This window comes from Lutra lutra, chromosome 1, assembly GCF_902655055.1.
Source record: "Lutra lutra chromosome 1, mLutLut1.2, whole genome shotgun sequence".
NCBI lineage: Eukaryota > Metazoa > Chordata > Mammalia > Carnivora > Mustelidae > Lutra > Lutra lutra.
This window is the reverse complement of record NC_062278.1, coordinates 65,964,954-66,037,042: the sequence shown is the minus strand read 5'-3', so window position 1 is coordinate 66,037,042 and position 72,089 is coordinate 65,964,954. Positions and strand designations below refer to the sequence as shown.

Sequence of the window (72,089 nt, the reverse complement as noted above, 5' to 3'; positions counted from 1 at the left end):
AAGGAAATGAATTCTACCAACAACAATGATGAGACTGGAAGTAGTTTTATTCCCAAAGTGTCTGTAGAAGAGCCCAGCCTGGCTGATATCTTGATTGTAGTCTTGTGATATCCCGAGCCCAGAGCCCAGGGGAGCCCACCCAGATTTCTGGTGTACAGAGCAGTGAACTATTAAATGGGTATTGCTTTAGACTGCTGTGGTGGTTTGTTACACAGCAAGAGAAAGCAGATATATCATTAAAACTCATGGAGCTTCTCTGCCTAATACCTGCAAGTTAAGGAGACTTCAGAGCCTCTGTCCTCTGAGACTGCTTATCTCTGGTCAGTGGAGAGTTGAAGCTTCGTTTATGTGACAGTCAGCATGAAGTAAAAGAAGGATCCTAAACTTTGGGGTCTCACAACTGGATTAGAGTCCCGGCTCTTTCATTGAGCAACTGTGCTACTTGGGACAACCCCTCTCAAGTCTGGTTGGCTGCATCGGCAGTAAAGGCTTAATCCTCTTTATTGAGCAGGAATGTCACGCAGATGAAATGTGATAATAGTGTATGAAATATGGTAATTGCTCAATAGAAGCTATATTTAATAGTGTTATTTGGTTAATTGATTTTTAGCACCACTTTTTGAATTGGATAACTGTGGAGAAGTTCCTCATCAAGGTTCTGGTAGCTAGAGACCTCCATATTATAAACTTCTCAGACTTCCTGGAAATAGGTGGCCACGGGTAACCTCTTTAAAATTTACCCCCAAAGCAGGAAAGGCAGTCATTCCTCTGTTATTGAGGATACTTCTAATTAGTTTAATCTGGGTACTTACCAGGTGCTGGGGTGGGGTCAGGATTTACTGTTGATTCGTTTTTCTGAATTTAGGTCTGAATTAGTCTCTTGGTGGATGGTGATAAGATTTCAAGTTAGCCATCTTTCAAACTCACGGTTGATTTAAGTGATGGAAAATATCCTTAAAGAGAATTGGGGATTATAAAAGATATTATTCCTCTGGTGGAAAGATGAAAAAAGCTAACAATCTGTTACTGATTAATTCAACTTTAGATAAACAAACAAACAAATAAATGTAACAACTTAAATCTTGTCTCTGCTTAAAGAAAAATGTAAGTTTTAACTGTTTTGTCACCCAGCTGTTTAATATTCTAGTTTCCCCAAAGTGGAAACATTTTTATACAAGTGAGTTTTCTATGATTAAATAAAAGTATCACATACAAAAAAAGGCTTATTAAATATGTTTTCAAGGAAATGAATATTTCTTGAATTATGAACAGTTTGAAAACTGAGGAAGAATATTGCAGGAGAATTTTTAATTCATCTCTACCCTGGAAATTCCCTAAGCAGGGGTCCTCAAAGTGCAGTCTCTAGAACTTGTTCAAAATGTCCAATCTTGAACCTACCCCAGACCTACTGAGTTAGAACTCTTGGCGGGTAGGACCCTCAATCTGTATCTTAACAAGGTCTCTTTGTGATTCATCTCAGACTTAGAGACCACTGCCCTAAGAGACTGGGGTGAGTCCTAGCATCTCCTCCAAATTTTAAGTAGTATTCTTATTTTTGCAGAATGATAAACATCACTACAGAGAATTAATGAGAAAGATAATGAATGATCCAATTCTATAAGAGACTGAGCACAATCTTAGTTGATATGCTTCCTAAATTTTGCATGTATATTAAAATTTTGTAAAATGAATCACTGTGTAAATGTATCAGGAAACTAGTTTTTTAAAGAAAAAAATTAGGTGGCAAATTCTTTTGTAAAGTTAAAACTCTGATTTACCTGTTTTGTAAGCAGATTTTCATGTATTGAATTTTCTTAGGAGAAGGCAGATTGTATCTGGTGGCTTTATGCATTGGAAAAGCTTCTGAAGAAATATTTGATTAGTTGATATGGTAGTCAAAATATGCTAGGTTGTAGAAAACTGAGAAAATTGCCATTTTTACTGTAAATACTTTTAAAATGGGATTTGATACTTTTTCCATAGTTTAATTTCCAAAGGTCTTCCCACCCCCAGGATCCCCCTCCCTGCCGAAAGTGGTGCATAGAAGAGTGAAACAGCATGATCTACTGGTAAGAATGTGAGCTTGTGTTCTGGGTTCTCCTTCTCAGCTATGTGACCTTGGGCATGTTCAATAAGGAGATTGTCAAGTTGTGGTTAAGCTTCTCTAGGCCATTGTATCTCAAATTTGAGCAGGCGTCAGAATAACTTGCTGAACTGGTTAAAGCACATATTGCCGGGTTGGGGTCTGTAGCAGTAGCCCTTTGCTACTGTCACTGCTTTAGCTAATAGCCCAGTTTTAGTTTGAGCTGGAGAATGGCTGGTGGCTGTGTTCCATGATGCACATCAGGAATATGGCAGGAGGATAAGTCACAAACTGGTTTAAGGAACCACTTAATTAGAAAAATCCCTATTGAAGGAGGGACTGTCTTTTTTCTGAACAAAAGCAGGTGATGTTAGGAAGTATCACTGTCGTACTTTGTCCTTCAGGGTTCCATGGGCTGTATAAACACATGCACAGTAACAGTAACCTTTCCAACACTACTATAGTGCAAAAAGTATAAGATCTATGTGAAATTGACAGAAAAGTGGATAAAGATATATCTATATATAGATATAGATCTGTATCTATATATCTATGTTATAGATATATAGATATGCCCACACACACACACACACACACACACACGAATATTACTCAGCCATCAGAAAGGATAAAATATTGCCATTTACAATGACATGGATGAAACTAGAGGATACTATGTTAAGCAAAATACGTCAGTCAGAGAAAGACAATTACATGGTTTCATTCATATATGGAATTTAAGAAACAAAACAAAGAATCAAGAGGAAGGGAGGGGAAAGTAAAATAAGTTGAAATCAGAGAGGGAGAGAATCCATAAGAGGCTCTTAACTCTAGGAAACAAACTGAGGGGTTGCTGGGGGGATGGGGTAACTGGGTGATTGGCATTAAGAAGGGCACGTGATATAATGAGCACTGGGTGTTATATGCAACTGATGTATCATTGAACTCTACTTCCGAAACTAATGATAGGTTAACTAGTTGAATTTAAAATAAGTTATAAAAATATATATGAAATTGTTTCAACAAATCCATTGATGTATCATATAATTTTAAAAATTTTTTTATTTTTTAAAGATTTTATTTATTTATTTGACAGAGACCACAAGTAGGCAGAGAGGCAGGCAGAGAGAGAGGGGAGGAAGCAGGCCCCCTTGATCCTAGGGGCTTGATCCCAGGACCCTGAGATCATGACCTGAGCCAAAGGCAGAGGCTTAACCCACTGAGCCACCTAGGCGCCCCTCGTATAATATTTTTTTTAAAAGTAATTACAAATTGTAATTTACATTTAAAAACTAAATTTTGAATTGGGAGATTCTAATTTATTGAAATTATATTACCAAGGAAAAAGCGGAGAAATCGAGTAGAGGTATTTGTTCCAAGTTAGAAAGTAGGTAAGGTTGTTAGGCATTACAATATAAAAACATAATCCCCTGTGGCTAGGGTTCTATTTGCTATCCCTTTTGTATCTCTCACAATATGGTATCAAGTATGCTAATAAGCAGTTATAATAGCTTCCATTGAGTGCTTACTGTGTACCAGTCGCTTTTCTAAGCACTGTACATTTACTCATTCATTTAATCTTCGTAACAACCCTTTGAAGTAGGTGCTAGTCTTATTGCTAAAAGAAGGAGGGTTGCATTATTTGCCCAAAGTCACAGGGCTGCTAAGTGGAAGACAGGGTTCAAACTCAGAGGGTCTGTTTTGAGAGCTCACATTCTAAAACCCTTGTGCTATATTGAGCTCTTGTAGCAGAATTATTTCTGCTCTGATTTTCAGTGCTCATCTCTCTGTGACTTGGCCAGGTAGAACTTCTATCTCCAGGAGGCCAGGATACCTCACAAAGAACCCTGTTCTCCTGGCCTATGCCAGTAACAGACCTTTTCCACTGCATTCCCATCGATCGACTAATGATCTTTCACATCTCTACTGTTCCTATCACATTATTTTACCTCCATGATTTCTCCTTTTGCCTTGGAACCTTTTCTAACTTTTTTTGGGAAACTGTTTACCTCAAATCTGTGTGTAAACCAGCCCTCTTGCCCTGTGGGGTCCAGGGCGAATAGAATGGATCCGGTATCTTCTACCTGTCTCTGGGAATTCTGGAGTCTTCCCTCTCTACTTCACCCTTGCTCTTCCCCACTCCAGCCCCTCACTGTCCACCAGCTCTTCTCTCTGGGTCTCACTCCTTGAGTCTACATGCATACCAGCCCCACTGGACTTGAAGATAAAAATAGCTCCCCTCATTTGCCTCCTGATCCTTGGTCAAGACTTTGTTTGGATTTACTATCTGAATCCTGTTCTTCTGAGCCATGTCAGGGAACTAAGCACAAAGGACCTAGTGCCGGCCCATGGTGCTGCCCTGCAGGGGGCAGGAGTGAGATGGGAATTTAGAGTCTCATTCAAACAAAGTTGTTAATAATCTAACATCACCTCCTCCCTGCCTAAGTACATAAGTATTTTAATAGTGGCTTTGCCATGCTCCATTGGTTTATTGGAGACAGTAAACAGGCTCCAGGAAGGTCAACTTAGCAGCACGTTTTCCAGTGAGTGACCTTCAATTCAGACCAAGGCTAACATGCATAAGGCATTGCTGAGGCTTACTTGTAATATATTTTTTAAAAATTTTAATTAGTGGAAGTGGAAACAATGTACCATCACGATTTAAATATTTTGTTAAATTAATTTTTCCTATGGGGATTCTCTGACAGACGGAACAAACCTGGCCTAGGAGTAGTCTTTCCTAAATCTTTCGAGTCAGGCATTCATTCACAAAACCTGGAAAAGGAAATGATGGACAAATTACATCTAAAGTCCCAATCTCCTTTGTTTGTTCAGGTCATTCAGGATATCATTACCACATTAATGGAATTTTCTTATTTCTGTTTGCACATCCTTTTGTGTGCACATTGTAATCTGATTTGAAGCAAAGAGGGAAGAAACCCTCCTTCATTTTCATCTTTTCTGAAAGCTTAGCTCACGTCCTAGATGCATTGAACCAACAGATTTATTGGCTCTCAAGTAAGAGATGCCCTTTACTTTTTCATTTCTGCTATCTCTGATTTTCTGACTTCTATTTCTTTAATTATTATTTTGTCAGTTGACCATAACTTACCCACATACTGGTGTGTGTTTAGGCCAGAAGACCCGACAGTTCCTTATAGCCTGAGGTAGGAAGTAAAAGCTAAACCTACTTTCTGTGTTTAGGGATAACTCAGGCAAAAAAGTATCTTTAATTTTAACTATATTTAAGTGTGTGCCTTCTCGCTCCATCAAAGTAGTTAAATTGACTGTAAGGATAGTCCCAGGTTCACTGCAAAAGAACTTAATTCTTCATTTGATTTTACCCAGGGAGAACATTTTTATAGCGTTGTGATTCAGGAATGATCATTTCATTCGCAAATGGTGTGTTTTAAGCAGTAAACAAATATTACTTTCCAGACCCAAAGATAAGTTTAGGCTAAGCTCAAATCATCTGGTGCTAAATCTGGAGCCCAATTTCAAACAGGTTGACTGTGTTTCTTTATGATGCAATATGACTGTGTCAGGATGTAGAAATTTTATCCTGTGCTAGCAATGATAAGAGGGAGCAACAACCTTAACAAGAGTTGATCAAAGGTTCCAATCAAATACCATGTCTACAATCTTGGAAAATTATAGCTCATATAACAGATCTTGTAGAAAATCTTTTCATTTCTATGAATTTCACTAAATCAGAGAATTTCCTTGCTACTTTATTTGGTTTCCTTCCTTCCATAAGTAATTACTCTTTATTTTAAGTGACAGAATCACTTCAATTTTGCATTTTTTCATCTTTATATAGACTTTGGCAAAGATTAATCTGTCCAGAATATTCTGAGTACTTGGCTCCTATGTCTCAGGACTGTAAATGGGATACAGCAGGCAGCTTGTCTTTCTTGCCTTTTAGGCTTGTTTGAATGTAAATTATATGACAAAAGGGTGTCTCCTTGCACCTTCTCAGTCTTTACTGAAGACAGAGAGAACTATGTTCGTGGTTGCTGCATGTCTACCAATAAACTCACTACTACCCTGCTGGGGCTTAGGACAAATCTGATATTGTGAGAAAGTAAGTCAGTAAAAAATTCGAATTCATCCCTGGCTAATTCCTTTTCTTGTCCGTTGTGTTGATCATATGTCTCCCCTCTTGCAATCTTTTTCCTCTTCTCATTGTTTCTCCATTTGATCTCCACTTTGGTTTTCCTTTTTAAAAAAATAATTTTTTTCTGTATAGTTTTTCTTTCCCTTTTAGACTAGTGCTTCTTCTCTCTGAGCCCCGTTACCCATTTCCCCTCCAGTTTGTTTACCTTTTTCTCTTAAAGAGCAGAGATGCTTTTACTGTTGTGATCTGGAGTGAACTGGATTAGTTTGAGGTCTTCACTTAAAATCAACTTCCACACCCACCACCTCCTAACAAGCAGATGAATCTGCTGCCATTTGACTGGTCTGTTTCCTGTGTGTGTGCATACACATGTACTAAGGGATGTGTGTGTAAGAGTGCATGTGTGTGCGTGCGCACGTGTGCTTGTACGTGTGTGTTGGGAGAAAGGGAAGTAAGGAGGGAAAGGAGCATGAGGTTGATCATACCATCTCCTTTTGGGCACCAAATAAGTGGGTCAGAGTCGTTGGGGGTAGTTACTGGCCCTAGTCTAATGTTTTTTTTGCTCTTAGGGTAAGTGGGAAGAGGAAGACCTTCAATCTCTTCTCTGTACCTTCTTTGCTTTCCATTTATATCTGTCTTCTTGCTCCTAATCAAGCTGTCAAGATGCTTCACTTAAGCATGAGCTTAGCCTTTGAATTATGCTGTAGTTCATATACTTTGGAAGGTTCTAGAGGCAGAGAGCAACCACCTTTCTTGAACAGATCACATCTAAAGGCTTCACCTCTTGAGGTGGTTTTTCCTTTTGGGAGGTGGTCCAACCCTATAGAGTCCATCACTTTCTTTCCTCTTTGCCCTCCAGCCAAATCTTTCCCTCTTTTTCACATACACATAGTTTCACTCTATGTTCTTATAGAATTTTAGAATTTGAAGGTAAGAGTTGAGGTAATTTAAAACTTCATTTTATAGATAAGGATATTGACTTATATAAAGATTAGATAATTTATTTAAAATCATCCAGGAAATTGGTAATAATTACACAGACTATATTTCCCAATCTAAAACTGAGACTCATAATCTGACAATAACAGTCATAAAGATAACAAAGACAAAAGTGACAATGGTAATTACACCTGTTAATTGATCATTCATATTGCCAGGGATTGTACAAGGTACATTACATGTTTTTTGAAAATTATTCATTAGTATTATTATTTATTTTTTTAAATTTTTTAAATTGAGGTACAGTTGACATATTGTCTTAGCTTCAGGTGTACAATGTAATGACTTGATATTTGCATATATTGGGAAATGATCACTAATGTCTCATTAGCATCCATCACTACACATAGTTACATAATTTCTTCTTATGCTAATAACTTTAAGGATATACCCTCTTAGCAACTTTCAAATATGCAGTGCAGTATTACTAACAGTGGTTGCCACATGTACTGTACGTTATATCCCCACAGCATCTTATTTGACCCTCCAATAACCTTCTGTGTGGTAGGTTATTATTTTTATTATAATTTTATAGATGATGTTGGCTCAGACAGAAATCCACTTCATAAATAATAATAGGGCAAAGCTATGTTGTAATCCCAAGTCTCTCCAGTTACAAAACTTGTGTCCTACATAATGGGATACTGGAGCCATCGTACTGGTTCATAAGAGCTGATTGTGGGCATCTCTTTCCAACTTGGTGTTCAGTGGCATTATGTTAGTAGCTTGAAGTCAGTCATATATTTACACCAAGGAAATTGGCAAAGACTACATATCGGGGCTTGGTTTTTATTTGCTGGAGAGATGAGACTAGTTAAACATTTATCAATATACCGCTACCTAGGTATGTTTTTATAATTGTGGGATACATTTTTAAACATCATGACTTGCCTAGAAAATCTGGATCATCTGATCACTGTACATTGGTGGAAAATCTAAACTAAAATTCAGGTGCTGCATACTCCTGATTTGCTGCTCTTTTTGCCATCCCTTGCTGGAATTTATTTTCAGTTGTGATCTTAAGTCTGCTAGTTATGTGTTAAACAAGGAGCATTTGTTTGAAGGAATAGGAACCCATTCAATACAGTGTAAACTGATCAGAGAAAATGTACTGGGAGGATCCAGGGGCCTGGGGGATCTGCCCTACAGAGTCCTACCACAGGAAGTGTAGTATCCTGGTGGAGTGGAACATGGACTGGAAGGGCAGTCCTGCACCTTTAACTTTCTAACTCCTAAACCTCCTGGTTTTGTGTCACAGCATCTCTCTATGTCCTTGTCCGTGTGTGTGATATAGCTAACATCCTGATTCATCTGGGTTCTCATTCCAAGGAAGGACTAGCAGCCTTAGTCTTTTTTTTTTTTTTTCTTTAACTCTTCCCCATTTTCTAGGAGAGAAATACCTCTCAGCCGCACATAGGTCGTTTGTCTAATTGGCATGGATGGGTGAAAACAGAGCATCTTATGCGCCAGGCTGTGGATAGGGAGCTTTCTCTAAGAAGAGAAGGCAGGAGCAGAGAGGAGAGGATTCTCACTGTTAGTATATTAGCTTGGGAGGTGGAGGGTACAAAATGAAGAGGAAGAAAAGCTACATTATAAGCCATTTGAGAAGAGAATCTGGGTTTTACTCATTTCCAAATACCAGATACCTTGCCTTATACTTGGATTTAGTAGGAATTGGGAGCTGAAAAGGGAAGAAGTGGCTCTTGTACCAAGAATACATCTCTCCAAACTGTGGGTGGGGTGGGAGAGCCTTTCAGTAAGAGAGACAGAAGACTAGAAATTACTCTAGAGCAAAACTGTTCTGGTGGTGGATACAGATTGTTACCAATCTGCAAGGATCCACACTGGTCATCAAAGAGCTTATGATGTCACTTGGAGCATCCAGATGTGACCTTCTTTTTTTTTTTTTTTTTAAAGATTTTATTTATTTATTTGACAGAGAGAAATCACAAGTAGGCAGAGAGGCAAGCAGAGAGAGAGGAGGAAGCAGGCTCCCCGCCGAGCGGAAAGCCCGATGCGGGGCCCGAACCCAGGACCTGGGATCATGACCTGAGCCGAAGGCAGCGGCTTAACCCACTGAGCCACCCAGGCGCCCCCAGATGTGACCTTCTATTGGGAGTCCAGTTCAACCTAAAAGTTTACTCTTTTCAGACTCCCTCCCACATTGCTTGACCCCTTTACAAGGTTGTGACTAAAGCAGAACCAGCCTAAATATAATCATTTCATGAAATTGCATGCAAATAGAAGAAATCATATCCAAATTGAGGAAAATGACCATGTTTTTCATAGTCAATCTTTAGAAAATAGCTTTTAAAATAAATGCAATACCATCTTTACTTTTTTATGGTTAATGAGGAGCACAAGACATGCCCTCAGGATCAGGAACTTGAGAGCTCACATGATCAATGCAATTGGAAAAACTTCTTAGTCTGCATATTGAACTTAAACCTCATAAGAAGGATTCTATTTGTGTTGATTGAATGTTACCATCTAAAGCTTTCCCTTGTCCTGGGTAGTATTGTTAAGATTAAAAACAGTGACACAAAAGCCAATCTAAACTTTCTAAGATTTTAGAAAGAATGGTGGTTTAAGTCTAAGGGTTTGAATTTATTTTATCCTTTGCAGTATCTGAATTTCTTATTAATACTTTGTCTTTGAAATGCTATAAATATAATCATCTTTTAATTTGGGGAGTGCTGATTATCCACATCAAGATTTATTCACAGCACATCTTGTTTCTAACTTCCCTGTAACATAACCTTTTCTGCTTAACCAACTCCTCTAGTGACATTATCACCATCTCACTGAGTTTGTTCTTACATGGAATTGCAGCCTGCTAGGAACTGGAGGAGGTATGTTCTGGGTGACTTGTTGTAAGATAAAATAAAACAATCAATGACTCGAGTTTTTCTAATTTCACTTTCCCTTTCTCTTCCTCTTGTTCCCTGCCTTTTACTTGCCAGTTGTGAGACAGAAGGTCATGCAGAAAGGTATAAATAAGGGTTCCTGTAATCCAGCTGGTGCTTTTCTTTCATACCTGTGGTATTCCATTTACTCAGCCACCCGTGAGGATCAAGGAGAAATGTGTGGCATGGATAGTTGGGGACATATCCTGGACTGATTTTTTTGCCCTGGTATTCACTGGAACGGCCATGCAGGTTGTTAAAATACTGAAATACTTTCATACTTATTGACAAACAGTCCCTGGTCTGAGCCCCTTAGTATGTAACTGCTCCTTCATCTACTGCCCTAACTTCCAGTGTTGCAACTCTGGGACATCCTGAACTTTCCCACAATCAGTAGGATGGGTACCTGATACAGAAAGGGGCCTCAGGACTTCTTTTACTGCTTTTTAAGACATCTCTCACTTGTTTGTTCCTTTGTTTTTATCCTATGTGCAACCCATGCTCATCCTTGTATACTTCAGACATGTCATCAAAGTATAGCTCCAGTAATATGCATGGTTGTTCTAGTATTAAGTGCAGTTTATTTTCTTTAAGGAACTGAAGAAATTCTTGACCACATTTTAAGTGAAATATCTCTGCCCACACCCTATCCAGATCTCTTCCTTCTTGTGCTTTCCTTCTGACTTGGCCATTATTTCAGTCAGGGTGCTCTCCATGGCGAGTGACAGAATACCTAATTCAAATTTATCTGCTTCATGTAAGTAAACACGTACAGGGAAAGGCTTACACTGTGGCTTGGTCTGCGTGATGTCATCAGAACTCAGATTCTCTTTTTCTGTTTTTGGCCTGCCTGCCTTTCTTCTCTTCCCTTCTTTCCTTCCTTCTTTTCTTCCTTCCCTTGTTTTTCTGATTTTATTTATTTATTTGAGAGAGAGAGAAAGAGAGAACAAGAAGCAGCTCTTGCTGAGCGGGAAGTCTGATGTGGGACTCAATCCCAGGACCCTGGGATCATGACTTGAGACAAAGGCAGATGCCTAACTGCCCGAGCCACCCAGGTGCCCCTGGCCTCCCTTTCTTTGTAATAAGACCTCACCTGTTCTCAGGTTCACTATAGCAGCTCTCTTGATTATTTCCAGAGAGAGAGAGAGAGAGAGAGAGAGAAAGACAGACAGACAGACAATGATCAGGAACATTAACCTCATGTTCCCAAGTGAATGCCTCAGAATTGAGTCTCTTTGGCCCTCACTGGCTTGATGTGAGTCCCATGTCCATCCCTGAATGAGTAATTGTGGCCAGAGGAATGGAGTGTGCCGACTGGTTTAACCTAGGTCATATTCTCTACTTTGATACATGGGATTGGAGTGGCTTCACTGAAAATGCACAGATTGGAGTGGGGGAGAGTAGATCCTTAAATGAAAGGGATTTTCACTTGTTAACACTTGAAGGTAGTAGATGCTGTAAGGAATGTGTCCTACATTGATTTACTTCCTTATTCCGTATTATTTATATCCTATGTCCAAATGGACAGTTCATTGTATGAGTAATTTTACTCTAACTATAGAGATTTTTCAGTCTCTTATAACCACTCAGCATTTATACCCTAACTGCAAAACTTCATAAACTACGTTTTTATATTCTTAATTTGTTATGATCCAGATTGCACAATGTCAGGCCTGAGGGAACTAGAATAGAAGATATATTGTACAGAGACCTTGTCCAACTGCTTTTCTTTTTTGTCCCTAGTACTTAGTAGGTGATCAGTAAATATTTGAGAAACTACAGGTTTCCTCTCCGTTTGCACTTTCTGCAAGAGGTAAGCCTCTTGTTACCATGAAATGCTGCTGCCGTGTGGTGCCCTCTGTCTCTCGGCTGCACTGGGAGTTGGTGGTAGGATGAGTTTTATAAATAGCTTTGATCTTGGGTAGGAGAACACACTTGTAGGGAGGGATGCTTAAAAAGTACTCACTTTATGTGGAAGTCACTGACTCTGTTACTTCCTGCATCTCAGACATAACAGATAATTCTCTTTCTTGTAGTTCCTCTGGGCTGTTTAACTTGCTCATGCCCACTGACAGAGAGCCCCTATCACCTGGGCTCAGATCCATTGCTAGAAAGAATAGCTTTTGTTGTGACACTGCTGGTTTTCTGGACTTGAGGGCAGGAACAAAATGGGACCTTGCACTTCTGAACCTATAGTCGGTAAATACCACTATTTATATACATGGTTTTGTGTGCGTGTCAGTCTTACAGTTTTATATAATTTTCTTCCATGTAGCAATCATAGGCCAATAAAGGAGTGCTTTTCATGTGGTTTTCATCCTTAGGCTGTGAATTCATGGAGGTTTCTTTAATTTCGATTATAGAAGATCTTGCCACCTTGTCAACCCAGGAATGAGCCACAGAATGGCAAACTGCAAGATCTCTTTTCTTGATGAGCTATCCTTGATCTGCTCACGGCATGTCATCATGCACACAACACTCACACACCACCGCTTTAGTTCTTTTGATCCTTATAACAGCCTTGTGAGGGAGCTGGGGGTGGGGATTGATATGCTCATTTTACCAATAAGTAAACAGAGATTCAGACAGAAGGGACATGATTTACTGGAACGTCACAGTTAAAGCTATGCAGAACTGAATCCAGCTCAGGTGTGCAGACTTCTAGTAGCTTTTCCTTGTTTCATTTAGCATCAGACTTGGGGGTTTTATTTCTAGAGCTGATTCTAAGCTCCTGAAAGAAGGTCCCTGTGGACATTCAGTTTTGTAGCCCTCATGACATCACACCTAGCTGTTCATGCATCTGCACTGGGGTCTCAGCTGCCAAGCTAAAATTGAAGCAGCAGGGAGGTCCAGAAGGGAGATCTGCTTGGTCCCAGAGAAGACCCACTCACTGCTTCTCCATCACATCTCCCTGCAATTCACAGCCTTTGCACTGATCATGCTTCATGAGTGTACACAAGCCCTGTGCACTCTTGTTTCCTCTCTTTGTGTGACTATCCAGCCTCCCCCTTTTATTGTTGGAAGCCAGTGTCAATGACAGGGAGGTGTGGCAATGCATTCTTACACTCTATAGCCTAATAGGATGCCAGCTTGCTGACATCCAGGGAGACATGTTGATTCATTTATTTTTAAAATTTTACTTATGGTGTGCAAGTTTCAAAAAAATTCCATTACTGGAAATTTAGAAAATTGACTTTCTTTTTCCATATACATATTGTCAGATCAGAGTTGTAGTAAGCATGAATATATGTTCGTGTATTTTGTGTATTTATGTGAGACACTTTCCATCTAATTTTATTAAAAAAAAAATTTTTAGACATTTCTACATAGTCACATTGAGTACCTACTATGTGCTAGGTGCTACTCCGAGCTGTTTTTACTATTCTAGTCAGCCATGACCTATGATTTACTCAACCATTTATCTGTGGAGGCCATCTCCTCCTGCCCTGCAATTTTTCCACTGTCATAAATAGAAGTGCAATGAATATATTTGGATATATAGCTTTTTCTACATTTTTAAGGATAGATTTCAGCAAGTGGCATTATTGGGTCAAAGAGCATGAATATTTTTATGGTACTTAGAACTTATTGCTAAATTATTTTCCAGAAAGGCTGTTTACATTTATAATGCCATTGCATTGTAGAAAAATATCAATTTCCCTGGACCCTCATCAGCATCTAATTTTATCATTTAAAATAATCCTAAGAGGCAAAAAAAAAAAAAATAGGTATGGTTGTTTTTAAACTTGCATTTTCTGCTTACCTTGAAAAGGGTGGATTTTTTTTTTTTGCATGCTATGCTTTCTAGTGTGTGCATTGTCTGTTTTCTTTTAGGACAGTGGATTTGTAAACTGTGTCATTGCTGGTTCAGTAACTGCAGCAGCCAAGTTCTGGGAGGTGACAGGCCTTCTCAGGTTACAATATTGTCTCCTTCCCTTGCCCTCGCCTTGTTACAGGCTAATAGGGCAGTGGCATTTGTTGCATCTGATTATTTCTAGAAAGATGCTAATGGTCTCCTTACCTTCTGCTTTGACAAAGCAGCTGTGAAGGAGCCAGGATGCCAGTGCGCAGCTGCTGCTGCAGGATAAAAACCCAGAGTGGCAGGAAATTACCCTAATAGGGTGAAAATTAAGAAACAACCCATGGCACAGCCTGTTTCCAGGATACGGGTGGTAGTTTCACGCCTTAGCAATTATTCTCTGAGAATCAATTTGGTGGTTCTCTTAAAAAAATTAGATTTGAACCTGAAGGGGGTTAAAGAGAAAAGAATAAAAGCTTGGAAAATATTTAATTTTGTGTCATAAAAAAATTATTCTCATCTTCCCCCATTGAATAGAAAATGCAGCTCTTTTCAACTTCCTTATTTTGCACAAAAACAGGTCTCATTTTAGGTTCTACATTTTGGGGCCCAGGGAGAGGGTAGACACCTGCAAAAGGAAAGGACCAGAGTTCTTTTAGTTCTTCATTTGCAGAAAAGATAACAGGGCCATCAAGCCATGGGTTGGCAGAGGTGTTTGGTGGTCCACGAGGTAGCTGTTCCTGGGTGGGGAGTAGAGTGGAGGGCGCTAAGTGGCCACTGCTTCAGTGGTGAGGGGCAGGTGTGTTTGCAACCACCTGTTTCTGTGTCAGGAATGCAGGGCCTGGTCACTTCATGCTTCCCTCCTCATCCCCAATCACTTCCTTATACAACGGCCGGTAAGAGTTATGTGGAAAGGGCACTCCGTAGTCTCCGTTTCATCTACCACTCTTTGCTTTGGGTTGAGTAGTCTTGGATTGACTAAGGAATCCAGTGAGCACTGAAAAAGTACTCTTCTCTTGCGTGGAAAGTGGTCAGTATTTATTATTTCATTTATTCTATGCATTTGGGGGGACACGTAGTAACTGTGAGGAGTTAAAAATGGAAGCCTACTTCCTTTACCTTCAAAAGATAAGATCTGGGTTTTGTTGGTTAAGGGTATAGATAGCTAACAGGGAATAGTGACAGTAGATACTAGATGGTGAAAGATGCCTTCTTGAGGCAGGTCATGCCTTGCTTATCTCTGTGAGTCTATATTCATCACAGAGGAGATGCCTAGTACTTGGTTATTGAACTGCTATCAGTACCATGAAGGACTTCTTTTTCATTCCCTGAAGCTTTCCTCTGAGGACCAGTGGACAGCCATTAGTGTATTCAGTGGATCCAATTTGATTTTAATAAAGTCATAGAAATTCTGCCCACTTACAGCACCACTGATTTCAGAGTTTGAAGAGATCTCAGTGCTCCAAGTCTCCAAATTTGCCATTGGTGATCGTCAGAACTGAGCTAAAACAGAACAAAACAAAACAAACAAACAACAAAAAAACCAAAACTGTGAATCCAGAAACAACGGGTAAACTAACAAGATGGGATTCAATAGGGATTCAGCCAACATTTTGTAAACATTTTAATATATCCTATGTGAAAAGCTAGTGAGAATGAGGTTTCAGAAATACATCAGAACCAGTCTTTGGTGTCAGTTTCTTAATAAGAAATAATAAAGGTAGATATAAAGTCTGACTTCAGTATTATGAAAGAAAAGATCAATTATACTTATTAATTTATTCATTTACTCAGTTATATGATTCACTCATTAACAATGTGAATTGAGCATATAATATAATAGGCACAGCAGATGATAGAGAATATCTGCCCAAGTAAGAAAGAACCAGGGCTTTAGTCAACCAGTCAGTCCAGCTGAATGCTTCTGGGAATGGGGTGCTCTTTGCCTCCTAGAGTGGGCCATTCATTTTAAAACAGCTGCCTAAAAAATTCTTATTAAATATTAACTTTAATACACTGGTCCCAATTCTACCATGCGAAAAGCTACACAAAATTATAATTCCTTTCTAAATTATAGCCCTGAAAATAATTGTCTGAGGCCCCTGCTTATCTTTAAAACCTTAATTTGAACATCATCTCCTCTGTGAAACTCCTCAGGAGTTGTTTCTTCTCCTTTATTACTACAGCCATGGAGTCCTAAAACTTACTGTTCTTATTAGAACATCCTAGGGAATAATTAAAAATATAGATTCTAGAACTACACTCCAGTATATTAAGAAAGGTCCGCAGAAAATCCTGAGGCACTTGGTTCACAGGCTAGCATTTGTTAACTGCTGTGTGGAGGAGATGACCTTGCACTTACGGAACACTGACTATGTGCTTTAGTGTTTCTTTGTTTAGTTATCCTGTCTATGCATTTTTTTATTTTTCTGTGCATATCTCTACTTTTACCTATTGATTATAATTTAACTCTCTCATTAGCTATCTGTATTTTCCACCATAGTGAGAAGTTGTGATTCACTTTTGGTATTCACAAGGATTTATCCCAGTGCATTGCACCCAGCAGGATCTCGGTGGAAGATTGTCCAGTGTATGAATGAGTGGAGTGCCAGGAACAAACCCAACAGTAATATTGGAACCACACCCTGAGGTCGGAAACTGAAATCAGGAGCTTGAGAAAAGCTTTAGGTTGCGTCTTCTTTAACTACGTGTAGGTCAGAGGGCTAGGGGAGAATAGGGCATTCCCCTAGGAGTTGGGAAACTTGGCTTATTGTCGCAGCTTGGCCAAAGAACAAGGGCTAAGGCCCAAGGATTCTTTGTAAGGAGGAGGGATTTGCCTGTAGAATCTGTTGGCTTCCTTCTAGCACCGCAGTTTATTCAGAATCCCTGATATCAGTGTCTGGACCAGGATAAAGAGGAAGACCATTTGTTCCCTGAGAGAGAGGGTGGGGTCTGCGGGAGGAAAGGGTAGCAATGTGAGAGAGGGGATAAGATAATAAGAGAGGTTCTTGAGGCTCTTGGAAGGGTGTTAGGTGTGTTAACCAGTGTTTCTAAGGGTCTCATGCTGTACCTGGAGGAGCAAAGAATATTCCAAAACTTCTCTCTCCCCTTATTCTGGTATGGGGAGTAGGAGGGAGGATGTGGATTGGTCAACTAAATAGGATCTTTCTGGGATTCTTAGATATTCTTTATCATCTGTGGGTCATCAGATCAATAAAAATTCACTAAAGATTTCCCTGAAGGGGCAATGGGCCCTTCATTTCAGAGACTTGCTTTGAATGGCTTGAAATAGTTGCCACCTAATGGCTCTGCTGTATTCCTGGAGCCCTGAGCAGCTGTTTAACATTCACACTGTGTAGTGCTAGCAAGAGCTCCCAACAGAAAAGGGAATTAACTGTTTGGTGTGTTTTAATAAGTGAGTGAGCAAAGATCATGTGAATCGATTATCAATTTGGCTAACTTTCTTGCAGGGCTTGTGTAGAAGAATTAAATGCAAACAGACTGCATGTTTACCAAAGAGGAATACACCTTGAAGTGGATATTAGGATTCTCAAATGTGATTTTCGTAATGCATTGGAGCTTTTTCTCTCCTTTCCTTATTTCTGTTAAGAACATGTGTTGGAAATGAAGGTGGAAATAACTTAAAAATGATTAGATACAAGCCTAGCATACAGAAGATCTAACCGTCCAATAGGTATATTTGAGACCATCCCATTACCTTCCTTTGAGTTCAGAGTTCATTGCCAGAACCTCAGGCTCCAGGGACACTTGTGGATGACAGTTTGTACTGACCCTTATGGGGTGGTTTTACTTAAGAGTAGTCCCATTCATTCCATTGTTCTTGCTTTACGAAGAGGAAGAGTACTTGCTTGGTGAAGACGGGCCACCGAAAAGCGGAGTTGGTAATGATTTTACCTCCAGCATGTTTACCGTTAGTTGGTAATTGGCAAAGGGACTTAGAGTAAGCTTTGATTCTAGTTCTTCCCTCATTCTTCTTCCTCAACCTCCCCCATCCTCATTCTTTGCTTTCTAATAGGGAAGCACAGTTGTTTGTGTATTCACGGCTGGTGAGCATTGTTGGGCTGTCTGAGAAGGCAGTGTGGGGAAAGAGAGAGACATGGACCTGTGAGAAAGAAGGTCCCAAGCCCTTGGCCAACCACTTTCCTGAGCCAGCATTCTCCTCTGTTTCACGTTTCTACCCGAGGACAGCTCTGTGATGGCACCTAACACAGGTACTTGTCATCCTGTCCATTACTGACTTCCATTCCCTGAGTACAGTGCCAGGCACGTAACAGCTACTCCGTCACTGTTGTTGAATGACTGAATGAATAACCTCTCTTGAACTTGAAGTTCTTTTTTTTTTTTCCTTTCAACTGTTGGATCTTTCCTGGTATTCATAAATTTCTGAGATCTGTTGTTAAGCACTGACTTTCCACTGCCTGACTGTCAAGTTAAATTTTAAAAGTCCCAAGATTTAATGGTTTATTTCATTACTATTGGGTCGAGTAAACTGGAAGGCCAACAGCTCACTAGGACCAGGGAAGAGAAGCTGATCTTAATAAAACATGAGTGTTGAAGTGACAGTGACATGTTGCGTTCTTCGCATCTTCGAGAGGTTAATACAGATAATCTGAAGGAGCAAGTTTATGGTAAAGTGATAGAAGTTCAATATGCAGTTTGGGCAAAAGAGTGGAGAAAAGGAACTACTATATTTTTATGGATTGATGACATAATGCAGGTTGTGTGCAGGGTGGCTATGGGCCATGGATGGGTCAGGGTTTGCAATCTCTGTCCTCCTGTCAGTGACCTCTGCTGTTCCATGTGCCTTTTACGCCAGATCCCCCAGGTTCTAACACTAATGATCAGAAGCCTTGGCTCCCATTTCCTGAATCTTTCTGACCTTGCATGTCACAACTCACCAGACTAGTGTCTGCCTCCCTAGGGCCTGCTTAGTTGACCAAATTGCTTATATTTGATGAATTAAATTGTAATAAGAGCTGAAGTTTGGTATTTTACTTTCTAGGGCTATTTGCATTTTAACTGGGTATGCATGGACTCTTGGTTTAGCTCAAAGAAATAAATTACTAATGTTTGAATTCCCAACCAGGCAGGTAGGTGAAACAGATATTTTTCTTAGATTTATGTTCCAATGTCAGCCCTCATCATGTGAGGGCCAGCATGTTTCTTTGCCTTACTTTTCCCACTTCTTCTTTATCCTTTTTTTCTATTTCCTCCTCATCTTCCTCCTGCTATTCCCCCTTTTCTTCGAATTTTCCTTTTTAAAGATCTAAGTAGACCTGAGTTGGAAGTTTCACTGAGTATTGCTTTGTAGCTAAAGGAAAGCTTGCCCAGTGTCCTTGGCTTTAGAATTATACTGGAAAACGAAGGTACTTAAGAGTCAGTTGGAAGAGGAAACCCCGAGAATGGGGTTTGGATTTGGCCTTTCTAAACCACTACCACCTTTGTGCTTCCGTAAATTGAGAATGTCCTTGTAGTTTCCTGCCAACTGACATGGAGGGTTGTTATGTGGAAGACTTGGGTTCACTGCATCTCTCCTCTGTGGAAGACAAAATCAGAAGAATAAGGTCAAATGTAGCAGTAGATACAAGGTTAGCACAAATGGAAAACTTCGTGGTGGGTAAGATTTGAAGAAATGATTGTACATGGCACAACCATTTCAGTAACTATTCACACAGAGTCACCTTCACTATGGTTAGATCAAATTTTAGCTAGAATGCATGGGCCTTGATTGGACTTGGAGCTTTAGAGGCTCAAGATATTACAATGATGTCCTTATTTCTACTAATGACCGAGTGGTCACTCTAGATCTGTACTGTTCAATAGGGCAGCCACTAGCCACAGTGGTGGTTGAGCATCTGAAAGGCAGCTAGCCCAAATGGGAATGTGCCACAAGTGTAAAATACACTGGGTTTTGAAGGTTTTCCTTAAAAAAAAAAAAAAGGCAAATATATATTTTTTGATGGATTATACTATATAATGTTCATAATATTTTTTACATATTCAGTTAAATAAAAGATAGTGTTAAAATTGTTTTCAGTTGTTTCTTTTGCTTTTTTTCCAATGAAGTTAGTAGAAAATTTAAAATTACATTTGTGGTTGGCATTAAAATTCTATTGGACAATACTTATGTGGATCATATGGATTTTTAGTGTACAGATTCTCTTTAAACATTGAAAAGATAATAAGTCATATTTTACATTTGTCCATTTTGCTGGATGATTTTCCTCACTACCCTGAAGTTTGCTTCTTAATCAGTACAAGGGCTGTGGTGGTAGGCCTGTTGGGTGTCACCTCTTGGAAGGGTTTTGAGACATAGTACCCCTTAGGTGTGCATATTTGGTATGTGCTCAGGAGGATTTGATGAACTTCTCTCTCCTCCAGGAAGCGGCAGGGAAACTTTAAAGGACAGGTTTTTGCCTGTGGGTAAAATATCTTATTTTGTAGGGAATAAAACACCTTGTTTTGCATACTACAAGAAAGATTGCATCTTTAATGAAAATGACAGGAGTTCCTCAGATCACCAGTGAAGGATGAGAGACTCACTTTGGGACAATTCATATCCTCATTCCTATTCAGGATTTTCTTCTCTGCTATAGGTCATTCAAGTGATTACCTGCCTCGATGGCCAATTAGGCTGCAAGAGCTATGCTGTAATCTCTGTGTATTACTTGACATTGAATTTGGCTGTAAGTAACAGTAAAACCCTACAAATAGGGGCTTTAAAAAGATAGAAGCTTACTTTACCTCTCTCCTCTATGAAACGTGGTGGTATGGATGGCCTCATATCGCCCCATATAGCCCCAAAGTTGGTGTGGCAGCTTTGTTCCACTGTGTCCTGAGGGACCTAAGCTCCTACTTTGGCCCTCCCTAGGGTGGCGTCTCTCTCATGCTCCCAGATGACATCCTCCACATTCTAGCAGGTGAAGGAACAAAAGAAAAGAAGGGCTGACTTTGTGTAATAGCTATTTCCTAAAGTTTCAGAAGCTGCCACACCACAATTGTACTTACATTTTATTGGCCAGACTTTAGTCTGAGTGGCCATATGCTGAGCTAAAATTTCCTGGCTGTGAAAGAAAGGCAGAATGGATATTGTGAGACAATTAGTCGTCTTTCCACAGTTCGTTGTTGTACATTATAGGCATTACTTTAATACATACTACATATTATATTACTTTAGAGCTCTGCAAGATGGTTACTTCACCTAGCTCTGTGTAGAAAAGCCGGAAAGCCTGCTTCATGCTTGGCCCTGATCCTTAAGAAAAGCCAGCTCTATTTCTGGAGAATAGCTGTCATATGTGATAACATAATAATAATAACATTTTACATTTGGGGAGGGAAAGAACTATTAACCTGTAACCTAATTTTGTGCACTTGGGATACTGGGATGTTGACGCTAACAGTCAGGTAGGGTCTGCCTTGTCCCTATTAATATTTAGAGGGGGTCCTTTACCATGGGAATGAATGAATAAGCCAGAAGGATTTGCTGAACCTGCGTGAACCCACCCTTTAGAATGAGAAATAAATATATTTGGCACGGTTACTGGCTTAAGCCTAGGATAGACAGGCTTTGACACATCTATGGGACTGATGGGACCAGAATGCCAAATGTCTTCTGTTTGCAGGGAGATTTAAGGGTCTGAGAAAAGAGTTCAGAATACATGTGTGTCCATCCCTGCTGTCAGTGCATTGTTCTGTGTTCCCCAACCAGGAGCACTGTGTAGCCTCTGGGAAGGAAATCCATGGCAGAGGTCACCAAGTTTCCATTGGAACCTTCTTTTTTGCTTGTATTTGACTTACCTGGGGCAGTGGCTTTCTGTATACTCTCAGTTTCCCATAATTCCGCAAGCAACTCCAATATTTGAACTCCCTTTTCCATGGGAGTAAATCCTGGAGTTTCCTTTCTCCAGCTTCTTCAAAAGGACTCTAAACTCTTTTTCCTGAGCACTTTGTTGAGAGATCAGCTTTTCCTTTCCCACTTGCCAAGATTATTTTCTTTTCATAAATTATTGCATTAAGGCTTCGAAGAAAAAGCCGTTCGTTTAATGTTAGATAAAGCATATTTATAGCTCCTTTAAAAGGTCCCCAGTTTAACAAATTTGTGTTATTTCACAAGCTTCACACGCATTTTCCCAGATATTTATTGTAGTATATGTCGAGAAATCACGTGGAATTTTGAGCCAGACTAATTTCGGTTTGAATATGCTACAGTTTTACTAGCTTTGCCACCTTTACTAGCTGGGTGGCCTTGGTCAAGTCACTGAACTATCCTTAGTCCTAGCTGTGAAGTCATTTCCTTGGTATTCATCCTGCAGGGTTATGTGAAGATGCAAAGGACCTATGTAAAGCACTTAACATAATGCCTGGCGTTCACTAGAAGCTCAGTAAGCTCAATTGTTATTCTCCTATGCAAGCAGATTCCACTCTACATAATTTTGCAGACTTTTCCCCCTCAGTTTATACACTGCGATATTCCAAAAAGATATTATTTATTGTGAGTTAAAAGCTTTTCCTCTCTTTCTTTTTCCTTCTTTTCACCGTTCTGCCTTCCTTTTTTATTTCTCTTTCTCCGCTCTTCTCTTCCTTTTTTGTTTTTCACTTCTGCTGTCTCATTCCAGATGGAAGATCCTTTTGTTAATGTTGCCTCAGTGGTTCGGTATTTTCCTTATCACAGCATTCCTTTGGTATTACAGACTAGGTCTCCATAACCGGATTTCAAAGACTAAGAATGTCAAATCATCCGTTGATTTTATTCAGCTGTAATTGTGAGTTTATACTTTATAACTTCATGGTGTAGGGGTTAAGCTGAGTGAAGCCAGGCTTGGATTTTCTCCTGGTATTGACGAAAAGATCAGCTCCTGAGCCTTTAGTACTCTCTTGCTTCTTGTTTCTTTGCCTTGGGGGTTGGGGAAGCAACTAGCAAGTCAAGGCGATGGTTGGAGCTGGGTAGGTGTAAAGAGCGAGAACCCAGGCTCTGCTGAGTCCTGTTGCTAGGCAACAGCATACAGAGAGCAGACACTCGCACATGCCTGCTAGCATCCTGTTGTCTTAGCAACAGGACGTTTGGGTGGAGGACTGGAGGAGGAGGGAAACTGGGTTCAAATTATGCAAAGTTTCCTAGATCCTCGGGGTACCCCCGGGCCTGAACCCCACGTATTCATTGTCTTAATCTTCCCACATTGACTGGAGCTGAGGTTTCATGTTTTTTGTGTTTTTTTTTTTTTCTTTAGTTCATCACCCAACATTTGTACAAGGTCTTTTCTCAGAGCTCTACATTACCCAAATCACACAGCAGCTCATTAGAGCCCATCCACTTCCAAGTCCTCTTGTGCTCCGCATGGCAGGGCCTATTCTATGGAATTTTAAAATGATCCCTTGCTCTAAGTACAGCCCTGTGGGATGGAAATTAAATATTCACTTGTGTGGAAATTTAAATTCTACTTGTTTGGTATGTGAAATGTTGCTAAGTCATTATCCTTAGATCCAAATACTGTCACTTGTGAACTTCGCATTCAGTTAACAAAGAGTAAGGACAGGATCAGAGGACAGGACGGCTTCCCTTCTCCTGTTGAACTCTGTGATATTCAGGAACAGTTGCATTTTGTCTTGTCTGTTTACCCATCAGTACTTCACACATGACCACATTCCCCTAAGTGGTGGGGCCATGTTTTCCTCATCTCTGTGCTCTATCTCTAGGGTTTCATCCATGCCATGGGTCCTGGCATGTGCTAAGGGAATTTATTCTGTGAGGGATCTGGGAGCCCATACAATTTGATACCATGAGGGAAAATACTTTGAATCTGTACAGGGTATTGTATAAATATTGGTTACCATGATTGCATGCCTGGCTCTAATCCTGTGTTCTTTGGTTCCCAAGTCCACCTCCTGCCTTTGGACCCCTGTGTTATGACTAGGTCGTTTGTTTTCCCAAATCTCATGTCCCGTTTTGAAGATCCATCATGCCCTGTTTTTTGGTGGCTAAGACTTCAGCTTTTCCTATCTTCTGTAGAGGCCCTGTAAACCAGCCCTTGGCCGAGATTCTGCCTTCAGTTTTCAGATTTTCCCAATGCCGCCTGTTGGCTCTTCCACATTTTGCACAGTTTTGTCACACTGTCCCGTATGTATTTGTAATCACAGGACTCTTTGGGGCTATTTGCTTGTCTCGGCTCCCACCTGTTGTCTGTTACTGCATCTTCTGTGGATGCTGGGCACCCACCTGGGGAGGTATTCGTTTTAGATCTTTTTCCACCGTAGCTAATCCTTTCGTTTTGGGATGTATCTGGTCATCTTCTTTTGCATGATGATAGCAACTGTCCCTAACACCTGTCCGCTTACCCTCCTTCTCAACAGAGGAGGTCATATGATCAAAATAAAACTTTTCAACAATGTAGTCTAGTTGAGAACTCAGTTATTTCCTGCCTTATGCTATTGTTTAATTTTTTTCATTACAAACATATATGGCATTAGGGGTAGAAAAAAACACCAATGTTTTAAAAACCCTATTCAATATCTAGCATAGGGGTAAGCGCATAGTATTCAACTAAGAGCTGGTTTTTGAATTAAATTGAATGTAGGTTTTAATATTGACCAGTGAGCTAGAACTTTCTCTTACTAAGATGTTGATTTTCTTCCAGTGTGGAAGTTGCCAGCATATGGGCCAGTATCTCAATGAAATGATTTGGAACCTAAATAGCAGAGAAGAGACTCATTCTCTTTAAGTGGTGTGTTCCCTTTATACCAGCTTTACATTTTGGTTCTATATGCCCTGAACTGGTGTGCATCTTTGTAATGGAAACTACTGATATTCTAGTGCAAACATGCCTGACTGATTGTGTCAAATAGCCTTAATGGGGGCCTTACCATAAATAGCTGTGTGTAAGGTAAGATATAAGACAGTGTGTCTGGATTTAGTGATCCTGGCAGGTTGGAGATCCAGTAGCCCATTCAAGGGAAAATTCCATTTAGAACAATTCCAAAATTGTATAAACTGTAATCAAATCAAGCTAAACAGTAATGATCTTCTGAGTCAACTTTATAAAATATATACCAATACATCTTGTCAGTATATGTGTGTGTATATATATATATATATATATATATATATATATGTATTTTAAGTATATGTATATACTTCATATATATGTTTATTTCTTTGTTAGACTTGATCAAGAGAAAGACCTGTATCTGCCAGTAAACCACTGACCCACTGATAATTGAAAGCCTTAAAAAGGGAAGGCAGCTATGCTCACCACTATACCACCAACGCTGAAAGCCTTAAAAAGGGAAAGGGAACTGGCCACAGGCTCGGTCAGGTATTCTTATCCCTCTGTCCTGACCTCCTCTAACAGTTTCCTTATCTAGTAGGATAGATTCTCACTGTTTTTCTGAATCCTTCTTCAGATGGTCCAGCAGGTACTCTCCTTCCTGTTTACAGAGAGACATGAGCTCATGGGTGAGGGCACGGCTTGCATAGTATCCTTGATCAGACCTTCCAAAGGTGGCGTATGGGGTGGGGTAAGCCTGAGTTGGAGCAAGGTGGAGACATAGGTCTTGTTTAAGCAAGAATGGTGGAGTCTGGGGAGGAGTAGAGAGAGGGAATTTTTCCTACCCTAACATTGTTCTACATTGTCCCTTCTGGAGGACTCTGTTTCACAGAAGAATGCTTGAAAGAAGTAGGCAGAACAGCTTTCTAATATTGTTGATCTATTGAAATAAAACAAGGCTCTTTCTCCCCTGGGTGCTCAGGTACCTATAAAGCTGATATCTTCAAGGAATTTGACTGGACAAGCTGGAATCTGTCCTGTTGTGAAAGGTCTGTTCTGCCCATTCAGGGTAACCTGTGGCTCAGGGTGACAGCTACTACCTGCAGATCACCACCGTGTTTTCATTGAAGAAAGTACCCTACATGACCTCAAGATCCAGCTTTTTGAATGATGAAGAAAATTCAAGCCACGGCCATCATTAAAATCTCCTTTCTGTCATTGAAATATGATTTGATAAGATTTCTGTGATTCTTCTCATGAATAGCTATAAAAAAAGCCAGGGCTGTCTCTTTGTTTGTTTTTCAAGAAACTAAGATTCCTCAGAGTTGTAAGGAGGAATTAGAGAGGAATGCCAGGGCACTCCAGAGAGTCCTCTAGAATGATGGAGAACTGCATTCCACGTCCCTAACTTGGGAGCAGTTGTACCTTCGCAGCATAACAACAGAGACCTTTCCAGAGCATGGTGTTGCTGGAGTCCTAGTGGGGCGTCCTTAAATCCCCTGCTTCCTCACTTCTGCTGCTGCGCAGGGCTCTGGCAATGCAGACAGGGCTCCGCAACACTCACATCCAGAATAGGGCTCTCGGGTGCCCTTGCTGGGGTAGTGCTGTCGTAAATACTCCACTTCGTGAACTGAAGATCCTGGAGGATGCCGGTGTCTTCCAAACTCAGATTTTATATTTGGCCTCACATGCTGCTCTTCTTATGCTGCATGTAGGGCACGAAACAGCTGCTGTGTGGGATCAGGATCCCCCACAATAAGAATGACCCTGCCTTCTTGGAAATGTCTCTGTGTACCTAGTGATACGCCATGACTTGTTCTCAGCTCAGGACCTGGGAAATGTGACCTTCTTGCTGCTTGTCACAGTACATCCCACTGGCTGCAGTCTGTGTGGGGATCACTGTCAGCTGTGCCGTGGCTCTCTCCCGATTCTGTATGAAAAAATCACCAGTTCATTCATCGCTCATCAATCATTTCCCTCAGTGACTCATCATCCGAAAGTTTCATTCCTCAGTCCCCCTTTCTGAGGCTGGTAAATAGCATGTCATTCCAGCAAAAGGCAGAGGGGGCGGCAGCCCATCTGGACCCTCAAGTTTGATTTCATGTTTATGAAACAGCTTAAATGTCAGTTTGAGTGAAAAACGACACCTTCTCTAGCTTCTCCCATTAGTGCCTGTGGCTGCCGCTGAGTGCTTCTTTCTTACTTGCTTACTTTCTTTTCTTTCCTTCTTTCTCTCTCTCTTTTTAAGGCTGCTCTTGGCTTCTCTACTTGGTTTCTCCAAGGCAGTAATGGAAAGAGGATGGATGAATGGACAGATGTCTGAGACAACGATTAGATATCCACACCAGAAAGGAGAAAGAAGTTGGGAAAACAAAACAAAGATCAAATAGAAGAAATATTTTGGTTTTGTAGGAAGTTTTGATAAGTGGTGAGGATCTTGAGACATTCTTGTGTTATTTGTGTTCCATACTTTAGGTTGAAAAAAGTAAACATAAAAATTTGGAAAATAAGGATTTAGAGAATAAATCATCTGTAATTTCACTACTCTAACAATTGTAATGATCATTTGGGTGGGGTGAGCCTGGGGGTGTATTTCTTCCAATTCTTTTTTTATGTACATGTGGTTTTGTAAAGTTCAAATAAAGTGTGCATATAAGGGACCTGGGACTCTGCAATAGCTCAGGACTTTAGGAAAATCTTCCTTTGGGCCCAAGGAAGGCTGCCTGGGAAAAAGGCAAGCAAGGTCTTGGGTGAAGGCCTTCAGTGAAGTTTCTACGTGGCCCCCTGGCATTTGAGACAGTCTCATTAATGAGGGATTTTCCTCTTACTGGAAGGGTGGGAAGATTGTGCAGCTTTGAAAATTCACCTAGTCATAATGCATATGGATTTGCATATCCCGATGCACACCTCCTCTATGGGGTCTTTGTGCTCCCAGGACACACTAACAGAACTGGAATGAGAGGGCTCAGCGTCTGGAGGCTCCGCAGATTCTGAGTTCCATCAGGATGAGTGAACTGCCTTTCTTCAGCCATCCACTGGGGGGAAGACTCAACAGGCAACAGAAATACTATTTTTCCTACAAGCACTTTGAGAAATAGAAAAAAAGGTCAGCTGCCTTAATGAGAGGTTTTACAAACTTTCTAGTGGAAGGCCGAATAGAACAGCAATGCTAAGAAGTAGGTGGAGAACAGAGGTGGCCGTAGGTCTGGCAGTGGGCCTGAAAGGGATCCCTCCACATGGTCAAAGTGACTATAGCCATCCTCAGATGTCTCCTGATGGTAGCCTCTGGCATTGCCAGACAGTAGATATTTGCTCCAAAAGGTAGTGGGAAATCCCTCTCTGCATGACTGCCTGATGGGCACATCACAGGCCCCCGAAGACTTGCTAACTCCATTGCACAAGATAACTGTCCCGGGAAGAAATAGTGCCCGAGGTGTGGGCAGATCCAGGGAGAGAGGCTGTGTCACAAATGGTAGGGACAGTGGTAAATTGTGGTTTTGAGTTGGCTTTGTTCAGAGTGGAGCTGTTTGGGTGGGAGGAAAGCGAGATGCTTCGCCATCTTTGTGACATGGGACTGTCTTTGTCTTCTCTAGAAGGTGGTTACCATTGTCTTGCTGGGGGTGGGATAAGTAGAAAGGACAGACTTCACCTCAGTCCACGTGTGGTTAGTAAGATCCTTCAATACTGGAACTTTTAGAATTGTTAATAAGTCCCTTTTTATTAGGACTTGAATATATTCCAAACTAATGAAAGTAACTAGAGGGAAAGATGATGCTTTTCTTTATAATCTCTGCTTGTTCTTCCAGATTTTCTTAAACTCTTTTACTTTGCTTAGAAGTTATTTAAGCACTGGGTTTTTTTTTTTTCATTAAAATTATATTTAAATATTTGCCCATTGCTACCTAATCCTAGTCATTAATTTTAATACCTGTAATTAAAAAATTATTTTATGGATGTGCCTTATTTTATTTAAGTATTTCCCAATGGCAGGTCCCTTTTGTTACTTAAATTTTTGCTCTTATAAATTATGCTCAGTGAATATCTCATCATGTGCCCCCTCCTTCTACCCCTAGTTTTGGGTCTTTTTGAGGAGCTCTATTTCTAGAATTGGAATATTGGTTCAAAGGGTATAAATATTCTTGACCTCTTGATATATATGAGATGAAGGAGCCAAAAATCTTCATAGGACTAGTATTTTATTGAGGATCTTTACATAAAGGAGCCAGAAAAGATAAACACGGAAAGTAAAATTAGGATCAAGCTTCAGAATTCTGACAATTCTTTCTTTAATTTAAAAAAACAAAACAAAACAAAACAACATGTTGGCCTACAACTTCTACTTCTGTGTGAACCCAGGAAGAAAATTGGCTTTTGGAAGTTTCATGGTGGTGATTAAAAAAACAACATTGTTAAAGCCAGTATTTTGCTAGGGCAAGGCCTGAAAAAGGAAGAGACAAAGAGAGGGTGCTCCTGGCTTATGAGGCCCTAGGAAAAGCAGAAAGTAGAAAATAGCAGTATCAGTGGGAGAGAGAAAACTATACCCCCTGCCCCGCCTGGAACACATTGAGGTGCAGTCCTCAGGAGCAGACAGCGTAAGGCACAAGTGGTAAAGGAAAAACCAAGCCGAAGCAAAGTCTTAGTGGGGCACACCCAATAAAAAGGAGGTTCAGTTGGAGCACCTGGGTGGCTCAGTCCATTAAGCAACTGACTCTTGGTTGTAGCTCAGGGTTGTGAGGCCGATTCCCACGTGTAGCCCCAGGTTCAGCCTGGCGTCTGCCCCGCATCCAGCTCCTGGTCCAGTACAAGGCTCAGCGTGGATCCTGCTTAAGATTCTCTCTCCCCCTCTCTCACTCTCCCTCTGTCTGCTCATGCGCATGTGTGCCTGTACTCTCTCTCTCTCTCTCTCTCTCAAATAAGTAAATCTTCTTTAAAAAAAAAAAAAAGGAATCAAGTTAACCTAGCATCAAACTCTCTGGAGTAATTCAGAGATTTGGGTATTCTGATTGATTTTTTAAGGAAGTGAATAGGCAACTTATAGCATTATTTTTAATGATTATAATAGAAAGTATAGAAATATATAGGGAAGAAGAATAGAAATATTGCAGTTCTTACACTGGAAGTAATTGTTAGGATTTCTACTTATTTCCTCCTCAGTCGTGTGTGTGTGTGTGTATGTGTGTACTCACACAGAAACACATACACAAGTGAACTCATACTGTGTATAGAGTTCTATGGATTATTATACTATATAGATATACTAGAATGTGTTTAAACTCATTATATTGTTGGCATTTATGCTACTTTAAAAATCCTATTGTATCTAACAATAAGATGATACTTTTTTTTTTTTAAAGATTTATTTATTTGACAGAGAGAGATCACAAGTAGGCAGAGAGGCAGGCAGAGAAAGAGGAAGGGAAGCAGGCTCCCTGCTGAGCAGAGAGCCCGATGCAGGTCTCGATCCCAGGACCCTGAGATCATGACCCGAGCCAAAGGCAACGGCTTAACCCACTGAGCCACCCAGGCGCCCCTAAGATGATACTTTCAGATTGATTTTTAAAAATCTTTTGAACATTTTTTTCAGACTGCTTTCCCTAACTTGAAATTTTGGGGTCAAAGGATAAGGCAATATTTCTTAAATTAATTGATTCATTTTTAAAATTCAAGTATAATTGGCATACGATGTTATATTAGTTTCAGATGTGCAATATAATGATTCAGTCATTTGATCCAGTACTCAGGGCTCATCACAATGAGTGTATTATTAATCCAGGAGATGGGCAATTAAAAGCTCTGTCATATTTTGACTCACAGTAGTCTGAGCACATGGATCTTACCACACTCTTGCCAACAAAGGGTTTTGTTTTGTTTTCAAAATTTTCAAAGGGGATGGATACCAGTTCCCTCCCTACCCTCCACCTCTCTATACCAGCCTTGACTCTGAAGTTAATTTTTTTTTAAAGATAAAAGAAAAAAGTTTGAGGAAAGCCAGTGTTAGAAAAAAGATAGTTATAGCAAGAATATGCACTGAAATAGGGCTGAAAAGTAGATTAAAAAACTCAGAAGAGGTTGATTTCCTCAATACTTTAAATTATTAAGAAGCTTCAAGTGACAATAAAGAAAAGGAGCTCTCGAGACCTATTCATCTTGTTATATTATGAGAGAGAGAGAGAGAGAGCTTGAAGAGTCAACTTTGATCTAAAAAGGAATACTGCTTCAGATCCATTTTGGAAATGGATGGGATATAAACCACAGAAAATATCAATAAGTAATTATTCTTGTATTTTATGTAAACTCAGAATCTTATGGCTGGCTTACATTTTTTTTTAGCTAACATTTTTATTAGGAGGTCCAAATATATAAAATTCAGCCATCACAGTTTTGAGTATGACTGCAATTATATTTAAATGTGATCTGTTTTTACCAGATGTGATCTGATTTTACCATTCAAAGTTAAGCCTTTTATTTTCATTTTATTGTTTTTATTTGTAAGTCTGATACAAAAGGAGTGCTTTTTTCCAAAATTGGCTGACTTTGTCATCTATTGATGATAGATCATTTTATAGACTTGTTGGAGAAACAGTTCTCCAAGACTTTGATGTCTCCTCTCTCTCTGTCTCTCTCTCATACGCGCGCACACACACACACACACACACACACACACACATACACTCACACACAGGCACTTTCTCAAAGCAACTAAGTAAGCATAATAGAACTAGGATTGCTAACTTGGGTCCCTTCCTACTTTTCCTAATTGTTCTGAATCACCTTGGTCTCACCCTTAGACTTTGGTTACAATTTTCATTTTACATTTATGCAGTTGAACCTTATCATCACATATCTCTTTGGACCACCATATGGCTCTCCGTCTTTAGGCTAAATTTGTCTTCAGAAAGCCTCTGGCTTCCTTCTGCTGCCTTAGGGCTAGGGTTCTACGCCATTCAAAAGTAAGATGCCAAGTTGCTGATTACTAATTTTTCTGTCCTGTGGTGAATGCATGTCAGCTGTTCAGAGCAGGGATGGTGCAGCAAGGCTTTCCAACCTGTTAAAAAAATACCCTCTCTTACATTCCACTAATGACAGATTCATTTAAGCTAGTGGTTCTCAATCTTGTTCAGTTGGCAAAACACCTAAAAGAAGTAGTGTTCTGAGAAGAACTCCATGAAATATTTATATACTTAATACCATTTACAAACTAAGACCACTTAACCAGCAGAAAATATGACTGTATTGTGTGCTTCACTATGAAGTCATTTCCATAATTGTACATACCAATCAACTGGGGATGATTCTAACTTTTTCTGCTAATAGTAATGTAGAACTTAATCATCTTGTCATTTGCTAGGACTCACCAACAGCCAACTATAGCACTTATGAAAGATTTAAGAAAATCTTTGGTTTTTCCAGTGGGACAGAATTTTAAATTGAGAAAATTGTATTCATTGAAATGTCCTTTAAAACTGCCATTATTTGATTTTAGCAACAGAAATTCTCAAACTAGCTTTGCTATGAAGGCTACTAATTTGTTCTATTAATCTCTTCTTTCAAAATGTAAAAATTCCCTGAGAGGTTAAGCTGGGCTCTAGTAACATCTTAGTGTGAATTACTTTAATCAGATAATCACCTAATGTTTAACCAGTATCAGTTGCCCTGTTATCTATGCTTTGCTCTTAGTCTAGAATTGTGATTTTTAAACTTAAAAATTCTGGCTGCAGATTCCTTAGCTTTAATTATATAAATGCTTTGCTTTTCTGGCCTTTTGAGCTTACAATCTCAGGGTCATCTTGAAATCTTCCACTCTTTCACCTTTATCTGTTTTGATTACTTGTGTGCTTTATAACAAATTGTTCCAACACTTAATAACTTAAAGCAATACTAATAATGTATTTTATTCATAAACCTGAAATTTGGTTAGGGTTTTGGAGGGGAAAGCACATCTCTGCTCCATGCAGAGTCCTGTGGGGCTGGGGTATTTGCTTCTGAGGTGGCTCACTCCTACTTGGGAAGTCAGTGCAGGCTGGGGGCGGGGACGGGGGCAGCGGTGTGCTGGAGCCAACTTGTATTGGTGTGCAAAGCCACTTGTGTGCATCTCCTCCCCAAATCCATTTTCAGTGGCATCATTTTGTACTTCAAAATCAGCCCTAGTGGCAATATTTACACCATGGAAGTTGGCACTAGTAATACTACAAATCAGAGCTCCCACCCACTTCCCAGGAAGTTGATGGTTCAGTATTTAACACAATGTCACTAGCTGAGATCTCACCAAGGGTTGAGGACCAGGTCTCAGAATCTGTCCTGTGGGCCTTCCCCCATGGCCTTGGCTTCCTCACAGCGTGCTGACTGGGTTCCAAGGACAAGCGTCCGAGAGAGGGAGCGTTAGGTGGAAGGCCTATTACCTTTTGTGACCTCACCTCTGGAGTCATAGAGCACCACTTCTGTTGTAGTCTGTTATCTCTTATAACCAAGACCTTTCTGGTTTCAAGGTGCAGGGACACAGACTGGGCCTCTTCATGGGAGAATGGCAAATTATAGATGGTTGTGTGGAACCAAAAATACCGTTGTAACCATTTTTGGAAAATGCAGTCTACCACACCATTATACCCAGTCAGGGAGGCTTGTATCCTTTTGCTTCCTCTGCCTTGTAGTTATAAGGATAATTTGTATAAGTGAAGAAAGGGCATGAGATCATAAAAATTGGGATGAGCTGTATGAGCAAGACTGGGAAGACGGCAAAGGACAAAATGTACTCAGTAGCAGGGGAAAGGTTGCCCTGTTTGGAGTAATAAGTTTGTCTTGGTGAGTATGGCATTCTGAAGTTAGGTTAACAGGTTATAGCAAAATTTGAGGTGACCTCTTTATCAGCTTTCTATTGCTTTGTAATAAGTTACCACCAACTTAGAGGTTTAGAACAGTGCACATTAAGACATAGCTTTATTTCTATTTTATTAAACTCTTCCTCATAGTTTCTATTGGTCAAGGTTCAGCATGTTTTAGCCAGGTCCTCTGTTCAGGCTCTCAATGAGTGTGAAAGCAAAGTCCTTATCTTGAGTCAGTGATCTGTGTCCAGGTTCCCCCAGGCTGCGGGCAGAATTTCTTTCTTTGTGGTTGTAGGACTAAGGTCCCCATTGTCTTGCTGCTGTTGACTGGGGGCTGGTCTTATCTCCATGAGGTTGCTCTTAGGTCCTTGGAGAGGTTTCACATCTCTCCCCATCTCCAGAGCGGGGAATCTTCTTCAAGTTGGATCACCCTGACTTCCCCTTCTGAGACCAGCTGGAGGAACCTCCCTGCTCTGCTTTTAAAGTCTCATGTGATTGGGTCTCCTTTTTTAAAAAATCGGTTGTGCCGTCTAACATAACCCAGTGATGGAGAGATATCCATCAAGCTCACAGTCCTGAAGACTATTTGAGGAGAGGAGAAGGGAAATCTGAGGGGTCATTTTAGAATTGTGTCTACCACAGCCTAGACAGACTGGAGATCCCATTAATACTGTATGTTAATGAAACTTGTCCAGCAGCGTGCCTGCCTGGTGGTTTTGGGTGTGTCATTTAAATTATCCAAGGCTCAGTTTTTACATTCAGAAAGAAAATATAACAATATTGCTAATTTCTCTATCCTACAGAGCTCTCATGAAGCACAAGTGGGATAAGGAATGCAAAGGTGTTTTGAAAAACTTAGTGCTCTGTTGCTTTTGTGTTGAAGAGTCTCCATTTGCCATAATCCTACTCTTTCATCAAGTCTCGGTTCAGATTTCATATACTCCAGCTTTCCTGTTCCATCTAACAATGGCACCATCCCCGATCTCTACCGACAGTTTCTCTGTTTGCCTTTTTTGGTGCTGTTTGTATATTTTCAATGCAATGTACTTATTTATGCACATGTCTTATTTCCCTTTTGGCATGTGAGCTCTTTGAGGGCCTTTGCACTGCTCACAGAACCTATAAAAAACCCTAGCCAGCCAAATGCCTCCCCCATGGTTGAAGCTCCTTAAATATTTGGTTGAAGAACAAATGAAGATTAAGTTGCTGGGATAGCCAATAGCATCAGAATGTTTATTAAATAAAAGAGCCAACTAAGCTATGGCTCACATTTTTGTTCCTGTATTTCCAGCATTGCTGATAGCTAACTGAACTCTCCTGTAATAAATGTCTTAGCTCTGTAGAAACAGGAGCTTTGGCCAAACACGTTTTGTTAGATGGCTGCCAGAAACTGTGAGGTCTGGGAGGGCAGCCGCCATGCTTCTCTCTAGTCTTGGTACTGTGTCTGCCTGTTGGAGCCAAAGAAACGTTGGGTGAATGACTGAATGAATGAATGAGTGAATGAATAAATGAATGAATGAGTGACTGAGTGAATATTGGCTCTGGTATGGCCTTAATGGAAAAATACTGGTTCTGCTATGGCTCACTGATCCAGTTCTATCGCCTCACCTGCCTTGTGTAGTTCCTGGTCACCGAGGTAAATAGAGACTGGAACCCATATATGACAGTGTTCAGCAGGGTGTACAGTCCTGGCAAGGTGGCTAACGATGTGTCTATATTTTGACCTTTAAGGATCAAAAAACCTACTTGTGGGGGGAGTGCCAGTAAACCCAGAACTGTCCCAATTTTTGAATGCTGAGGTGCTCTTCCTCCATGGGAACTCAGAGCCCTGGCAGTCAGCAACCCCAGACAGCTTTCCCTGGCAAGCTCACCTCCCACAGACTCAGGGCTGGCTTTTTGTCCAGGGCAATCTGGATAAAATTGCCACAAAGAGACAGTGTCAGAAAGGAAACTTAAAAAAAAAAAAAATCACTGTTCTGCATTGTCTGTAATAAAGTGTAAATCGAGCAAAGGTGGTGGTGAATTGATAAAAATAGCGGGGTTATTATGCTCCTCTCTAATGCATTTAATGTAACAATAGATTATTCCATTGTCATTAAATGAAGGGAAAGTAGGAGGATCTAATTCTATCTCTAGATTCCTTAATAAGTACTTCATTGTCAGTAAAATCATTTACATTGTTCAGTCTCCAAATAAAAGAGAGGATGTACAGTGACACGTACGTTCGGCAGGGAACCGGGAGCTGTGAAGACGCGTTAGACCCTGTTGCCGAGTTAAACTGCATCCAGGAAGGAGGTTGGTGATGAACTGCCATTTGTTCTGAAATGAAGTGCTTCACTGTGGCGGAATCAGGGAGGTAGTGTTTTGGTGAGATGGAATTGACAAATGCTTCACTTTATCCACCTCCTCACACCCCCATGAACGTGTGATTTTGTGGCAGCATTTGGAGATGAGATTTTCTACTGTATAGGCTTCTTGTCAGGATGAATGAAGACCCTGTGTTGGGGAGGCTGCATTAGCGGCTGTGGCCTGTAGGCGGAGCTTTCGCTCCAGCTTGAATCACCCTCCAGGTTCAGGATGAGCTGCTTTCCCGGCTGATGTCTGCTCTAGCCAGGGCAGAGTGCAGGCCCGTGGAACCTCTGCACTCAGGAACCCCTAATGGAAGAGCCTGACACAGATCTCCTCATGCCAAATCCACAAATCCTCACTATTTGCTAATCAGCCATTAATGTTCTATTGATAGGCAAGGCCAAAGCAGACTCACAGCATGGGTTCATAGATTTACTCAAGTATGTGACCTGAAAAACAGATTTTGTTCCCCTTCTTTCTTCCTTTGTTGCTTCGTTTTTCCATTTTTCCTTTTCCTTCCTTGAAGTCCTTAGAAATTTCAAGCTTAGGGAATTTTTTCCTATGATACATTTTTTACTTCTTTTGTATGAAAATACATTTAAGAAAGGATATCCTATTGCAGTATAGAATAACTAACAGTAAGTAGAAGGCAAAATCCTGTATAAAGAGTACATTGCTACAAATTTAAACACTAAGCAATTAATAGATTCTGTAGTGCTATCTTCATTCTGAAGGAATTATTACATTTTGAAAACATAAGAAAAATGTCTGCATAAAGAATTACTCATTTCAACAATTCCTTTTCTTCCAAGTGGAATAATAAGCCAATGTGTATATGGTACAAAAACAGGCAATGGTATATGAACTTGCTATGAGCAAAGGAAATAAGCAACATAAAAGAAACCTAAAACCAGAAAACAGGTTTGGCATTCTAATAATAAGAAAATTTGAATGCAAATAAATCAGCCTTTAACCTTTCATTTCTACTAAAAAATTATAGTAACATTTAAACAAGCTTGGGGATTTTTAAAAAAATTATCAGGGGCCACAGGTTTGTTGAGGGATGAAAGGGAGAAATCATTTGAGAGCCACGTAAATTTAATATCTTATTTTTAAAAGATAATGATAATATACACACATATGCACATATACTATAGTGCTTGAAAATATTAACTCCAATATTAATTCAGTGTGTTAGAATTCTGTGATATGATTACTGCTAGCCATCTGTAACTTTTAAAAATTAAATGGATTAAAATTAAATAAATTAAAAATTCACTTCTTTATTTGCATTAGCCTGATTTTTAAATGTTCAATAGCTATATGTCATTCATTAGTGGCTACTACATTGGCAAGTGTAGATATAAAACATTTTCATCATTACAGGAAGTTGTATTGTACAGCATTGGGACAGATAAAAAGAAAAACAGGGAATGAGAATAAAAAGAGGAAAAATGGAATAAGGAGGGGTGAGAATCAGACAGTGATGTAGGTCATTGGAGAGAAAGAGAATGAGAGAGATTTAGAGTCAGATAGACTCACACACACCATGAAAACCACAGGTAGACCAACATAGCTAGAGATTGTTATACTTAGACACAGAGTAAGAATTTCAGAAAGGCATTCTAATTTTATAGAGGATCTGGGATTCTACAGATAAAGGTTTTTAAAACATGTTGCATTTTGCAACTATAAGCAAGAGTATGTCTGTGATACTGTGGCTTGGTACTTTCCATGTTGTCCAGATGAAAATAAATTGAAAGTTTCTCTTGGCTCATAGATCACAGATAATCCACACCCAATCTATGCAGTGCCAGCCCAGTTTGCTGGAAAGTTAAAAAAAAAAAAAAAAAAAGTCTTTTTTAGGTTGTTATTTTGTATATATAAAATAAAATGATTAGTTTATTTGCATTGTACCAACAAGTTATTTTGGTGCCATTCAAAGAGTCATGGGGCTAGAAAGGTCTAATAGGATAGGTTTGAGTGTTAACTATATTTAGCCACTAATCTACCTTATACTGAAAACCTTAGGAATTTGGATTTTAATATCTTATGCTTTATAATAATTCTAACATCAATCGTTCTATTAAGTTATTCCTTTTATTTCTTTTTCTATAATATACATCTACTGCCTCTTGATCTTTTGCTTGGTGTCCATTGAGACAAAGGCAATTGTTTTTGTTGTTGTAGTCTGTATAATGCTTGTTTGAACTCTCAAAGACCCAATAGGGAATAATAACATTGAACATTGAAGGCTGGGCTTCCTTAGCTTTTCTTGTAATCTTTGCTGTACTCTAAGTACTATGACAGGTAAGGCCGACAAGTGTGGACCTTCTAACTTTTATGTCCAGTCGCAGTTTTATAGCCCTAGCAGTTTTATTGTATTTATTTTTTTTCCTGGCATGATTAGGCACTGAATAATTGGTTCATGATAACGCTCCCTCCTACCGCGATTCTGATATTTAAGTCAGAATGCAGGTTTATTAACTTGCAGTTGGAGAAAAACCTGGCCTGAGACTATGGGTTTGCTCAGAAAAACACATGACAGTTCAGAAGGTTCCTTGGTGAATATAGAATCAGAACTGGATGTCCTCAAGGGACAGTCCTGTCAAGCCTTGGTAGCTTGATGAATTGTCTCTTTCGTCCCAAGAGATGTTTCTGTCTGAAGAGCCAGAACATTTCCAGCCTGAGCACCCTCATGCCCGAGTGGAGCTGGGGAGAGATAGACCCTGCTTCTCAGCCCTCCTCTCTGATGACCACTGTCACTCGCCTTTCTTGTTGAATCGTCCTTCCCTTTCTCAGTAAGCATCTTTTTGTAACAGTTCACACTCGACAAGTGTACAGATCACTTCTAATTAATTACAGTTTAAGTTGGCTACCTCCTAGTGACATTTAGGGAAGCATTATAAACTAATTTGGTAGTACATCTCCAAATCAACTTGCGATCAATTTCTGCTGAGGCAGTGGTTTGTTTTTTGTTTATGTTTTTGTTTTTTGTTTTTTGACAGCTTTTCATCCATTCAGAATTTATTAATTACTATTCTTGCTAGGCATCAAGAGAAGCTTGTAGATTCTAAAGATGCATAAAATTTTCCTGATTTTGCATAGCTTACATTCCAGTTCAGAGGCAGATTCATAACAATAATGATGATGATTGTGACATTTTACTATTATTTCTTGAGTACCTACTGTAGTGTGCTTGACACTATCTCCGGCACTAGATAAACCTGATCTCATTTAGATTTCATAACAACCACTGGAAGAAGATATTATTTCTGTTTTATGCAGGAGAAAACCAAGACTCAGAGCAGTCAGGTACTTGCCCAAGGTCACATAGCTAGAAAGGGATAGCGTGGTCTTGGATCCCAGTTCTGGTGTCCACTCTCATGTTCATTTCACTGTATAACATGCCACCCACCAGCCTGTAGTCCTCCAACTGTGAACTCTGCCAACTGATAGTGCAAGGGGAGTGTGGTTCTGCTGGAGGATCTCTGTCCATACTCATGGAATAAGTAGATCATCTACATGGATCTGCTAAGGCTGAAAGCCCACTATACCCTCTCTGCACCTGTGGAGGGAGGAAGACACACTAGACTTGTGTTGTGAAATTCGGATGAAGACAGCTGGAGTGAACACATTGAAATTATGGGAAATGGCAGTTTTCACGGACATACCAGAAACATGTGATGGGTTAAGTGACTTTAGAAAGCATCTGTGGGGTCCTCAGAGGGACTGTATCTTTGTTGGGTGATAGAAGCAGTACTAGGCATGAGGTTGCCTGCCACTGATGTGTTCATCCTGGCTGACACCACCATGGACCCAGTTTTCTCATCTGAGTTGGGATAACTCTACCTTCTCCATTGTCCCATCGCCGGCAGATTTAATCTTTGAGACAAAGCAGTGGGAGTGGGCTTCCTGTCAAGCAACAGAGCTGAGTAATGAGGGGAGCTCTTAGCTGAGTGTAAAGCACATACCTTACCAGAGAAATCACTTATTTCCTCTGAGCCTCTATTTCCTCATCAGTAAATATTTTGGTGTTGCCTTTATCTCTTTGGTAGTGATTCTTCATTGCTGCTTCCAAAAAGGGAACACTTCCTGCCCTTCCCTTGTTTTTAACATTTTTTAATTTAAAAATTTTTTTTAAGATTCTTTTTATTTATAAGAGAGAGACATAGCTAGAGAGAGCATGAGCAGGCAGGAAGCGCAGGGGGAGAGGAAGAAGCAGACTCCCCGCTGAGCAGAGAGCCTGACTGCTCTCTGCTCAATCCCAGGAGCTTGGGATCATGACCTGAGCTGAAGGCAGATGCTTAACCAGCTGAGCCACCCAGGCACCCCTCCCTTGTTTTCTTCCAAGTGTCCTCTGCTATGCTGTCTAGTTCCTGCCTGCCTGTTGGCCATGTGCTGCCACAGTTGGGAAGTGAAGCACATGGATACGGGCTGCTGCTGCCGCCGCCTCCAGGACAAGATTCCACCATCTATAGGCAAGATTGGGAAGGAACCAGATGGATCTCTGCATTCTGTACTCTTCTACCTTCTACTTCAGGTCTGTGGAAACAGGGGAAGAAGGAGGGATTTATCATCTGCAGACACACCTGCCAGCCAGCACAGCTGGTGGCCCCTTGTCCTTGAGGAGCACATATATCCCCAACATACACACATGTAGGGACTGGAAACACCTCTTTCTTTCATTGTTCACTGGCATGACCAGTGCCCTGCACTTGACAGCATAGCATTGGTTCTGTCTCACCCTGTGCTCTGCTCTCTCACAAAAGAGAAACATAAACAATAGGGATTCAGGGATTCAACTGTGTTACCCCTTACCATGCTTAGTGAGAACTTGTTGAAAACCCAGATGGGTTTGTAGGTGGGGCCCAGGGTTTAGATTCAGGGAAACAGAAGTTCCAGTCCTCACTTCACCTTTTATTAGGTTTGAGCCCTCTGCCATTTACATTTACATGCCATTTACATCCTTTCTTCCCACCTTAACTTCTTTTCTGTCAAACGAAAATTGTATTAAATTTTTGTTTCGTCTCATCCTGGTGAAGCTAGAGTTAGTAGGTGGGAAAGCACATGGCATATTCTAACACACTTAACACAGGCAACATGGCAAATGAGAGAATGAGTAGTCCTCTGTTTCTGTTGACTAGGAACCAGTGCTGTAGGAAGGACACAAAAGAAGATTCGCTTTTCTTTTCCTGGGCATGAACTAATTTCGGGGTTGAAAATAAGGAAGGTCTATTTGAAAGAAATTTGTCTACCTTTGGGGTTCTCTGGGAGCTTACTAATTTTAATAATCCCTTACATTTGGGAGGGAGCAAAGTGGTTAAGAGCACGGACCTTGGCACCAGACATCCTATGTTCAAATCTTGGCTCCTGTGTGGCCTTTGGCAAGTCTTATGACTGTTCCATGCCTCATTTTCTCTAGTTGTAAAATATGAGAATTATAATAATAGCTCCTAATAGAGTAGTGGTAAGGATTAAGTGAGTTGATATGTGTAAATTACTTTGAAGGTGGCTTGGTACCTAGTAGTTTCTATTATTATAGTATTACGTCACTTGCACCTTTTCCAAAGATGTGTACATATTGCATTTCATGTGGTTCTCATCACAGCAACCTTGAGCAGTAGCAGCCACATTTTCTAGGTCAGGACATTGATTGCTCTAGTCACTTTCTCAAGCTCAAACAACTAATGAATGACAGTATGGTGGCATGCGTCCTGGGCTCCTTACAATATGCTTTGACTCTTGTTCCTTTAGATCCCGAAAGTGAGAAAAGGGCTGAGGATTCAAATGACAGTCAACCTGCTCTAACAGGTCATCATGACAGACTCATCGCTTCACTAAGAATTGAGGTTTTGGATTTGTGATTTGAATTTTAAGCAGACTTAGGGCTTTACTAAGTCATTAAATATAGGAACTTAACTTTTAAACGTGGCTTTCTTTTTAGCATTAAATGATGACATTGTCAACTTTTAAAGTAAAAAACAGTATTCTTTTCACCGTTTCAAGTTTGTACCCTACCTACTTCCATGATGCAAATTGCTATTGAAACACAGGACTCAGGGCACCTGGGTGGCTCAGTGGGTTAAAGCCTCTGCCTTCGGCTCAGGTCATGATCTCAAGGTCCTGGGATTGAGCCCCACATTGGGCTCTCTGCTCAGTGGAGAGCCTGCTTCCTCCTCTCTCTCTCTCTCTCTGCCGGCCTCTGCCTACATGTGATCTCTGTCTGTCAAATAAATAAATAAAATCTTTAAAAAAAAAAAAGAAACACAGGACTCAAAAAGACATTTAAAGATTAAGAGAAAAGTTCATCTGACTCTGGGTGAAGGAGCCTTCTTTTTTCTGTAGGAGCTAATCGGGGACAAATGTACATATTCATATGTAATTTTTATTTCACTCAAAGTGAAGATAGGTTTTTTAGGTCCCTCAGGGGAAATGTGTATTTTTATGACTTAGATTGCCTACATTATTGAGTATGAGAATGTCAGTGACATAAATGGCACTGAGTTTTAGCCCTTAGAATGTTAATTTTTGGACATAGCGAAGTTCATTCTAAAATTGACTAAAAGGTGGGAATTTGAACCCAGAAGGACTATCTGCACATGACTGAGGGGTGGAAGTCACTCAGTTTTCATTTAGATAAGATGTGAGAGGTGCGACCTTGTGAGGCAGCAGGGCCCAGCTGGTCGCTCTATGCGTCCCGCTCAAAGTTTCTTTTGTTTCCTAATGTGAGAGTAGAAGTTTGTGCATTATTTCACTTTCATTTTCTGACAAGAGAAAGTATATGCATTCACCTGAAGAGACCTTGTTATTATTCCGGAATCAAACCTAAGCAGACATTTATGGAATGAGAATTTATTTAAAGAACTTTGAGTAACACAGTGGACAGTATCTTCAATGACAGCCCGGTAAGAGACACTAAAACCCTTAAGCAGACAGTTCTTGTTTCAACTTTTTATAGAGGCAGAAGGCAGAATATTAAATCCTAACTTAGTGAAGGCTCTTTTGTTTTCTTTTTCAGAGAAGGTGAGGGGAGTGAGCTAAACTAGTACCTAGTAACTGTGTTTGCTGACAACTTACCTTGAGCTACAGTGGAACTTAGGGAATCTAGGTGGCAGTCTGTGGGGGCCTGATGAGTAACGTGGGTGAGTGAGCCTAGGTGGCTTAAAAGAAAAAAAATGTACTCCCTGATAGTTATGGAGGCAAGAAGATCATGATCAAGATGGTGGCAAGTTTGATTTCTGGTGATTGCTCTTCTCCTGACTTGTAGATAGCTGCCTCTTACCGTGTCCTCACGGGACCTTTCCTGAGATGCTCATGCAGAGAGAAAGAGGTCTTTGGTATCTCTTTCACTTCTTTAAGGACATTGATCCTCTTGGATTACGGCCCCACTTTCATGACCTCATTTAGCCTTAATTACTTCCCTAAATGCCCCCATCTCTTAATGATATCACATGAGGGGTTAGGGCTTCAACATATGAGTTTTAGGGAGATATGATTGAGTCAATTATTTTTTACATTCATAGAATATATTTAGAATGATAAACAAATATTAATAACATTAGGGATGAGGAACTGGAATCCACCAGAAGTGCATTCCTTCCTGGATAGTCCCTGGAGGAGCCACAATCACTTCTACATTGTCCGCGTTTGACAATCAGACTTGCCATCTCCCCTGGAGAGACCAGCCCTCTCCTTCACATGCAGTTGCTACAGTTCTACTCACTTGTACAGGCAATATTATTTTTCAAAAAGGAGTTTTGGATCTTTAAGTGCTGTGTAACTGCTTGCTTGAGACCCCAAAGTTCTGCCCCATATAACATGGAACATAAAAGAATACCAAACACTAAAAGGAATTGTGACTCACTGAATTAATCATCCAGATTCCATTTCATTTATCAATGAAGAAACACGGATATTTATGCAGCATATTAAATGTTCAGCTTGAGTCTCCCCCTCCGTGTAGGCAGAAAATTCATTTCTTGAATACAAGGAATTCCATTTTCCCTTCTCCCCATTCCTCCAACCCCTCCTTCCTTACATAGTCAAGCAAACAGCAGGGATGTTTATTACTGGCTTATGTATATCCTTTCTCTGGTTCATAGAATGGGAAATCCAACTGGGTAAGCAGCTTCTACTGCCATGGGGGTGGAGTGGAGGGGATGCTGGGGACAGCGACTATTACTGTACTGCATGCAAAATACTCTGAAACTCCTTCAGTTGCATTTCTCAAGATTTCATGCTAGCCAGGAAACTATTGATGACAATTGCTTATCCATCCACAAAGCTGGGTGGAGTTATGAAGAAGGATAGCTTTCCCAATGGCAGTGAAAATGATTTTTTTTTTTGACAAGTCTCAGCCAAGATAATTTGTTGCAATTTTAGCTGTTCCCTCTTTCTCTTCATCTTACTTATTTCTGCTCCCAGAGGTATCTTGCTGCTTCGCAAATGTTATTAAACATGGCAAGCACCACACTGGTCCTAGTTTTGAGTCTACCCTGTATAATCGGTTACTATAGGCATTTGAGAGGAGGCTAAGGGGTGTCGTTTATATAGACTCTGTCATAGACTGTACTGAGCACCAGGCGCAGCTCAAAGGGGAGTGCCTACTTGCTCTACAGCCAACACCACCACCATCCCGAGAAGCCGCCTCCTGATTCTCAGGGTCTAGATGGGCCCAATGAAAGTGAATAAGAACCTCCATTCTTAAATGAGAGTGAGTGTTTGGGTGACTTCTTCTACGGTCCTCACTCTAGAAGCTCATGACACCTCCTTCCCCTTCAGGAAGATGACAGCCTCCTGTCTCCCCCATCATATGCAGTCACGTTGAAGGTCTGCTTCCTCCCTCCTCCTCTACTCTCTAGAGTTCTCTTGGGCTCTCCCTGTTTCCAGCCAGGTTCCCATTCTCTTGGTTCCCATTGGTTTTGGTGGGGAGTGGAGATTTAGTTTGAACCAGTTCCACTTTGGGAACTGGGGGAGATTTAGTTTGAACCAGTTCCCCTTTGGGAACTGGGGGAAAACCAGTTCCACTTTGGGAACTGGGGGAAAACTGTTCTGATACCAGAACAATACCTATAGTTTAGCTTATTAGTATGTTAACTTCCTAGTTTTTAGTATGTTATTAGTATGTTAACTTCCACATTGTACTGTGGTTATGTGAAGTGCAAACGTCAGGAAGGACAGGGTATAAAACGTATGAGAACTCTCTTTACTATCACTGGAACTCTTTTCAGGTCAAATGTGTTCTTAAAAGATTTTGGGGGCACATGGGTGACTCAGTTGGTTAAGTGTCAGCTTTCAGCCCAGGTCATGATCTCAGGGTCCATTGTCCAATTCACATATCAGGCTTCCTGCTCAACAGGGAGTCTGCTTCTCACTCTCCCTCTGCCCCAGTCATGCTCGCTCACTCTTTCTCTCTCTCTCTCAAATAAATAAATAAATAAATAAATAAAATCTTAAAAAAAAGATTTTTTTAAAAGGATTTTATTTTAGAGAGAAAGCACATACTCACAAAGGAGCAGGTGGAGGGGTAGAAGAAGACGGAGAGAGAGCATCTGAAGCAGACTCCACACTGAGTGTGGAGCTCGATGCAGGGCTCAATCTCATGACATTGAGATCATGATCTAAGCTGAAACCAAGAGTCAGATGCTTAACTGACTGAGCCACACAGACATCCCCAAATAAAATATTTTTTAAAAAGGTGTCTGGGGAAATGAATCTACATGCATATTCCAAAAGATTTCTCACAACCAGGTCTCACTTCGCCAGCTGCTTCCACATTCAGGTAGTCCTTTGAGCCACACCTTGTGCATATTATTAGGGGGCACATGTTCCTCCCACCACCCATGTACAGACTGATTCTGTGTGTGCTGATTTATGCCAATCTATACTGAGATAACCATGGGGGACAATGGGAATGAATCAAGGTAAGATGTGTTGTGAAATCTCCTGTGGAATTGGTTGCAGGGCAGTAAAGAACAATTATATATTGAGTTATAATTTCAGTACATTTGAATTGATAATATGAATTCGTATATAATCTAAGGAATCTAGTAATTTCAAGACACTTTTCCTATTGTTATATTAGAATAGGTTTTCATTTTAATAAGACTGGTCTCTTGGGTGTCCTCAGGAACATGTCCAATGAGGACAAAGGAGACTTTTCTGGATTACTCTTCAAGGGTATGGACTGAAGGCATCTACAAGGGGGCAGTAGTTACTATATCTGGCTATCAGCCATGCCATGTTCCTGGATCCCACTCAGAAGTAGGTCCTGGGCCGGGGCGAGTAGTTACTTAATTGCATTCTCTCCATGGCTTACAGAACCCTGAGTGATCTGGCTCATGCCTGTATGTCTGGCTTCTGTTATACTTCCACTTACTAAGCTCCAGTCACACAGGATTTGTTCTGTTCCTAAAACAGTAGCCTTTCCCCTCTCTACAAGGCTTTTGTGTACTTGGTCTTCTTTTTTGGGAGGAACACTCTTCTTCTAGGTCTTCTTGTGGTACATTTCCATCCCTGAGGTTTCTTCTTAAATTTCACCTGCACAAGAGGTATTTTCTGATCAAGAATCTAAAGTAGTTCCATATTACTCTATCACATTACCTTTTTTTCCTTCCTAATGCTTATCATAAGCTATGCTTATTGTTGACCCATTTATGTACTTGTTTATCATCTGGCTAGAATACAAATTTCATGAGAACAAGAATTTCTTATTCACCACTGTGCTTGAAGCACCTAGGACAAAGCCTGGAAAAAGTAGAATTTGTTGCATTAAAGAATGGGGAAAAAAAACTCTCTGTGCTGCCTTTGCAACTTGTGGGGTATAGGAGTGGAACTCTGGCCGTTCCTGGAATTGGGGGTATTTCCTTAGGGGACAAAAGAGTCTCAGTGCACCTTCAGTCTACAGAAGAGACAGTATGGCCTATTGCCAAGTTAGGAAGAAAGGCATTGTTCAGACCATGCTGAATTCCCAGGGGCAAATTTAAGGCTAGAGGGCATATATTTCCTTGGTGTGAAGGACATGAGTTATCCACTCTTTTCCTTTCTTTTCTCTTCCACACATATTTGTTGTGTGTTAGAACTTAGGAGAGTGCCTGGCCCATAGTTAACACAACTATGAACAAAGTAGACTCAGTCCCCGGCTCTTCTATTACTTACCAGTTGTAGGGATGACAAGACAAGAGGCAGTTATGATCCAGCATGAGAGGTGCTGTGAGAGGAGATGGACTTGGAAATGGATTTTATTTCTCACTTGGATTCAGAGCAGGTCAAGAAGAGGATGAGAAGCCTTGTAGGACTCATGGTTGCTCAAGAGCCTTTAATAATCCAAGAATGTGTTATATTTCACCAGGCAGCTATCAGCCTAGGTTCACTTACAAATACTTGACTTAATACCTACTGACTTATATCTACCTTCTCCACATATTTATTTTACTTGCATAGCACCTGGAGGAATTTTTAGGGCACAATACAGCAACTGGGCCTAGAATCAAAGGACTAGTGTCCAGATTATTATTTTGATGAGTATCGGCCCTCACAGTGTTTTTTTTTCTCCAATTTCTGGTAATGGAGCTTAGCAATGTTACCTGAAAACCTACAGCCTCAGAAGACTCTAATGTACACCAGAGTTTAAATAAAACAATGCCATTGTTGGACGGGGGGGTGCCTGCCTGGCTTAGTCAGTAGAGCATGTGACTCAGGGTTATGAGTTTGGGCCCTATGTTGGGTGTACAGTCTACTTAAAAAACAAATAAACAGGGACGCCTGGGTGGCTCAGTTGGTTAAGCAGCTGCCTTCGGCTCAGGTCATGATCCCAGCGTCCTGGGATCGAGTCCCACATCGGGCTCCTTGCTCATCGGGGAGCCTGCTTCTCCCTCTGCCTCTGCCTGCCATTCTGTCTGCCCGTGCTTGCTCTCTCTCCCTCTCTCTCTCTGACAAATAAATAAATAAAATCTTAAAAAAAAAAATAAACAAACAAACAGAAAAACAAAAACCAACAACAACAACATTGGCATTGGACTTAAAGCACCTGGAATTAGAGAAAAGTCTTTCCTGTTCCCTGTTTATTTCCAGCAAACCTGGCACATGGTAGGTATTCAATAAGTACCTGCTGAATATTAAATAAATTGTTGTAAGGCGATCAATGAGATTCAAAATCTTATTTAATTTCCCTTTCCTTGTGTCTAGAATGAGGACAATAAGAGGTGTCTTGGAAGGTTGTTAAGAATATGAATAAAATAGTACAGGAGGGGTCTTAGAGTGTCTGGCCCATAAGAAGATTTCAGTAAAGATTGGTTGAATCTGGATCTGTGAGGAATTAGGAGCAGACACTTTGGTGTATAGTGTGGTTCATGTGATTCTGACCTTTCTAATTGTGCCTTTCTTGCTGCAGAGGCTGGAGAGCTGAAACCTACATTTCTAGACTCCCTTGCAGCTAGATTTTATGAATCAGTTCCATAAATTTGATACCCTTGGTAGAGACATAAATGGGAAAGTAACTTTAGAAAGGAGAGAGAGAGAGAGCATTAGGTGTCCTTTTTTATTATAGTAGCAGAACCAGTGTAGTTGTAGAGCTGTTAGATAGGATGTCTTCCTGTATGAGCAGGAGTGCTGCCTCCTTTGGCTAGTTGCTTCCATGTTATGGCTTTGGGGTTATTCCCAGAAACTAAGTCATTATCTGTTTCTTCAGCAGTCTTCCCCACAATAATTTTCTGAGCCATTTGATACAGTGTGTATTTATTTTCCAGGGTTGCCATAACAAATCAGCACAAACTGGACAGCTTAAAACAACAGGAACATTATTCTCATGGTTCTGGAGGCCAGAAGTTAAAATCAAGGTGTCATCAGGGCCATGCTCCCTGTGAAGCTCTACCAAAAATCCTTCCTTGCCTCTTCCTGGCTTTCAGTGGTTGCCAGGAATCTTTGCTAATTCAGGCTCATAGCTGCACTGTTCGAGTGTTTGAACACAGCCATCTTCCTATGTGTGTCTATTTTCACAGGGCCTTCTTCCTTGTGTGTGTCTCTGTGTCCTCACATGGCCTTCATGTACAGATACCAGTCACTAGTCTCTAGATTTAGGCACACTCTAATCCAGTAGGACCTCTTTTGAACTTAAGTAATCACCAGGTGCCTGGGTGGCTTTGTTGGTTAAGCCTCTGACTCTTGATTTCGGCTCAGGTCATGATCTCAGGCTTGTGAAGTTGAGCCTGTTTGGGATTCTTTATCTCCCTCTCTCTCTGCCCCTCCACCACTCTAAAAAAGAAAAGTTAAGTAATCACATATCAAAGTTCCTGTTTCTAAATAAAAGCACATTCTGAGGTTTCAGGGAGACATGAATTTTAGAGGGACACTGCAACTCAGTATACAGTGTAATGATCTCATGTTGCTCAAACTATCTAGAGTGAAGCCTGTTCTCTGAAGCTGGAAACCTAACTGATTTGGATGACCTCTGAGCCTCTTAGCCATCTCTGACATTGTAGAATTGTACTGAGGTGTTTGACCTGAGTCATGATTGACAACAGTCAGGCTCAGGCACCAGCAACCATGCAGAAAACTTCATTGAAGGGGGTTTCACTTTGTTAAAGTCATCTCTGATGATTTGCTTGTGCCTGGGGAAAGCAGCAACCCCACTTCTCTGTTACAGAAGCCTGCAGAACCATTTATTGGGGCTTACTTGTTGCTTTCCTTTGCCCGTCTCAACCCTCCATGTGCACAATGGAGACAGCATGCTTTGGTAGACTGAGATGTCGTGCACAAATGGCCCTTCAATGTTGATTCTGTTCTCAATAAGAGAAACTTGCCTAAAAAATTAATCTAAAATTAAGTCCATAGGAAGCATTTCATTACAAAATCAGTGAAGTGATTAGGACTAGGTGGTTGAAGGAAAACCTGGAAATTCAGATGTAAAAGCCATGAAGATTGCCTGGTCTAGTTACTGCTATAGTACTTAGAAGGTGTTAGACTCTCACTCTCTCTCTCTCTCTCCCCACACACTCGTGTGTGTGTGTAGCTTTCTACTGTTGTTATTATTCATTGCTATTCTAATTCTGTTATTTTTCTAATGCTGCCATAGCATATTACCACACACTTGATGACTTAACACATTGCCATTTATTATCCTGTAGTTCTGTAGGTCGGAAGTCTGGGCACAGTGTGGTTTAATTCATGAGGCAGATATCATGGGGTTGGCTGAGCTCTGGGGAAGATTACACTTCCAGAATCATTCAAGTTGCTGACAGAGTTCTGTTCTTTGTGATCCTAGAACTGGAGTTTCTATTTGCTTGACACATGGCCCTCTTAACTTCAGCCCAGTAATGGCACATCAGATCTTCCCTCTGCCTTGAACCTTTAACTTTCCTTTCCCTATGAGTTGAAAAAAGATCTCTGTTTTTAAGGGTTTGTTTGACTAGATTAAGTATACTCAGATAAACCAGGATAATCTCCCTATCTTAAGGTCAAATAATTAGTAATCTTAAGTACACCTGCAAAGTCCCTTTTTGCCATGTCATACAATGTATTCATGGGAAGAATAGCTAAGAGTGAAGGTCAGGGGGACAAAATTCTGCCCATGACAACATATATTGTCTGAACAAAACTGAATCTAGAAAAAAACTGAGGCTACTTAAGTATCTTGCCTAGGGTTACACAGCTGGCATAAGACAGAACTGTGATTTCGTACATTGTTTTCACAAACGCGTATTGAGGGCACACAGTGTGCCGGGAACTTTTTTAAATGCAGAGGATATAGCCGTGAGCTAAATAGACAAAAATTCCTGTCCTCATATAGTTTACAGTCTTGTGGACTGAATGGTCTTGTGGAATTTATCTTACTCTTGCCTATTACGCTGATCCCCTCCGTGCTCTGCAGCTCCAGCTCTCCATAGCCCTAAGCTCAGGACTGCCTCTTTTCTTGAACCAGTGGTGCCTGGGATTTAGACAGAATATTAATCAGACCTGCTTTCTGTTTGACGGACCAACCCTGGGCACTCTTGTGGGCTGCCATTTAGAGCTATACCCTATGCCAGGACCCATCTAATCTAAAGTCCTGGATTCCACACACCCCCTCCAACCTGATATCCAGGACTTCCAGTAGGAGGTGCTCTGTTTTTCCTAGTTCCTATTGGCCCCTCTGTAGGAGACTGGATCCTTCTCTCTGATCCTGCCCTCCCTCTCTCCTGTACCATCTAGGGAGGCTGCTGTGTCTGTTCTGCTTTATTAACCCCAGTAGGGATGTCCCCTGACCCCTGCTCTGCCAGGTGGACCAGACCAGCCTTATCTCTGCTTTTTACCTCACTCATGTCAACCACCAGCTCTTCATCTGAGCACTGAGGCTGGCAAGGTAGTGTTCAAAAACGATTAAAGAAAACACATTAAGTGATATAAACAAAATTGCTTTAACACTTCACGAAGCAGACAGTTTCCTTCCAGAGAACTGCAAAATGGGGTGGAAGGCAAGAAGCTTTTACGGGATGAAGAATAAAGAACAAGGAAGAGACAAATAGAATATATCTGGTTGACTGGGGCCACATTGTTAGCCAAGAGTTGGCTTGGTGTTTGGGGATTGGCTGACTGGCAATACTGCATTTCTGGTCAAGCAGAACATTTACAGGAACACAAATGTTGCCTAAATTTTGGTTTGCTGACTTGGCATGCTGGGCAGCAGCAGCTCCATCTTGAGCCTACAAATTTATTTTAACATTCAGTTCTATCTTTCCATTATTTAGAAATGGCTGGTTTGGATAAGTTGCTTAATGATTTATTTAATTTTCATAAATAGCAGCTCAGGAGCAGAAATGAATGAAAATAAAATAAAAATGAAAATAATGAATCCTGTCAATTTTACCTTTACGATATTACTCACGTCGCCTCCTTCAGGTCCTTCTCCAGTGCTATATCCACATACTCAAAGTCTATGGTACAGAGTAAGTGTTAAATATTATCCAAATTATTTCTTGACCTGATTTCATTTTTTTCTTCCCTGAAATTTTGCCTCATTCAGTCAGCACCTTTTAATATCTGAGAAGATGGTATCACAAACAAACAGGAGTCGAATAACCAAATCTGCAGAGAACATAATTCAAATTATTGACTTTCAATGATCAAAAGCTGAGCTTTATGTACAAATAAGAATATATGGTCACTACGTTTTTTTCCCTGCTTCTTCAGTCCCACCCTTGCCTGTCTAGATAAAGCTTCCACAGCTAAAGGAGGCAGACTGTGTCAGGGAGCTGGAAAGGAGTAGACAATGTGAGATGCTGAGAGTAAACCATAATATAAATGCTACATTGCTTATAGGGAACCTGAGGTGGACTTGACCTGTGTCTCATGTCATTGGCAGATCCTGAGAAGATTAAAGTCCCGCAGAGCTCCCCACTCATGGAGCATTATAGCATGGAGGCTGTGTGGGATGTGTAGGGCAGGAGTCTGAGGCAACATCGCTAAACTTCTTGGCATGGACAGGAAAACAACCAAGTGATTCCCAAATGCCTCAGAACGTTTCGGGGGAGGCTGGATCTGGGATCTGTGGTGATTGGAAGGATTAGAGGGCAGTGGTCATCTGTAAGGACACCTGCCAGGATTGTGAGCCCCTGGTTGTGCTTGTGGCAATACAGGTCATAAAGAATGAAGACCAATTGTCTCCTTCCTGTCTCTAGGCCCTGAGTAAGTCCCTCTGCTGCTACTCCCAGGGTCATAGACATCCCATCAGCAAGGGGTAAGAGAAGCCCCTGTGTATTCTGGGTTCTCCCGAGAAACAGAACCAATAGGACATTTAGGTATTTGAGAAAGAGCTTTACTATAATGAATTGACTCACACTGTTATGGAGGTTGAGAGGTCTAAGACCTGCAGCAGGCAAGCTAGGAACCCAGGGAAGCCCATGACATAACTCTAGCCTGGTCCAAAGGTCTAAAAACTGGGAGAGCTGATAGTGTAAGTTCAAGTCCAAGTCTGAGTCTGAAGACAGTGGAAGACTGTCAGTTTTTCCCTGCTCAGACAGTCAGGCAGCAAGAAAAAAATCCTTTCCTGTTCAGCCTTTTATTCTACTCTGGCCTTAAACAGAGGCCATAGGAGAAAGCAATCTGCTTTGTTCAGTCTGCCCATTCAGATGTTAATCTCATCCAGAAGCCCTCTCCCAGACACACTCACAATACTGTTTAACCAAATATCTGGGCACCCTGTGGTCCAGTCAAGTTGACACAGAAAATTAACCATCAAAAGCTAAATGGACTGAGATGACCGACACAAAACAGGCAACTGACTCTCTGTGCAGGGGGGGCTTACAAGAGAAATGGAGTTGGAGTATTTCTTTTTTTAAAAGATTTTATTTATCTATTAGAGAGAGAAAGAGAGATCACAAGTAGGCAGAGTGGCAGGCAGCAGGAGAGGGCTTGATGTGGGGCTCAATCCCAGGACCCTGGGATCATGACCTGAGCTGAAGGCTGATGCTTAACAAACTGAGCCACCCAGGCACCCCAGAAATGGAGTTGAGGTATTTTTTTAAAAAATGAAGCTGTGTTTCTTAGAGATCTGAGTCTATGGTCTGAGTCGACTTACCTGCTCTTATACTCAGTCCTCAAGGTGCAGTTGAGAGCCGGCTTCCAGAAGCCTCTCTAGAGTCTCCTGAATGGAAGCACTCTCATTTCCTCTCCCAGGATGCCGCCCTACCCCAGGTGTATGGTGGCTCCTGCAGCCATCGCTCTGCTCCCCAGAACACTCAGCACAGAGGCTGATGCAAAGTTCGAGTTACTTTTGAATGAATGGATGATGAAAAATCTTTCTTTCGGGTATATTAAAGCCATGAAGAAGTTAGTGGGTAGGGGAGGGAAGCACAGGAAGACAAGTATCTACTGGGCAGAGCCCTGGGCAGAGTATCTGGGGAACCAGGACGTAATCTGGGTCCTGCCTCTGTGGCTCAGCCTTTCTGTTTCCTTAGCTTTATGATTGGCATGGTAATACCTGTTCTGCTTACCTCAGAGCTGTGGGAGCTTTGAATGGAGTATGTCATTTGAAAGCACACAAAATATTACACAAATGCTATAGGATGTGTCGTCGGTTTTTGTTGTTGTATGTGCTGTGTCCACAGATTCTAAGTTTCTAGAATCTGGACCTTGCATATTCCTCAGGATTCCAAGGACAGAGAAGAGCTTGGCAGGGGGCTCAGCACTTACCCGCCGACCTGAACTTCGTTGCTGCCTGGGCTTGCTGAGTCTGAAAGCATCCAATGATCCCCAGACTTTCGACTAGGTCTAGTCGTTATGTAAGTAGGAGAACTGCAAAGCTGGATCAGTGAAAGGAAGTAAACATGGACAGGACTTCTGGGCTCTTTTGCAGACAGGGTCTGGTGCAGGATGTATACTATGTATAAGGGCCTGTTCTGTATGCTGTGGAGAAGGAAAGATTGGTTAAGAATCCCTATCCTGGGGCGCCTGGGTGGCTCAGTGGGTTAAGCCTCTGCCTTCAGCTCAGGTCATGATCTCAGGGTCCTGGGATCGAGCCCCGCGTCGGGCTCTCTGCTCTGCAGGGAGCCTGCTTCCTCCTCTCTCTCTGCTTGCCTCTCTGCCTACTTGTGATTTCTCTCTATCAAAAAAATAAATAAAATCTTTAAAAAAAGAATCCCTATCCTGCCATTTCTTGGGCAGTGGAGCACCTGCAGCGTGTCAGGTCACAACCTGCTTTTTTTGTGTTCCTACAAGTCGTTCTCGCGACAGCCCTGTGTGGTAAGGGTTGTTATCCCGTTTTGGAGTGGAGGAAGCATGGAGGGTGATACAGTGGAGGTCACTGCCCAGCCAATGCCTGCTAGAACTGGGTTTCAGACTGGTATCTCAGTACACAGCCCTTGCTTTTTCCATTGTATTACAGCATGTAATCTAGGATTTTATACAACACTGCCCCCTTTTTTTCTTAAAGAGAAAAAAACCAGACTGATAGGTAGATTTTTTTTTTTTTAATGGAACTCTTAGAAATTATCATGTTATAGGGTACTTGTACATTGTTAGGCTCTAGTTTTTAATTTTCCATGAAAATTGCTTTGCATTTATAACCCATTTGGCCTAATGTGCATTTCTGCCTCTTTAGCGAATATTGCCAAATATTTGCAACAATCCCCTAGACGTTTTGTGCTAACCAAGAACTTGGTTGTTCTTATCGTTTTTTAAATGATTAAATTAAAATTTACCCTCGAAGGGTTAGGACTCTGAAAACATACTATTTTGTTGGTTTCAGGCCCAGGAAATGAATCCACGTGGAAAAAAAAGGGGTCAGATTAATATAATTGTAGGGACCCCTGCATCTCTGTGGACACGGGCTGGGGGTTTGGGCAGCATACAGCCTGCCTGAAAAAGGCTTTCTGACCTTGGGCAAGAGAAAAGAAGGAGAGCCTGGGGAAAGAAAGTAATACAAAAAGAGGAAGGAGAAAATGAGTTGTAAGAAAAGAAGGGAAGATTGTAATTATAACTCTAAATGTTTTAAACATTTTGGAAACTACACAGGAAGATGTCCCTAAAATATAAGGTTTGTATAACATTTCACATGAGTGTGTCATTTAATTTACAAGTACTTTCTGAGCCTCTTCTCAATGCCCAGCCAAGTTTTCACTCTCGTTGTAGACATGCATCATTTACTTTCTTTTTCCTCCTGGTCACCCAAGACTAACTGCTATTTAATTGAGCCAGTCAGTCCACAAACGTGTAAGCAGCACACACTGTGTTGAAGGTACTGCCCTGGGTGCTGGTGGAAAGATGTATTAAGAATCCCAACCTAGGGTTGCCTGGGTGGCTCAGTTATTAAGCGCCTGCCTTTGGCTCAGTTCATGATCCTGGGATCAAGTCCTGCATCAGGCTCCCTACTCAGTGGGGAGTCTGCTTCTCCCTCTGCCACTTCCCCTGCTTGTGTTCCCTCTTACACTGTCTCTCTCCTCTGTGTCAAATAAAAAAATAAAATTAAAAAAAAAAAAAAAAGAATCCCAACCTGTTCTCTTGGACCTACCGTTTCTTCAGTGGAACTGATTAACAAAATGCAAAGTAGGTACTATACAAACATAAAATAGGAGGGTGTTATAGAGGAAAGAGTTTATAATTTGTGGATTATAACTTCCTGCAGGAGGTGATTTTAAACCAGTGTTTACTTACATGAATTCTAGCAGGGGGCTATGTTCTGGGTAAGGAGAACGTGGATCTAGAAAGTGAAGGAAATCGGTGAGAATCTGAGAATTTGCCTGGCTGGAGGAGAAGGTGATTGAAGACTGTAAACAGAGGTGAACAGGGTAGAAGTCAGGGTTTGCTCAGAGAAGCAAAATCATTACAAATATTGTGGAATAATGTTTTCTTACTGGAATTTGCCCTCACATGACTGTGAGAGGAGCTGGAGTATGTTGGCTTTCCATTATTGTATAATAGACCACCCCAACATTTAGTGGTTTAAAAAGTCTACTACTTTTCCTGTTCATGATTTTATGGATTGTCTGTTTGGGGCTCATCTGGGTGGCTCTTCTGTTGGTCTTACCTGGGATCTCATGTGGCTAGATGGGAATGTCCAAGATGGCTTTACTCACCAATCTGTTGCTTAGCAGGAATGTCTGGGAGGCTGTAACCTCAGTCTGCATAGCCCTTTCCTTGGCTAGTTGGGATGCTTTACATAATGACTGGATCCCAAGAACAAGCCTTCCAGTAAGATAAGCCTCAGTGTCCAAATGAATATGGAGCCTCTGCTGGCATCATGAGTGTTTGCTAACATCCCATTGGTCAAGCCTAGAGTCCATGTAGGAGAGGACTGTGCAAGGGCATGAATACTGAGAGATGTGCTTTGTTGGGGGCCATCAGAGTAACCATCTACCGCATCAGGCAAGGGAATTAGGAATGGTTTTTCCATGGTAATATGGAGCTATTAAAAACTTTGGAGAAGAAAATGTCAGATTTAGATTATTGTTTAAGCAAGATTCATCAGGCAATAGTGTTTAGGATAGTATGGAGACACATGAGGCAGGAAGACCAATTGAGAGACTCTTACAAATACTCAAAGTGAGAGGAACCGAGGGGTGGAACTAAGGTATAGGTCAGCTAATTGCTTATATGCATTCAGATCTCTTCAGGACTCTCGTGCCCTGATTACAAGGGAGCTACTTCATGCAGTCTGTGTTTCTCAGTCTCTGTATCAGCTGTCAGCTGGCTTCTTGCTGGTTTGGCCACTGAGAGGCACTGGTGGAAGAATGAGGGAAAGAGGAATTAAGATTAATTCTCTCTCACTCTGCTTCAGGTGGTACTTCTGCAGCAGCAGTAACTTCTTTGTGGCTCCACCTTTGGTAACACTGTTTTCCATTTTCGCCTCTGCCAAGGTAGTGATGGTAGCAACTTACCATAGTACTGATTTCTGGATGGCTTGATTATGCCTTGTTTAGCTTCTTGGTGATTCTGTGACCTATAGAGCTAAAATTCTTTATTTCAGTGTCTTACAGCCATTGAGGAAAAGGTGATGAGTTCAGTTTTGGACATCCTAAATGTTTTGGATGGTTGCGTTATTTAGATGGTGATTACCACCAGGTAGTTGGGAGAAAGGTCAGAAGCAAGAGTTTAGCTTTTGACGCCAAATGAGTAGAAGTTGTTTTTGAGGTCATAAAATTTTAAGGTATTGCCAGATGGAGGATAGGAATGAAAACAAAAATTTAGGAATTATCTATATATAGGGAGAATGGGAGTAAAGAAAAACCATGAAGGAAGAGTTCATAGACATTGGGGTAGAACCACAAAAAGTATTATTATAAAAACCAAGGAGAGAATTTCAGAAAGAAGGGGCATTTTCATTTTCTATTGCTGCCACAGTAAATTATTACAAACTTAGTGGCTTCAAAAACACAAAATTATTATCTTCAGTTCTGTAAGTCACAATTCTGGCACAGATCTTACCTGGCTAAAATCAAGATATGTTCCTTTCTGGAGGTTCTCAGGGAGAATCCTGTCTCCTTGCTCCTTAGGACCGTTGGCAGTATTCACTTTCTTGTGGTTGTAGGATTGAGGCCCCATTTTCTTGCTGGCTGATACCTGAGGGCCCTTCCCAGATTTTAGAGGCTGCCTGCATTCCTTGGCTTCTGTCTTACTCCACATTTAGCAGTGGTGGATTGAGGCCATCTCATGCTTCAAATCTCTCCTATAGATTCTTCCATCACATTTCTCCGATTGACTCTTGGCTTTATAGGGCTCATGTGATTAGATTGTACCCACCAGGATAAACCATGAAAGGCTCCCTGTCTCAAGGTCTTTAACCTCATCACATTTGCCAAGTCCCCTTTGCCATATGGTGTAATATACATGCAGGATCCTGGGGTTAGGAGTCGGGCATTTTGGGGGGATCATTATTTTGCCTACCACAGAGAATAAACCATTATTGCTATATGATGCAAAGGCCAAATCTAAGAACTTGGGATTTGGTGTTTGAGAGTCCACAGGTGCACTTTGGCATAAATGCTTCCATGGAGTGATAATGGTAGCAGACAGCTTGCTGGACTTGATGGAGGTTGAGAGTAGATAGGAGGCAGAAGCAGACTTATGCCATTGCTGGTATTAACAGGTTGCTGTTAGTAAATGTAAAATGCTCGGTACTGACTTGGAGGTAGCCAGAGCTCAGTACTTTGGTTTACAAAGTGTAGACCTCTTTCTCCAGTAGTCTGATGATAAAGTGAAGGAAGACAAAGCACACTTGAAGTCTAAGGGGAGATCCCTGGGGAAATGGACAGAAAAGGAAGATGAAAAGTTGGGTAGAGGAAGGGTAATTGAAAAATAGCTAAGGAGCATTAGTCAGTAGATGCAAGGGAATGGGCCGAAGGACAACTGAAGGGTTAGCCTTAGAAAGGAGGTGGGGATCTTTGTATTTAACATAAGAAGGAAGAAAAGGATATGCAAGAACAGTTATTGAAAGTGGAAAAGAGAGGAGATGGAGATGATTATGTCAGAAAAGCAACAGTCGTCTTCTTGGGAGGATGGCTATGTTTATTTGCAAATATCCATGAGGGGTGTGATGGGGGGATATGAGCTTGAATGGAGAGACTTCCAGGTGTTCTTTTTTTTTTTTTTTCTGCATTCAGCTTTTTTTTTTTTTTTTTTTTTTTTTTCTGTTCCTCCATCACATGCCAGGCAGAAGGTAGCCAACTCAGATCTCCCACATTTGCAACTGCTTCATTCAAAAACCCAGGTCAGACTAACCAACTCTTATTTTTTTTTTTTTTTAAGATTTTATTTATTTATTTGAGAGAGAGAGAAAGTGAAAGAGAGAGAGCATGAGAGAAGAGAGGTGAGTTGGAGAAGTAGACTCCCTGCCGAGCCGGGAGCCTGATGTGGGACTGGATCCTGGGACTCCAGGATCATGACCTGAGCTGAAAGCAGTTGCTTAACCAAATGAGCCACCCAGGTGCCCACCAACTCTTAATTCTTAATTCTAGATTTTAGGAAGAAATAATTTGACTAGTTCACCTTGGTTCAGATGTCTCCTCTTTATCTAATCAGCCATGACTGGAAGGAGCCCAGCAGTCATTTCCCAAAGTAGGTGGTAAGTCCCTCACAAGCAGCAGTACTGCTGGGGTCATTTTAACCAGCATAATAAAACCAGCAAGCATGGAAACAGGAGCAGATGAGTGGCTGATGGTTGTAATAACAACAATGATCATGGTTAGATTATTACTGGAGCTGGGGCTCCGGGGTTTATACAGAGGGTTTTTGTGGATCAGGATATGGAAGAAAGCTATTTTTAAAAGGACTGTTTTAGATTATATCAAAACTTAAAAACAAGCACCAGGGAGAAGAGGACTTTAGAATGAGGGAAATGGAAAAGGGAAGGCAGCCCATTTTTTTTTTAAGATTTTATTTATTTGTTTACAGACAAAGATCACAAGTAGGCAGAGAGGCAGGCAGAGAGAGAGAGAGAGAGAGAGAGAGGAGGAAGCAGGCTCCCCGCTGAGCAGAGAGCCCAATATGGGGCTCGATCCCAGGACCCTGGGATCATGACCTGAGCTGAAGGCAGAGGCTTTAACCCACTGAGCCACCCAGGTGCCCGGAAGGCAGCCCATTTGATTGTGCCAGCCTGTTAGCTAACCTCCATGACCAGGGCAGAGATATTTTTCCTGGAGACGGGCATTGCTCACCCATGATGCTTCAATCAAACCCAGGATGGAACATTCCAGAAACCAGGAAGTAGCCTGTTAAATTCACAAATTTAGAATACATTAGAGTAATGCCAAGCTTTAATGTGGCTTTGTTCAGTGAATTTCCTTCCTTCAATTAACCTGATTACTATCATTGTTATTAAATTAAGTTATTTCATGTGTGAAGAAGCCAATTTTCAGAAATTAAATTGCCTTGTTGAGTGTTTTCTAGGCCAAAGATATTAAAGATCAGAATTCTGAAGATAGTACCAAAAAAGTAATCCCAAATGCGTAAATCTTTCATCCAGGTATGTAAACAAGGTAATGGAAGGCACATGTACTCTACTTTGCACAATTATGGTGTTCCATTTTCATGGCATGTGTATCAGAGTCTCCATGAATATTGAGGACATATCACCCTGGCTACACTTGTTATGCTCCTCTTTGGAAACATAGTCACAAATGGGTTGAGGCCCTTTTGTGAATGAAGGGCAAGGAAGAAGCTCTCATTTTAGAAGTAATACCACTTAAATATTTATGACAATTTTCAAATCACTGAGAATATGTTCTTACTGAGACCATCAATAGGCCCATAGCTAGAACGAGGTGAAAGCCACTACTAGTCTACTAATGCATCATCTTAAATGGTAAGCCCACACTCAAATTTGTTACACATTACCAAAAAGAAGAAACAAATCACAGCAAGAGGTTTGCTGAAGCAAAATATTTTTCTTCAATAGTATCTCTGTTATCTTAAATGTCATTCTTCCCCTCATAGTCTGCTACATCAACACCTGCTGATCATCTTTGACCACAAGGCCAAGAATTTACCGGATTTAACTTCTTTTCATAGAAAATTTCTCAAGTGGAAAATTTTATGCCCAACACTTTCCCCTCCAGTGTTAAAGACATTGCTTAACAGTTTACCAATCATGTATTAATTCAAAGCCAATTTAAGGTTAAGTATCCAGGTGTTGTTAATTATACATACATATATGTAATTATACATACATATATGTTGTTAAGTATACATACATGCCTTTCGTTGATAAGATTTCTCCTTAGAGTTTTTTTTTTAAGATTTTCTTTATTTATTTGACAGAGATCACAAGTAGGCAGAGAGGCAGGCAGAGAGAAAGGGGGAAGCAGGCCCCCCACTGAGCAGGGGACCCCCCCAACCCAGGGCTCGATCCCAGGACCCTAAGATCATGACCCGAACCAAAGGCAGAGGCTTAACCCACTGAGCCACCCAGGCGCCCCTCTCTTTAGAGTCTTGTCCATTATTTTTTCTTTTCATAGGATTTCAACTTTCATTTAAAGAAGGTCATACAGTTAGTGCTTCTTAAAAATGTGAACATTATACTTTTTTCCTCTTCTGACATTTTCGAGAGGAGATCTGTCCAACAGGCGTTCCTGTGATGAGAGAAATGTTCTGTTTGTGCTCTCCCAACACGGTAGCCATGAACTATGTATGGTAACTAAGCATTTGAAATGGGACTAGTATGCCTGACGAACAGGGTGTTTAGTTTCATTTAAATTTGGTTAATATAAACTTAAGTTTAAGAAGCCACATTTGGCTGCTTAGCACTTGAAATGTGGCTAGTGTGACTGAAGAAATGAATTTTTGAACAAACTAATTTAAATTTAAAATTAAAAATCTACATGTGGCTCTTGTCTTCCATACTGGATGGAGCAAATGTAGAATTTTTTTTTAATCACCGTGGGAAGTTGTATTGGACATTCAGTTCCAGAGATAAAATTCTTCAAGACCAGGGAGCAAGGATTCATCTCTGTAACCCTCAGCTCCTCATGTGGTATGGAGAATTCACTTGCTCATGTATGTACTGCTTGATCAACTTTCTAATAGGAAAGCCTACATTTTGAAGGGCCCGTTTTTCAATTTGGCCTTTGATTCCTTGTGAAATGTACTTCTAGCTCTCACAGTTCCTTGTTGTTTAGCACTGCTGTATTTACCTTTCCTAATTTTTAGCCAGCTCTTAGATCTAGATATGACCACCCAGTAAGATGCCTTTACTGGTTGCTCGGTCACCTTCCTGATAGATATAGGTAACAAATTGCAAAGGAAAAAACAAAATTCTGATCAAAGCAGGTAGAATATTTTAATCAGAGTACATAATCCAGAGTATGATTTAAAGACAATCTAATATTTAGGTACAATAGGGTACCTCTCAGTACACCTTCTATGTAATGGATCACTGCATGATCTAATTCTTTTTTTTTTTCCCCTAGGGCATGATAATTAGAATGAAATCTCCCTGACTTGCCATGGGTTTTACAATGTCTCAAAAGAGGTTGGTATTCAAAACTCCTGCAGATAGTCTGACTGGCCTGTTATTTGCCCAGCACATATGGCTTTCTCTCTGAAGATGATGGAAATATGCTTTTCTCCACATGGAGAGAGGAATTGAATGAAATGAGAGGAAATCAGTGCCCTCTGTTAGGACTATAGGGATTTAAAAATCAGATTCAGTGATTGCTGAACTTTGTAACTGTGCTATGTACTTTAAAGCTGTATTGAAAAACTAACTTTTGTGGGAAAGGATATGGGTGTTTAAAAAGAGGCTATACTGGATCAGAGATCATGCTCAGAAACTACAAGTTTATCAAAGGTGATCAGTGAGAGTGGTTCAGTATAGATATGGCAGATATCTGATATATGAGAGTAGATAAACTGAACTTTTAGGTTAAGATTAAAGGAAGGGTTTAGGTTAGGTTTAGAGGAAGGGCTTTAGAGTCAGAAAATCTCTCTGACTTTGAATCTCAGATTAACAGGGATGTGACTTTGGGCAAATTACTTAGTATCTCCATGCCTCAGCTTGGTCATCAACAAAATGAAGATATTAGGAATACCTACATGATATGGCCATGTGACAGTTAAAAGGCTCACAGTGAGTGCTTAAAAAATGACACCTATTTATTATTACCCCTATTATTAGTATTACCTTCCAGCTGTACTTGACAAGGAGTGGAGAATCTTAGAACACATTAATTAGATTGAGTCAGAGAAACCACCAACTAAGAATGTACAGGCTGTTTAACATAGACTAGAGAAACCATGTTACTACAATAAACAAGGGAAAAAATCTGTAGAATCCTTTTCTTAGAATGAATATTTCTATGCATTCATGTCATCCAAGTGTGTTATCGGTGTAATTCTCCTTCTAGAGGATAACCTTCCCATTGTGCATTCTGTCCATGAATACCCAGTTTCCTCTGTTCTAATTTTCTTCCCAACTTCACTTTCTTGATCAGGAACTGTGATGAGGACCTATACTGTAGAATTTGAGGTGGAAGCACATAGATGACCTGCGGTATTGCGGGAGAACAAAAGTCAAGACAAAGACACAGATTATTGCAAATCTGGTCCTCTGGTTTCTGAATCCCTTTCTTACCTGGGTTGCATGACCACACTAGGCATCTAAGCTTTTCTCTGGTTCAGGTATAGGAGATGTGTAAATCTCCCTAAGTCCACAACATGGGACTTGGTACCAGGTGCTACCATCTTGCTAATATAATCCTCATGGTATGCCTCCATTTTGGAAATGTAAATTTCAGGTTTGCTCATTTAAACCTAGCTCTTCTTGGGGCACCTGGGTGGCTCAGTGGATTAAAGCCTCTGCCTTCAGCTCAGGTCATGATCCCAAGGTCCTAGGAGCGAGCCCTGCATAGGGCTCTCTGCTTGGCGGGGAGCCTGCTTCCTCCTCTCTCTCTTTCTGCCTGCCTCTCTGTCTACTTGTGATCTCTGTCTGTCAAATAAATAAATCTTTTAAACCTAGCTCTTCTTCCCAGCTTCCTTAATTGGAGCTTTGGCCTTGATTTCTGGAATGACTTCCTGACCTGAGGCTTTCTTCCAGGAATTTAATGACTGGGGTTCTTCTACTTTTAGTGGCCATTTTCCTTTCTGGACCTCTGAATATAGTCCACCCTAAGTTCCTTATTATTTCTTTCCGATTTCATATTGTAATCTCTTGTACCCTTCATATTGGGGCCCATTATTTGTTGCTTCAGCTCTGATAGGAAATTGCTATAGTTCTAAAAAATTATGCTTTATGGGAGGTATTTTTCTCAGGTTTCTTCCACCTGGTAAGGAAGAAAGTGTTGGGTTTGATTCCCTTCCATTGGCTCATCTGAAGCTTTGGCTATGTCCCATCCATGCCCTGCTCAGAACATCCGACCAGAACCCTTCAGTGAAAATTATACACATTGTTTTTCATTCAACTAATACATATTGTGCTAATATACTTTGTGCTATTCTGGATATAGGAGATATTACAGAGACCAAAACAAAGTCCATAACCTCTTAAAGATCAGATGAAACTTAATACCAACATTTTGTGCTCACGTGTGTGTGTAAGAGAGAGCATGATTTGATTTGGAATTTCTGCCATTGTTGTGTGCTTGCCAACTTGTAGAGATATTTTGCAATGGATAAAATCTATCTAAAAATATAAGATTTAACAGTTATAGGAATTCACTTTTACAACTCCCATATATCGTTTGTAATGCACCCCTTTATTACTGTTTTTAACCAAGTTCAGCAAGCTGGTAGTATAGATGGCAACAGTGAGTTTTGGCTTATTATATTCATTTAGAGTGTGATTGGTCTAAATGTCACTTCACTGTACACATTCAAAAGATATATATTTGCTCTCTTGTGAAGTAATAGTCTTTTTAAATTAATTTTTAAATTAACATGTAATGTATTATTAGCCCCAGGGGTATAGGTCTGTGAATCGTCAGGCTTACACACTTCACAGAACTCCCCATAGCACATACCCTCCGCAATGTCCATAACCCCACCCTCTCCCTAACTCCCTCCGCCAGGCAACCTACAGTTTATTTTGTGAGATTAAGAGTCTCTTATGGTTTGTCTCCCTCCTGACCCCATCTTGTTTCATTTTTTCCTTCCCTACTTCCCAAAACCCCAACCTGCCTCTCAAATTCCTCATATCAGGAAGAGCATTTGATAATTGTCTTTTTCTGATTGACTTATTTTGCTCAGCATAATACCCTCTAGTTCCATCTATGTCGTTGCAAATGTAAGATTTCATTTCTTTTCATGGCTGCATAGTATTCCTTGTATATATATACCACATCTTCTTTATCCATTCATCTGTTGATGGACATCTAGGTTCTTTCCACAGTCTGCCTATTGTGGACATTGCTGCTATAAACATTCGGGTGTCCCTTTGGATCACTATATTTGTATCTTTAGGATAAATACCCAGTAGTGCAATTGCTGGGTTGTAGGGTAGCTCTATTTCCAACTTTTTGAGGAACCTCCATGCTGTTTTCCAGAGTGGCTGCACCAGCTTGCATTCCCACCAACAGTGTAGGAGGGTTCCCCTTTCTCTTCATCCTTGCCGACAAGAATGGCTGACTTGTTAATTTTAGCCATTCTGATTGGTGTGAGGTGGTATCTCACTGTGGTTTTGATTTGTATTTCCCTGATGCCAAATGATGTTGAGCACTTTTTCATGTGTCTGTTGGCCATCTGGATGTCTTCTTTGCAGAAATGTCTCTTCATGTCCTCTGCCCATCTTGATTGGATTATTTGTTCTTTGAGTGCTGAGTTTGATAAGTTCTTTATAGATTTTTAGCCCTTTATCTGATATGTCATTTGCCCTTTATCTGATATGCCCTTTATCTGATATGTCATTTGCAAGTATCTTCTCCTGTTCGGTCAGTTGTCTTTTGGTTTTCTTGACTGTTTCCTTTGCTGTGCAAAAGCTTTTGATCTTGATGAAATCCCAATAGTTCATTTTTGCCCTTGCTTCCCTTGCCTTTGGTGATGTTTCTAGGAAGAAGTTGCTGTGGCTGAGGTCAAAGAGGTTGGTGCCTGTGTTCTCCTCAAGGATTTTGATGGATTCCTTTCTCACATTGAGATCCTTCATCCATTTTGAGTCTATTTTCATGTATGGTGTAAGGAAATGGTCCAGTTTCATTTTTCTGCATGTGGCTGTCCAGTTTTCCCAACACCATTTGTTGAAGAGGCTGTCTTTTTCTATTGGACATTCTTTCTTGCTGTGTCGAAGATTAGTTGACCATCGAGTTGAGGGTCTATTTCTGGGCTCTCTATTCTGTTCCGTTGATCTACGTGTTTGTTTTTGTGCCAGTACCATACTGTCTTAATGATGACAGCTTTGTAATAGAGCTTGAAGTCTGGAATTGTGATGCCACCAACTTTGGCTTTCTTTTTCAACATTCCTCTGGCTATTTGAGGTCTTTTCTGGTTCCATATAGATTTTAGGATTATTTGTTCCATTTCTTTGAAAAAAATTGAGGGATTGCATTAAATGTGTAGCTTTAGATAGCATAGACATTTTAACAATATTTATTCTTCCAATCCATGAGAATGGAACATTTTTCCATTTCTTTGTGTCTTCCTCAATTTCTTCCATGAGTACTTTATAGTTTTCTGAGTACAGATTATTTGCCTTTTTGGTTAGGTTTATTCCTAGGTATCTTATGGTTTTGGGTGCAATTGTAAATGGGATTGACTCCTTAATTTCTCTTTCTTCTGTCTTGTTGTTGGTGTATAGAAATACGACTGATTTCTGTGCATTGATGTTATATCCTGATACTTTACTGAATTATTGTACACGTTCTAGAAGATTTGGAGTGAAGTCTTTTAGGTTTTCCATTTAAAGTATCATGTCATCTGCAAAGAGTGATAGTTTGACTTCTTTGCCGATTTGAATGCCTTTATTCTTTTTGTTGTCTGGCTGAGGCCAGGACTTCTAGTACTATGTTGAATAGCAGTGGTGATAATAGACATCCCTACTGTGTTCCTGACCTTAGCAGAAAAGCTCTCAGTTTTTTCTCCATTGAAAATGATATTTGCTGTGGGTTTCTCATAGATGGCTTTATGATATAGAGGTATGTACGCTAATCCCTACACTTTGAATAGTTTTGATCAGGAAAGGATGCTGTGCTTTGTCAAATGCTGTTTCAGCATCTATTGAGAGTATCATATGGTTCTTGTTCTTTCTTTTATTAATGTATTGTTTCACATTGATTGATTTGCAGATGTTAAAACCACCTCGCAGCCCAGGAATAAATCCCACTTAGTCATGCTGAATAATCCTTTTAATGTACTGTTGGATCCTATTGGTAGTATTTTGGTGAGAAGTTTCACATCTGTATCCATCAAGGATATTGGTCTGTAATTCTCTTTTTTAAGGGATCTTTGTCTGGTTTTGGCATCAAGGTAATTCTGGCCTCATAATATGAGTTTGAAAGTTTTCTTTCCATTTTTATTTTTTGGAACAGTTTCAGGAGAATAGGAATTAATTGCTTCTTTAAATGTCCCTTGGGAAGCCATTTGGCCCTGGGCTCTTGTTTGTTGGGAGATTTTTGATGACTGCTTCAATCTCCTTACTGGTTATGGGTCTATTCAGGTTTTCTATTTCTTCCCGGTTCAGTTTTGGTAGTTTATATGTCTCTAGGAATGAATCCATTTCTTCCAGATTGTCAAATTTGCTGGCGTATAGTTGCTCATAAATATGTTTTTATAATTGTTTGTATTTCATGGTATTGGTTGTGATCTCTCCTCTTTCATTCATGATTTTATTAATTTGGGTCCTTTCTCTTTCCCTTTTGATAAGTCTGGCCAGGGGTTTATCAATCTTATTAATTCTTTCAAAGAACCAGCTCCTAGTTTCTTTGATTTATTCTATTTTTTTTTTCTGGTTTTTATTTCATTGATTTCTGCTCTGATCATTATTATTTCTCTTCTCCTGCTGGTTTTAGGCTTTTTTTTGCTGTTCTTTTTCCAGCTCCTTTAGGTGTAGGGTTAGGTTGTATATTTGAGACCTTTCTTGTTTCTTGAGAAAGGCTTGTTCCGCTGTATACTTTCCTCTCAGGACTGCCTTTGCTGTGTCCCAAAGATTTTGAACAGTTGTGTTTGCATTATCATTTGTTTCCATGAATTTTTTCAATTCTTCTTTAATATCCTGGTTGACCCATTCATTCTTTAGTAGAATGCTCTTTAGCCTCCATGCATTTGGGTTCTTTCCAACTTTTCTCTTGTGATTGAGTTCTAGGTTCAGAGCATTGTGATCTGAAAATATGCAGGAAATGTTCCCAGTCTTTTGGTACCAGTTGAGACCTGATTTGTGACCCAGGATGTGATCTATTCTGGAGAATGTTCCATGTGTACTAGAGAAGAATGTGTATTCTGTTTCTTTGTTCTGAATATATGTGATGTCCATCTGGTCCATTGTGTCATTTAAGGCCTTTATTTCCTTATTAGTCTTTTGCTTGGATGATCTATCCATTTCAGTGAGGGGGATGTTAAAGTCCTCTACTATTATTGTATTATTGTTGGTATGTTTCTTTGATTTTGTTATTAATTGGTTTATATAGTTGGCTGCTCCCATGTTAGGGTCATAGATATTTAAAATTATGAGATCTTTTTGTTTGAAAGACCCTTTGAATATAATATAGTGTCCTTCCTCATCTCTTATTATAGTCTTTGGCTTAAAATATAATTGATCTGATATAAGGATTGCCACCCCAGCTTTCTTTTGATGTCCATTAGCATGGTAAATTGTTTTCCACCCTCTTACTTTAAATCTGGAGGTGTCTTTGGGTCTAAAATGAGTTTCTTGTAGATAGCATATTGATGGGTTTTGTTTTTTTATCCATTCTGATACCCTGTGTCTTTTGATTGGGGCATTTAGCCCATTAACATTCAGGGTAACTACTGAAAGATATGAATTTAGTGTCGTTGTATTGCCTGTAAGGTGTATATTACTATCACTGTATATTGTCTCTGTTCCTTTCTGGTCTACTACTTTTAGGCTCTCTCTTTGCTTCGAGGACCCCTTTCAATATTTCCTGTAGGGCTGGTTTGGTGTTTACAAATTCTTTCAGTTTTTGTTTGTCCTGGAAGCTTTTAATCTCTCCTTCTATTTTCAATGATAGCCTAGCTGGATATAGTATTCTTGGCTGCATGTTTTTCTCATTTAGTGCTCTGAATATATCATGCCAGTTCTTTCTGGCCTGCCAGGTCTCTGTAGATAAGTCTGCCGCCAATCTAATATTTTACCATTGTATGTTATAGACTTCTTGTCCTGGGCTGCTTTCAGGATTTTCTCTTTGTCACTAAGACTTTAAGTTTTACTATTAGATGACAGGGTGTGGACCTATTTTTATTGATTTTGAGGGGGATTCTCTCCTGGATTTTGATGCTTGTTCCCTTTGCCATATTGGGGAAATTCTCTGCAGTAATTAGCTCCAATATACCTTCTGCCCTCATCTCTCAATAGTCTTATTTTTAATAAAAAATATTATATAATATGTATTTTAGGTTAATAGTCAATATCACCAGTTTAGCAGATTCTTTATGTCAAGTGCAGCAAAATAATGCTTCACCGCACCCACAAAAGGGTGAATGTGCATGCATATTTATATTGCATATTATATGCGAACCATTTGTGCATTAGCATCTTCACATTAGATCATAGAATATTCTGCAAGACACCTTTCTTGTATTCAAACTGAGATTGGCACACAGAAATCTCAGCTAATGATTGTATTTCAATGATACTTAAAATAATTCGTTTGAAATTCAACAAGTTAAATTTTGTCTTAACTAACATCAATCAACTATTTAATCTTCATTTGCTGATTCATAATCAAGGATGGAGGTGGTTTTTCAACCAGCTGGCATGTAGTAGCTACTCATGTGTTCACCAACTATTGAATAAGTGTCCCAATTTGAATAGAATCTGTGCATACGATTTTTTTTTTTTAGTTGTGGTAAAATACACGTAACATAAAATTTACCATCTTAATCATTCTTTTTTTTAAAGGTTCCTAATTTATTTGATGGAGGCATAATACTCCGTAGTGTATATGGACCACATCTTCCTTATCCATTCGTCCGTTGAAGGGCATCTTGGTTCTTTCCACAGTTTGGTGACCGTGGCCATTGCTGCTATAAACATTGGGGTACAGATGGCCCTTCTTTTCACTACATCTGTATCTTTGGGGTAAATACCCAGTAGTGCAATTGCAGGGTCATAGGGAAGCTCTATTTTTAATTTCTTGAGGAATACCCGACTTTTGTAGCAACATGGACGGGACTGGAAGAGATTATGCTGAGTGAAATAAGTCAAGCAGAGAGAGTCAATTATCATATGGTTTCACTTATTTGTGGAGCATAACAAATAACATGGAGGACAAGGGGAGTTAGAGAGGAGAAGGGAGTTGGGGGAAATTGGAAGGGGAGGTGAACCATGAGAGACTATGGACTCTGAAAAACAATCTGAGGGGTTTGAAGCGTCGGGGTTGGGAGGTTGGGGGAACCAGGTGGTGGGTATTAGAGAGGGCATAGATTGCATGGAGCACTGGGTGTGGTGCAAAAACAAGGAATACTGTTACGCTGGAAAAAAAAAACAAACCTAAAAAAAAAACTAAAAAAAAGATTTAATTTATTTGACAGAGAGCAAGACTGAGTGGGGCTTAGGGGCAGAAGGATAAGGAGAAGCAGACTTTCCACTGAGTAGTGAGCCTGACATGGGGCTCAGCATGGGGCTGGATGCAGGGCTGGATGTGGTGCTCAATCCCAGGACCCTGAGATCCCAGCCTAAACCAAACAAAGACACTTAACCTACTGAGCCATCCAGGTGCCCCATCTTAAAATTATTCTTAAGGGTATGGTTTAGCAGCATTTAAATGCATTCATATTTTTACACTATCATCCCCACATTCATCCGCAGAACTTTTGTCTTGCGAAATGAAATTCTGTATCCTTTAAGAAATAACACCCCCATTTCCTCCTACCCTCACTTTCTGGCAATTACCATTCTACTTTCTATCTCTTTGACTTTGACTACTCCAGGTGGGTAGCTCATATAGTTGGAATCATAAGGTATTTTTCCTTTCATGACTGGCTTATTTCACTTAGCATAATGTTCTCAAGGTTCATCTGTGATATGGTGTGTGTCAGAATGTTCTTCCTTTCTAAGGCTGAATAATATTTTATTGAATGTATATACCATGTTTTGTTTATCCATCTGTCAATTGACATATGTTGATTTCCCTTTTGGCTATTGGCAATAATACTGCTATGAACATGAAATCTCTCTTTGAGTATGACTTTCATTTCTTTTGGGTATGAAGAAGTGAAATTGCTGGTTCACATGGTAATTCTATGTTTAGATTTTTGAGGAACTGCAATATTGTTTTCCATAGCAGCTGTACCATTTTATATCCCTACTATTAATGCACAAAAAGTTCCATTTACTCCACATCCTGCTGACACTTTTAATATTCTGGGGGTTTTTTTGACAGTAACCATCCTAATAGGTATGAGGTGGTATCTCATTGTGATTTTTATTTGCGTTTCCCTAGTGATCAATGATGTTGAACTTTTCTCATGTGCTTATTGGTCATTTTTATATTTTCCTTGAAGAAATGTCTATTAAAGTCCTGTTTAAATTTTTGTTGTTGTCATTGTTTGTAGTTTTTTATATATTCGGGATGTTAATCACTTATCAGATATATGATTTGCAAATTTTTTTTCCTATTATGTACATTGCTTTTTCACTCTGCTTATTGTGTCCTTTGATGCACAGTTTGAAAATTTTGATGTTGTCCATTTCTTTCTTTTGTTGTCTGTACTTTTGGTGTCATATCCAAAAAATCAATGCCAAATCCAGTGTCATGAAGATTCCTCTCTATATTTTCATCTAAGGGTTTCATAGTTTTAGCTCTTATATTTAGGTCTTTGACCCATTTTGAAGTAATTTTTATATATGATGTAAGGTAAGGGTCTAACTTCATTCTTTTCATTCGTTCTTCATTCTTTTGATATCCAGTTTCCCATTACCATTTGTTGAGAAGGCCATCCTTTCCCCCACTGAATGGTCTTGGAACTCTTGTCAAAAATCATTTGGTCATGCATGTGAAGATTTATTTCTGGGCTCTCCATTCCATCAGTCAAATGTCTGTCTTTATTCCACTACCATACTGTTTTGATTACTGTAACTTTACATAAGTTTTTAAAAATTTATTTATTTATTTGAGAGAGAGAGTGTGTGAGCAGGGGGTGGGGCAGAGGGAGAGGGAGAGAATCCTCAA

The 72,089-nt window shown here is 40.3% G+C and overlaps 1 long non-coding RNA gene across 2 annotated transcripts; it reads right to left on the bottom strand.

Moving 5' to 3' along the window:
- Positions 1 to 18,288: 18,288 nt before the first annotated feature.
- Positions 18,289 to 33,037, bottom strand: LOC125078835 (uncharacterized). Of its 2 annotated transcripts, XR_007120995.1 has the most exons (5): positions 32,952 to 33,030; positions 26,481 to 26,615; positions 20,934 to 20,989; positions 20,670 to 20,838; positions 18,289 to 19,461 (listed from the first exon to the last, which is right to left on the bottom strand). It is a non-coding gene; the product is annotated as an uncharacterized LOC125078835 (long non-coding RNA). The 2 variants fall into 2 exon arrangements; XR_007120992.1 differs by lacking the exon at positions 26,481 to 26,615 and having other exon boundaries at positions 32,952 to 33,037.
- Between the last annotated feature and the right edge of the window lie 39,052 nt (positions 33,038 to 72,089).